Source organism: Delphinapterus leucas, chromosome X (assembly GCF_059928025.1).
Source record: "Delphinapterus leucas isolate spDelLeu-1000000601 "Yukka" chromosome X, BTC_Dleu_Yukka2, whole genome shotgun sequence".
In the NCBI taxonomy this organism is placed as follows: Eukaryota; Metazoa; Chordata; class Mammalia; order Artiodactyla; family Monodontidae; genus Delphinapterus; species Delphinapterus leucas.
The window spans coordinates 28992002-29052949 of record NC_143150.1 but is presented as its reverse complement, the minus strand read 5'-3'; the positions used below and the strand labels follow the sequence as shown (position 1 = coordinate 29052949).

The following is a 60948-nucleotide window of genomic DNA, read 5'->3' as shown; positions in this document are numbered from 1 at the left end:
TGAGGTATAGTTATCCTAAAAAAAGTATTCATTGCTTTTCTGAAATCCAAATGTCCTGTACAGGGCGTCCTATATTTTTATTTGCTAAATTTGGCAAGCCCACGAGTACATAAACATGATGTCAAGAGGCTTGCTTGGCTTCAAGCTGGTCGGTAAGCACCAATCCATTCGGTTGTCTCAGGGAACAAAAACCATTCCCACTAAAAAATAACTGTAGGCAGCAATGAAACACGGAAGAATTTTGACCCTTTGAGGAACCCGTAGTGACGCAACGGCCTTATATGCTGCCTTGATTGATTGCCCCGCCCCCTCCATCTTCTCTTCCTGCTCTTACAATGATTGCTCTAGCTCTTCTTCCTTCACAAGTCCCACCTTTTCAGCTCTGGAGAGGGATCGGTAAACCAAAAAGGGCCGGCAAAAGAGCCGACGATTTTAAGGAGCGGAAGTAGTCAAATTTCTCTGAGAACCGTAAAGTGCGGCTGGCTGTCTCCCTTTCCGGATAACGACAACAGCTCCGACTGTCAGTTCCGGCCTTCCTCGTGTAAGGGGATCTGCCGGACCCTTGCTAATTCAATTTTTTCCCCATTCCGGGCCCTTCCCTATCGTCGCCCCCTTCACCTTGGATCATGTTCAAGAAGTAAGGACATGCTGTGGCCTCCGTTGGCTGCTCACAAAGGGGGTGGGGGTGGGGGTGGGGAAGAGGGCGAGAGCAAAGATTCTCTTTCTCTCTCCCCCGCCTCTGCCATCCTTACTCCCTAAGGTTTTCTATAGTACTATTCTCTCAACTGGCAACTAGCAACACTTCTTTAAGCTTTTCGTCCCTAATCCTCAGTTGGGTTTGGGTCCTCCCACTCTCATTTTCTTTCTCCTTACCTCTCTTTCTCTTTTGCCCCCTTTCCTAGTCCTATCTCCGTTCCTAGGGTTCTACCAATCACATCCTTGCACTGTGATTTGGGGACATATCCTCTTTAGCAGAGAGGAGAGCCCTGCACTCACTGCCTTGTGGTTACTAGTTATGAACTGAATAAGGGAAGGCTTGACTTCCTGGGTCATGGGAGTGAAGGAGTCTGGGTGACAGGAAGCTAGCGGACGGTGATACCTATTGCCTAGCTGCCAGATGAACCTTGTCTTGAAAATAGCGTGACTGCCCCATAGGCTATTCAGTGTGAGGAAGACAAAAATTCTTTGGAACCTACCTAGTGGGTTTGCCTTCCAGATTTGGTAGACGCAAAAAGCAAAGGGGGATCATGGGCAAAGGGAGGTGGGTTTTGTGCATGACATTTTGAGCAAAAATAAATAGGGCTGTTAAATACCGTCGTCATCATCACTTAAAAAAGAATCTCAGCAGATTACATAGCCTAGGAGGGGCCGATTTTCACGGTTATATTTGGGTTGGTCTTTTGTATATCAACGCTTGAGGGTATTTTCATTTTGTTTTGTTTTGCTTTTGTTTTTTTACACAGGTTCTGTTATAGGTGGGAATCTGTTTCTTCCTGGGTAGAGTTGAGTAAGATTTTCCAGGAGAGGCATTTGTGTAGCTAATTACAGATTATAATGTGAAATATGCCTCATATCCTTCTCCCCTCGCCCCCCCCAGCTAATTGTGACTTTATGACAGTTTATTTTAATATTGTATTAAGACTTTGGTTTTGTGCTGGACACAATAAAAGGGAAATGGTATTTAAAAAAACTATTTCATAATTATTTTAGACGTCTAAATATTTGCTTGGAAATAGATGACTAATTAAAACAATACCTTTAGCTATTCTGATATGTCTTCTTGGAAATGCCTTTTTTTTTCCTTGCAAAAATCATTTGGCAGATTTGATGAAAAAGAAAATGTGTCCAACTGCATCCAGTTGAAAACCTCAGTTATAAAGGGTATTAAGAACCAATTGTTAGAACAATTTCCAGGTATTGAACCATGGCTTAATCAAATCATGCCTAAGAAAGATCCTGTCAAAATAGTGCGATGGTAAGTCTTTATTTTTTTCTATGTAAAGTTCAGAGAAGCTGAATATTGAATGATTAGATTGCACTCATAATAAATGTAATTATCTTCACATTAACTATTTATCTACTCTAAATGAGTAACTCTAAAACTTATCAATATTTGTATTTTCAAGTGTTTTTCTATGTTTGTGAAAATGTGGCTTTGTGTACTGATTGTTTTATTAAAGAGTTAATTAAATGTTTTTATTCAGAGTTGGATTTATTTCAGTTTGTGCTTTAGAGATTTGTTTTATTAATTATCTGAAAAGGAAATTAAAATAATAAAATGTGAAATAAAATTGTAGCAGGTCATATTTTTCCTTTTTCTCTACTGGACTGGTATGAGTTAAAAAAAATGATTTTTTTGCCCTGGATCTTTATTGAAATTTTTTTTTAAAAGCTTACTGTATCTCTGTATATGCATGCTTCATATTATACATTATTTAAAGGATGTTTGGCATATTCATTTTTGAAAGAAAATATCTAACTTGGTACTTTGTGACATTTGTCTTACAGCCATGAACATATAGAGATCCTTACAGTAAATGGAGAGTTACTATTTTTTAGACAAAGAGAAGGGCCTTTTTATCCAACCCTAAGATTACTTCACAAATGTAAGTCTTGTTAGAAAATATGTATTTGGGCATATGGAAAGACACAAAAGGAGTTGAAAGTGACTTCTGGTAGTTAACTTATTAGTACTAGGCTATATGGAATATAAAACTAAAAAGATTTCCCCCCTCCCCATCTTGTGGTAAATCTGAAAAATGCAAATTCTCTCATTATGCATTCCAGAAAGCCCAAGAAAGAGCATTCATTCATTCATTACTTAATTCAAAAACTATTTTTTAAACTTACTCTGTGCCAGACACTGAGCTAGGTACTGAGAATGTGATAGGAAGCAAAGATAGATATGGTCCCTGTCCCTAGGAAGCTAACAGTCTAGTTGGGAGAATAGACAACAATTAGATAATTACACAAATATATGTTCACAAACTGTAATAAGTGCTGTGAGCATTTTCTTTTACATTTGTATCCAGATTTGCCTCATAGAGGTAAGTCTGTATAAGGGAAAGCATGGAGTCCCAGTTATTGTTAGTTGAGTGCCAAGGTCAGGTGTTAAGAAACAAAATAGTGTTTATTATGTACCCACATTTGCATGTTGTTAGATTGATTACATTACAAAAGAAAACCCAAAGGAAGATGCTATCCCAGTGTACAAGAGTTTTTCAACTGCAAAGTAAAATTTCTGCTTTTCAAGCCAGTATGTGTCTGGCATGTGTGCTTATTTATGGTGAAGTATTGTGTCTGAAGTGTCAAATGGTAGAGGAAAAAAATATGTGTGTATAAATAGAAAGAGATAAAGCAAATATAGCAAAGTGCTAATGAACGATTGTTGAAACTAAGTGGATGGTATCCAGGTGCTCATTGAACTATTCTTCCAGTTTTTCTATATGTTAAGCATTTTCACAATAAGTTGGAAGAAAAAGATGTTCCTGTTTAATAATATTTTGCTGGGAACCAACCTTTTAGAACATCTTAAAGTTATTCTTGTGCAAGAAGCAGGATGATATGGTGGTTAAAAGTGTGAACTTGGAGTTAGGCAGGTCTGGGCTCAATTCCCAGTGCATGTCACTTTTGTCAAGTCACTTAAGCTTTGTTTCCTTATCTTTAAAAGTGGAAGCAATTTTATGTTACATCTCCCAGGGTTGTGAGGATTAAATAAGATAGTAACACATGTGTAATGCACCTAACACAATGCCTGGAACATAGTAAGTGCTCAATATATAATAGCCATTATTATGATATAGTAATTGTTCAGTAAATATCCATCCACTACTACTACTTGTCATCATCCCCATGATCAGGATCATCATTATCATTATTATTAAAGGACAGATATTAATGAGGATGGAGATCTAGAAAACAAATTATGGCTTCTGAGTAGTAAACACATTCATTCATTCAGCTTCCTTTTTTTCAGTAAGATGTTTAATTTGGAGCTGTGTTTAAATTAATTTCTAGTCTTGGTAGGAAAAAGACTTATTTGTTCTCTGACTAGTGGGAGAGCTAGTGGTAAGACATTAAAATGAATACATTTTACCAATTATTGTTATTATTCCTAGAGAGCCCTGAGAGGCCTAAAAAGTTTTTCCCATAGATATTGTTTTAAATCCTTCGGGGATCCTTTAGTTTTTAGGTTATGAATTATTAATAGACACACATACACACACACAAATTTTTTAAGATTACAGAAGGAGTATGTGTTCATTCTAGAGATTTGTAAAATACGGAAGTAAAATCACTTGTATTCCCATGACCTAGAGGTAACCATGGTTAGTATATCAGTGTACTTCCATCCCATTATTTCCTGTATTGTGTGTGTGTCTGTGTGTTATGTGTAAATGCATATTTTTTTCCTTTTTAAATTGGGCTCTCTGTTATATAGTTTTTGTTTTTTAATTAATAGACTTTCTTTTTTAGAGCAGTTTTAGATTTACAGAAAAAATGAACAAAGTACAGAGAGTTCCCATATACTTCCTTCCCATCCTTCTTTTCTTATTAATATCCTGCATTGCCGTGCTTCAATCGATGAACCAATATTGATACATTATTATAATTAACGAAAGTCCATAGTTTACATTAGGGTTCATTCTTTGTGTTGTACGTTCTGTGGTTTTTGTCGATTGAATATGTCATGTATGCACTGTTACAGTACCTTACAGAATAGTTTCACTGCCCTAAAAATTCCCTGTGCTCTACCTATTCATCCTTCCCACCTCCCCGTCTCTTCCAACCCCTAGCAACCACTGGTCTTTCTGGCAGTTTTTTTTTTTTTTGCGGTAAGCGGGCCTCTCACTGTTGGGGCCTCTCCGGTTGCGGAGCAACAGGCTCCGGACGCGCAGGCTCAGCGGCCATGGCTCACGGGCCCAGCGGCTCCGCGGCGCGTGGGATCCTCCCGGACTGGGGCACGAACCTGTGTCCCCTGCATCGGCAGGTGGACTCTTCAACCACTGCGCCACCAGGGAAGCCCCATTTCTGGCAGTTTTTATTCTGCTTTTTTCACTTATCATATATTTTGAATATTTCCCAGGGTATTCTCCAAAAACATCGTCCTATTATATAGGTATTATAGACATACTTTAAGTCATTTATCTCTTACTTTATTGCTGGACATTTAGGTTGATTCCAGTTTATTTCTAATATAAATATTAGTGCTATAATGAATATCTTTCTATCTAAATATATTGTACATCTCTCATTTTTTTCTTAGGATAAAGTCCTAGAAGTAGAATTACTGAGTCAGAGTTTGAACCTTTTCGAGGCTGTTGATACATGTTGCCAAGTAGTCCTAAAGAAAGCTTGTACCCATTTATAAGTCTTCTAGCAGTATATGGGAATGTCAGTTTTCCTACACTCTTGCTAGCACTGGGAAATACTTTTCTTAAAAATATATACCAATTTGATAAGTGAAGGAGGGTGTTTCAGTTTTATTTTCCATGTGTCACAGAATACTGTAATTTGGGGAAATATTTGTTCATGTCCTTTGTCTTTTTCTGTTGAGTCATTAGTCTTACTAATTTATGTAATGCATTTCTTTTCTTCTAGATCCTTTTATCCTGCCACACCAGCAGGTTGATAAAGGAGCCATCAAATTTGTACTCAGTGGAGCAAATATCATGTGTCCAGGCTTAACTTCTCCTGGAGCTAAACTTTACCCTGCTGCAGTAGATACGATTGTTGTATCCTTCCCAGGCTGTAACTGTTGAAAAATGTGTTCATTGTATTCTTGTTATTGCTGAAAGATCTGTCATCCCGGAGAACATTAGATGTACTTTTTTGGAGGTTACTCTTACTGTTATCTCATGCCTTTCTGGCTACATTTGAAGATGTGGGAAGCAACATTATTTCTTGAGACTAAATTCTGTCCTATCTTAGAGATTAAATGAGAACAAGTAACAAAAGAGTCCCAGCTGCATTTCAGCTCAGTTAGAGACCAGTGTTATCAGACTCAGGACACAGTATAAAACTCTTAATTATTAATAGAGAGGTTGTATATGATATGATTGGATCACTTATTTGGACATCATCTTGCTACTTTTATGTTTGAATTACCCCAGATACCCTGGAGTAAAAGCACTCAAAAGGGAAAAGAACTTAAGCACCAGGTGGAATGTTAGAAGTGAGTAGTGGGAACCATTGGCAATCCCAGTGGTTTTATTTTAAAGTTCCAATGAACTTTTATTCTAAAGCTCATCTTTTTTCTTTTTTTTTTTGCGGTACGCGGGCCTCTCACTGTTGTGGCCTCTCCTGTTGAGGAGCACAGGCTCTGGATGCACAGGCTCAGCGGCCATGGCTCACGGGCCCAGCCGCTCCGCGGCCTCGGACCGGGGCACGAACCCGTGTCCCCTGCATCGGCAGGCGGACTCTCAACCACTGCGCCACCAGGGAAGCCCCCTAAAGTTCATTTTTAAGTTGGTTGTTTGGGCCTCAGAACATGTTTTCTCAAAGAGAAACGATAAAGTCCCAGATAGTCCTTAAGAATCTATTCAACACATGATGGAGCTGAATAATTCTGCATTATTTCCATTTCTACAGTGCTGTTTCAGCTATATTCCAGATTAGTTTTTTATCACCTAGTCTGGACAGGAGGACATCTTCTCCTTTGTCATAGATAAAGTGGTCATTTGCCTCAGGTTGAGAAAAGGAACCATACTTGGTGGGAATGGGGAAATCACTGGAGCGGAAAGGCCATTACAGTGGGTTTAAGAGTGTGTCCTGTGCTCAAAAGGAGGGTGTTCTCTCTTGTGGCAGTTATATCTAAGGGGTAGTATAAGTTGTATCAATATATTTATATCTTAGGAACAGCTTGTGTTGATATAGATACTGGTCACATAATAGGTGATCAAATATTTGTGGAACATTGAATGAATGAATGACTTGAAAACCAAGGGAGAAAAGTATTCTGTGAGGACAGGTTACCCTTTTATGTTTATGATTTTTCTGTTTTTAAAGTTTATAGTTCTGGGGTTTCCCCTAAATGGAAAATTTTCCTAGTACTTAGCCTTTACTTTTAAAATAATTTTTATTTTGAAATAATTATAGACTTTGGGAAAGTTGCAAAACTAGTACAGAGAGGGGCTGTGTACCCTTGCACCTTTACTTTTGAAAATATGTACTGCAGTGTTTAACATTTTAGACACTTGAAATGATAACCAAGAACATTCTGGTTGTTCTGGATAGATTGCAACTTACATTGGACTCTTAAAGATTGATTGGGGATATAATTATTGTTTTAATGTGTCCTTTATATAAAACCACCATTTAGTGATCAAAGCACTAGAACAATTGATATTTATTTCCATTTTTAATATTTATATGCAAGAAATTTTGTCTCCTTTTTTGCATGACTTCTTTTTCTTCTTCTTTTGTTGGCATTGGGTTATGGTATTATTAACATTTGACTTAAAAACAGAGAATGATTATTAGATTCATTCATTTAGCATGTATTGAGTATTTGCAATCTGCCCATAAATTTTGCTAGGTCCCTGCCCTCAAGGAGTTAATGGACTAGGCGAAGGTGCAAGTTGAGTTCACAGTGGCTTAAGTAGTAATGTGACACCCCCTCTCCAAGGCATTTTGATAGATAAATAGTTTTCTTAGCTGTGTGTTTTCAGGCAATCATGGCAGAAGGAAAACAGCATGCTCTGTGTGTTGGAGTCATGAAGATGTCTGCAGAAGATATGTAAGTCTCCTGTTAGGCCTCCTTAGCTTTTAAGATATAGGTAACCTATGCAGGAAGAATCAGAATTACAGGTGAATTTGCTCTCATTCATACCACATCTTATAAATATTTAAGCACAGAAGCCTCATTTCTGATTTTTCCTAACACTTAGGAAGCCATTGAAACCTATTTTGTCTCTGGGATTGCATTCTTCCTTTAGCATTCTGAAAAGAACCTGTGTGCCAACACAGCTGTATTATATGTATGTGTGTGGTATTTTAGGAATTTTTTTTATTTAGTATGATTTAGATTAGGTGTGGGGAAAGATATTTTACTGCTAGTTTTTAAAAACAGTGACATAATTTAGTACCACACAGTATTTATCTTATATTTTAACATGGTGGTATAAAATATTAAGGAAACATTAAAGATATATTACCAAAATATAGTCAATATACTTAAAAACGTTGGAACTCATGACCAAAATGTTCCTATTAATTTTGTTTCAGGGTTAATTATAACACTTTGATGTTCTCCTGGTTTGGTGACATCATTACTGTTTCTGTGGACCCACTAGTTAGATCACTAGAATCGCTTTAAGACATGAACTGCAGCAGAGTAATGTAGTTTAATGTAGATGATAATGTTAGTGTAATATAAATAAATTCCCTACATGTGGCTCAATAATTTCAAGATAGCAATGCACCCTGAATTATATTTACCATGAGTAAGCCTATAAAAATACTTAACAATATGTTTATGTGCTTTATTCCTTCTGCAGTGAGAAAGTCAACAAAGGAATTGGCATTGAAAATATCCATTATTTAAATGATGGGCTGTGGCATATGAAGACATATAAATGAGCCTCAGAAGGAATGCACTTGGGCTAAAAATGGATATTGTGTTGTATCTGTGTTTGTGTCTATGTGTGACAACATGAAGACAATACCTCTGTGGTTATGCTGAATAAATTCAACAGATGCTAAAATTCTGTTAGCTTCAAAAATTATTTTAATTTTTCTTAAACTCAAGTTAAATTGGGGTTACAAACTTGGACATTAAAAGGTGTCTGGTAAGTAACCAAACTCAGACAACTTAATGTCCTTTCTCAGGCTAATGATGTAAGATGAAGGGCAAGATTTGGTAAATGAACTTGCTAGTATATGGCTGACCCCCCCAGAGAATCTGACTACTTAATGGGGCTGGAAGCTAGACTGGGATTTTTATTCCATTACCCCAGGGCACCTAGAAGTTCCCCTTCTCTTTTGTATGTGTTTTTTGTTTGTTTGCTGTTGCTGTTTTTAAACTTTTCATTATGGAAAATTTTGAGCGTATAGAAAAGTATGGGTAGAATAGTATAATGGACCTTTTCTGTATCCATCACCCAGCTTCAATTCGTGGCCAATATTATTTCATCTCTCTCTCACTCCTTCCCACCCCACTCTCTGATTATTTTGAAGCAAATCTCAGATATATCATTTCATCCAGTTTCTTTAATATGTCTTTGAAATATGTATTTTTTAAAAAAACCCATAATATCATTATCACACCTAAAAATTTTAGCTATTTCTTTTTAAAAAAATATATATTCATTTTTTATTTTTGGCTGCATTGGGTCTTAGTTGTGGCACACGGGATCTTCGTTGTGGCACGTGGGCTTCTCTCTAGTTGTGGCTTGCGTGCTCAGTAGTTGCGGCATGCAGGCTTAGTTGCTCCGTGGCATGTGGTATCTTAGTTCCCGACCAGGGATTGAACCCATGTTCTGCATTGGAAGGCAGATTCTTAACCACTGGACCACCAGGGAAGTCTCAGCTATTTCTTAATAAGGTCAAATATCTGAACTGTGTTCAATTATGTGACAGGTGGACCCTATTGTTTCTTTTTATTTTTTTAACCATTGGTTTGCTTGAAATTGGTATCCGACAAGGTCCATATATTGCATTTGGTTGTTATTTGTCTGTTTTAATCTCTAAGTTCCCCCCTCCGTTTTCCCTTTAAATTAATTATGTAAGAAATCTAGTTGTTTTGTCATATAGCGTTTCTTCCCACATTCTGGATTTTGTTGATTGTATCACTGTAAAGTAATTTAACTTGTTTTTGTACTCCCTGTATAGCCTGTAAACAGATCGGCTTGATCAGATTCCAGTTCAATTTTTTTAATGCCCTCTCTTGAATCATACTACACAGATGCCCAGAACTTCCAGATTTGAGTCCCCACTGTATTCCCCAAAGAATGCGTATCTCCTATCATAAGTGGCATATGAAGACCATGGACCTACTTCAGTGAGAACAATAAGCTGTTTTGAGAATTAAACAGCAGTTATGAATTTATACAGTGATAACAGGTCTTTCTTCCTAATAACATTGCTGTTATATTGGGTTGGCCAAAAAGTTTGTTTGGAAAAAAGTTTGTTGTTCAGAAAAACCCGAACGAACTTTTTGGCCAACCCAATACTGTGTTTCAGCCACCTTCATTTGGTTGTTTACAAATATATGACATGTGATTTTATTTTTCAGATAGATACAGACATTTACAAGATTGTGGTGACCTGTGTTACGGTTAGAAGTTGGTGAGAAAGGTGAGGGTGGATAGTAAAAAGAGAGACACCATTTGGCTGGCTGTTGCAGCTGGGCCTCCCAAGATATAACATGGGTGAAGGGTATAGATCCAGGGTCTGACTCAGATTGAGAAACTATTTTCCAGTAATAAAACCTATAAGACTTGGAGAGTCCCACGTTAGAATGTAAATGTATTAATTTATAGTGGTAAGTCTGCTTAGGGTAAACAATTAGTAAACAGGAAGTTTCTTGGTGAAGATGGATAAGAGTAAAGGAAGGTTGATAATTTGGGGAAGTATTTCATCTGGGCCAGGGTAAGGCTTGGAGAATTTTTCCTGCTTCATCATTAATTAGAATGCTTATGTCTGCCAAAATCTTTCTTTCCTAGCCTGTAGAGGTGCCCTGATACTTTTCTTCCTATATCCTTTTTTAGCTCTATGTAGAATATTTTTCTTTGTTATGACAGTTATATTCTACAGCTTACTATATTTTTATATTTTATTATTTATTCCTGGTGGGTAAAAGTGTAAATAATCTCATCCATAGCACAATTATAAATGATCTTTCAGGGTAGGTTTCTTCAACAGATAGTCTCATTTTATGCTGATTTACTAGTTTCAAATTCAGATGTTTCCCCATTTGGGGGAGAGGCAGCCTATTCGAGGTCTATAGCTCCTTATATGCTTAAAAAGAAAATAAGTCATTTATGTCAAAACCAAACTTTGAACCTTATTTTTGGTACTAAGATAATGTTAATTGACCAAGATTGCCTATGGAGTGTTAGCAATGAAAAACAAAGCACACACATATATTAGAGAAGTTTCAATTGTGTGGTTTCAGAAATAATTTATCCGTGTTTCTAACCACTGTTATGGTGGGTGTGGGGAACACTTTTAAAATATTCAACATCATCTGTGCTTGTTTTCGTACTATGTTCAGGTACATTGACTTTGTTGCCTTGGTAATGTGGACTAAATATGTATATTTCCTGCTCCCCCTGGGTCTGAAGCCTCAGGTTATAGAGTTAATCCGGGGTGTCACTCCATAGGTTGGAGCCCAGTCTGTTTCTAAACATTAGGTCATATGCAAGGAAGCCAATTCAAAGAGGTTTAACTATCAGCCTCTTTATGCATTATGCTTAAAGGCAACTTACTTTTCCCATATTCCTGAGAGTAGGAATACAGGGAGAGCCTGTTTTTCTCACAGGCAATGTGTCTTCAGTTCATTTTTAGTTAGGGTGTCAAGCTTGACACATTTTGTGTCAAGCCAACCTACAACCTAGTCATTTTTGTGCATCTGACACACTTTTCCTCAGCCGAGGTCAGTTCAACTCAATGGACATTTATTGAATATCCACTAGGTTCTAGGCATGTGGCACAAAGATGAATAATAGACAAGTGGCCCTTGCCCTTAAGGAGCTTCCAGTCTAGTGAGTAAATTTACGTTTAAAAAAATCTGGGTAATGGTGACAGCCCAATAGCAACTTATAAAGCCAGTAGGAAGTTACTAATATATTTCCAATTTCAGTCATCAAAATTTGCAAATTATACATGAACCAGATATAAAAATATTCCTAGATTATATCCAATGTGAGGTTAAAAAAAATCCAGATGTCTTGGAGTTGCAACAATTCAGCATTCCAACTCAGATTGTTGTCCCATTGTGTGGTAATATAAAGGCCTGATAAACCCTCTTCTAGCAGACTATTATAGCGGTTTGGTGGTGTTCTGTTGGCAGCTGCATTTTTCCTTTTTTTAATGTTCTGGACCCAAAACAAGCAGCTGGATTTATCCAAAGGACAGCTATGAACATTTCTAATTTGAGGGATTTGATAGTCCCCAAACATAAAGTCATATGGCATTTGTCAAATAATGATTATATCCAGCCAAGTTCCCCCTGCACGTACAAATCCACTACCAAGGATACAATATTTCTAAGCATAGTACTTCAGAAGATACAAGAATGGCAAATGACTAAATTTATAGACGTATTTCATTATAGTAAATATTTCACTCTTCTGTTCATGAGAATATTAATAATGTAGCAATTATATATTAATGGGAATATGAAATGAATGTATGCCCAAACAAAATGTGGTAAATATTTAACTTTGTTTATCTAGGTTCCCTAATTTATTTTTAAATTTATTTATTTATTTTGGCTGCATTGGGTCTTCGTTGCTGTGCGCAGGCTTTCTCTAGTTGCGGCGAGCAGGGGCTACTCTTCATTGCAGTGCGTGGGCTTCTCATTGCGGTGGCTTCTCTTGTTGCGGAGCACGGGCTCTAGAGCGCAGGCTCAGTAGTTGTGGTGCACGGGCTTAGCTGCTCCGTGGCATGTGAGGTCTTCCCGGACAAGGAATTGAACCTGTGTCCCCAGCATTGGCAGGCGGATTCTTAACCACTGCGCCACCAGGGAAGTCCCTTCATACCAATGTTTTAACAAATTTTTAGTTTTTCATGATCTGAAAGATTTGGTTTGTACTTGTTAGTCTGGACACTGTTCTCATCAGTTCTAATGCTGCCCCATTCAGAATTCATTTTTTAAAGCCAAAATTCACTGTTCACTTAAACATCTGGATTAAATTGGGCAGGGTGAGGAGGATGGGAGGAAAGTCCTTTTTGCCCTGTAGGCTCTGGACAGCTTTCTTAGAGAGCTAACTTATCCAGGATTAGGAAAAAGAATGCTTTTGTGAGACTGAGATCTTTCTAAAGTTTGCTTGCGTAAGCATTTTGCATTTAAGAAAGTTCAACCTGGGAATTCCCTGGTAGTCCAGTGGTTAGGACTCCGTGCTTCCATTGCAGGGGGCACGGGTTCGATCCCTGGTCGGAGAACTAAGATCCCGCAAAAAGTTCGACCTGAACTATATCTGAATATAGAGTAGAAACAGCTTCATTTGGTGGGATAACAGCAGTCTCTAACCCATCAAATTAATCTCTATCTCCTAAATCGCTTTCAAAAATGCACATGACTGGAAGATATTTTTCACTGGCAATGCTTTATTGTTTTTAAAAAAGTAGGGGTTAAAATATAGTAAAAACTTGGAAACTTACACTGCACTTATTTTGTGCTTTACAAGATAAAAATTTTATATTTTGTAAAATGTTTTGAAAGGAGTCCACAAAGTAATTCTGCTTTCTTGCTCTCAAATGCAGAGGTCTGAGAGAAGGCACATGGCCTCGTGAGCTTCTGGGTGCTGTCAAATCCAATTCTCTCTCAAGTACAGAATGCCCAGATGCATTTACTGGGGATGCAAGAGTGTCACTTAAGCAGTAGTTTTTGTCAATATAAATAGAAGCATCTTGATTAAAGTGTGAGGAGATAGAAACCATACTGATTTGCGCAATTTCGGCTCCAATAATGTCTAATTTACTGTGAAGGGGGAATATGTTCTAAGTTAATGTTCTTAAAAGCAACTTCCAAATTTCTCCTTAAAAAATATTTACTTTATTAGAAAGCTGCTTGAGGAAGAGCTGTTTTATTGCATGGCACAGATTCAATGTACAGATGTTATCTTAGAACTATTAATTAAGGAGTTCCCTTGTGACTTTGAATATTCAATACCAGCTGTTATTCACATCAATATTTTAATATTTTACCAGAAAGATACTTAATAAAAGGATTGATACATATTTAACTGTGTAAAGTGCTAGTTAAACTTGTTCAAATGGGTCAGAGGGAAAGGGAAATAAATAACATTCCTATACGCACAAGCTCTACTTATATATCTTGCTTAATCTTTATGACTATTCCATGAGGTAGATTTTAATTCTCATTTGATAAGTGAGGAAGCTAAGGCTCCAGAAGGGTTATATAACTTTCCTGAAGATACACTGCTAATAAATGGCAGAGTTGGGATTTGAACCTAAGTGTCCCTGATTGCAAAGCCTGTTCTTTTTTAATTTTTACATTATCATATATTTTTTATTTTAAAAAATCTAATATTTTAATATTAAAATAAAATTTAAACACAGCATCCTTTTCTCACCATTAAAAGTAGGATAATTCTAGACAATTTTTCTGAAATCTATAAATGTGCTTATACAAATGCATTAAAAGCTAAGTATCTCAACATCTGTAGGGCCTTTAGCAAATAAGTATCAACCTTCAGGAAGATGAGAGGCCACCTGAAAATGCACCAAAATTTCAAAATTAAGCTTTTAACTTATTGATAATAAAGCTAAGTGTCACTGATATGCAAGTAAACAGTTTTTAGAACAAGCTGGAATTTTTCTAAAATTTAACCATGGTTGAATAAAATAACAAGAACTAAAAAAAAAAATGTCATGAAGAACCTAGGGGTAAGACACGAATAAAGACACAGACCTACTAGAGCATGGACTTGAGGATATGGGGAGGGGGAAAGGTAAGCTGTGACAAAGTGAGAGAGTGGCATGGACATATATACACTACCAAACGTAAAATAGCTAGTGGGAAGCAGCCTCGTAGCACAGGGAGATCAGCTTGGTGCTTTGTGACCACCTAGAGGGGTGGGATAGGGAGGGTGGGAGGGAGGGAGACGCAAGATGGAAGAGATGTGGGAACATATGTATGTATAACTGATTCACTTTGTTATAAAGCAGAAACTAACACACCATTGTAAAGCAATTATACTCCAATAAAGATGTAAAAAAAAATAGCAAGAACTTCAGGCAAGATGGTATGTAAATATGAAAAAATACATAAAACACTTGGAATTAATTCAGAACTTGTAAAAATACTTGAGTGGTAAAGTGTTAAAACAGTCAAGAGAAATATTCTTTGACAAAGAGATTACATGCTAGAAGAGACTTTTTCTACCTTCCATTCATACTTCACGTATAAAGAATTTACACTCAGAATTTGCTTAAACCTCCCTACCTCCCTCCCGCAACGCCTATTTTGCAGAAAATCTCCCCTCACGTTTCATAAAATGTTAATCTTGGCCCACAGTTGCATCACCATCTTTGTTTATGGGCTATTGGAGAGAAGTGTAAGTTAGCCAAGCCTCTATTCCACAGTGGGAAAATATGGGTAGGATTAGAATGCAGTAAGACTGGGTTGCTTGCAGTGTGCTTCTGAGGAATGTTCTGTTTCCCTCTTCATTAGCAGGGTATTCTGGGAGAATCTTTTGAAATTGAACTTAGTCCTGAGGTCGGAACTTTTTCTGTCACCTTCAGGCTAGGTGATTTGTGACCATTTAAAGGTTATACCATTTAGAAGCCTTTCCTGGATTTTTAAAGAAAAGGATACAAGGGGGAGGGTTGGTTAAGTGGGGGAGATGAGGGTAGAGTGTAAGTGCAAAGGCAGAACTAGCAGCTGCTTTGTGACTATCAATACATCCAAAAGATAGGTTGGGAAAAGGATTAGTGAATATTAAAATTGACAGGAGCAATTTGGTTCAATTATAATCTAAGGAAAAAGGCTGAGGGGCCTAATCAATATTTTACTCCAGATCTAATGAGTTAATTTTGAGAAGGAGGATCCAATGACTTAATTTTGAGAAGGAAGATCCAGTGATGGAACTCATGAAAAGAGATGGCCTGGGGCCTGCTAAAAGTCAGGTTGCAATTTCCGTAGCCTTCAAGACAACCAGAAAAATAAACAGGCCTTTTAGAAGAAACTTCAAGTTTTCTCCCATTCACATGATAGCCCCGGGGTGGGGTGTTGTCTCACACTTCTGGAATTGGTTAGATCTGTGCTGTTACTGTAAAATACACACTGGATTTTGAAGACTTAATTAAAAAAAGAATGTAAACTATCTCATTTTTTCTGTTGATTACATGTTGAAATGACAATATTTTGGATATATTGGGTTAAGTAAAATATAATACTAAAAGTAATTTCACCTCTGTCTTTTTTAATGTGGCTACTAGAAAATTTTAAACTACACATGCAGCTCCCATTATATTTCTGTTGGATGGCATTGGGATGGAGAACAGGCAGTATTCCCTGAAGCTTCCTTCTGGAGGTGAATACCTTAGAGTGGCAAATATGGAAAAGAAGATTCTCAGTGCCAGTATTTAAAGTCTTCCATTGGGGGGAGGGATAAGTTGGGAGATTGGGATGGACATATACACACTACTATATATAAAATAGATAACTAATAAAGATTTACTGTATAGCACAGGAAACTCTACTCAATACTCTGTAATGGCCTATATGGGAAAAGAATCTAAAAAAGAGTGGATATATGTATATGTATAAGTGATTCGCTTTGCTGTACACCTGAAACACAACATTGTAATCAACTATACTCCAGTAAAAATTAATTAAAAAATAAAGTCTTCATCAAGTTAGGACCACTTTTCCCCTTTTCCCCTCAGATGGTATGGGGTTGGTGTTTTGACTGTTAGAACATCCCCATTTATTCAGCACTTTGAGTACCTTTGTGGATGTCTCTTATCAGTCACTCATTAGAAGCATTTCTTACTTTTTTCCAAACACAAGCCTGTCCCATAATTCATGGCATCCGTCCTCACTCCCATCCATCCATCCATTCATAGAACATCTGAGTCTTATTTTTAGGCCCTGCTCTTCCTGCCAGGGCTTTCACTAAATTGCCAAAGCAATGGCAAAACCAATGTGGCCATTCTTGCATGGAATCAGTGAAAACTATCAAAGAAATGGGAATTATGTGGGTTAAGAGAAATAGCACTTATCAAATTGAGGACTTTTAAGGCAAAGAGGACCACCATATTCTAATAGTAAACAATGGCTTGTTTTATTGCTCGTGCAAAGCTTACATGAAATGATTATTTGACTCCCTGTATGAATCATGTGTTTGGGCTCTTTTTGCTTTCCACAAAATACCAGGTCTAGTGTTAAGCTCATAGATACTCAATATATACAAGGAGTAGTATAGTATATAGATTCCACACTAATAAAAGTGGACTTTTCTTTCTATTATGCTAGAGACCCCAGACATACACCATCATTTCATACTTTCTAAATAAGTCATTTCCCCCATTAACCTTTGAATACTTTATAGTATTTTATCTTTGATGATACTGGAATTGAGTGATTATTTTTTCATTAGACTTTGGGGGACTCCTTGGTGGGAAGGTTGGCAAAACCTTCCCTGAATTTCTTTGAATGCCAAAAGAAAGTTAAACTTTTACAAACAGGCTCTTCACATAAACACTCAGACATGCATTGAATGCATCAATCCAAGTCAGCTAGCACTAAAAGGAACACAATACTTAAACTGAGTGGAAAATTAGTGGTACACCATTACTAAACTCTGTGCTTTCAGTAACTTTTCTAATACAGGTGTTCCCTGAATCTGGGCATTATAAATCAGATTTGATACACAAGCAGTATTTTAGCTACATTAAAAAAAAAGCCAAGGGGTCTAATCTATATTTTGCTCCAAATCCAATGTTTTGAGAAAGAAGGTCTAGCGATTGAACTTGTGCAAGGAGATGGCCTGGGGCCTGCTGAAAGTCAGGCTGCAGTTTCCACTGCATTCAAGAAAACCAGAAAGATAAATATAACTTTTAGAAGAAACTTGAAGTTTTCTCTCATTCACATCTCAGCCAGTGGGCCTCACACTTCCAGAACTGGTTAGACCTGTGTTGTCCAATATAGTAGGAATTACCCAGCCATATGTAAAATATATTCACAATCATGATCAATTCCCATTAGACCTCCACTCTTCCCGACTCTCTTCCCAATAACAGAGTGGAGTTAGGGTTATAGTTTTTGGCTGTTGAATGCATGATGATCAAATCTGTAACCATGACTTCTGTAGCACAATTTTCTGTGTTACTGATTCCAAATTTATCTACAAGACTAGGTACAAATAAGTTCAAGGAGACAGCATATTATTTAAGACAACTAACATTTTATAAAGGAATACTCATGTATAAAAATACAATCAAGGGCTTCCCTGGTGGCGCAGTGGTTGAGAGTCCGCCTGCCGATGCAGGGGACACGGGTTTGTGCCCCGGTCCGGGAAGATCCCACATGCCGCGGAACGGCTGGGCCCATGAGCCATGGCCGCTGAGCCTGCGTGTCCAGAGCCTGTGCTCCGCAGCAGGAGAGGCCACAACAGTGAGAGGCCCGTGTACCGCAAAAAAAAAAAAGAAAAAAAAATACAATCAAGAGCATCAATTTGGTTTAAAAAGCAATTGTTACTTTAGTACCCACTAGGAAATCAAACAATGGAATGCATTTTCTGATATATTTATTACAACTATACCTTGATACACTAATGTAATTGAAGGCGATAAATATAGTAGAAAAAGTTTTAAGATACTGGTGTTGGGGGCAATGTGACACTTGTAAACTGGGTGTCACACTCAGTGAGATACTGTTTATCATTGCACTCACACTGAATATGATTTGGTTTGTAGTAATTACATCTGAGACCACATGTTTGGGTGCTTGATAAAAGGGTTTTATTATTTTTCAAAATTAATAACCTTTCATTTTAATCAAGAGCCCCAGTGAGGAAAATCTATAAATTAAAACAAAGGGTTTTACACACTACTCTGATGATCAATAATTTGAAGCCCGAAGCCCTCTTGAGGAAATTCTTTCTGGCTTGCAAAAGCTGTAGGAGACCATTAACATCATGAAGCCAGTTACAAGAAAAATTAACCTCTAAAATGTCATGGTTTCACACCCTATGGGGGCTTATGGATCTGACTTAATATGGCATGTGCAGGCCCGATTTTAGGACAAGTCAGCTCCAAGTGTTTCACACATTTATAAACACAGAAGCTGTTGTATCCACCATCCATAAAGCTTTTGGGTAGCCACCGAAATCAGGCAAATGGCAGAGTAATCCAAGGTGAATGGTGAGGTTAAGGCCTCCACACCAAAAACTGTTGGATATGGTGCAATCATGGACATGGGAAAAATCTAAAAATTTGAACAGGTAAACAAAAGCCAGGACAGACTCAATTCAAGTAAGTGAAACTGCCAGACTTCCGAAAGGAGTTCTTCAAAGAAGACTTCCACAGAACTCGTTTGCTCTGCAGGAGTAAATAAATCTCAACTGATATATTTTTATCCAAGCCACAGCTGAGAGCTTGATTAACTGGGAAACAATACAGTTAAATGACATTACATTCTTTACAGTCACCACTCCAACTTCAATATCTGCATAGAGAAGTACAGAGGGTTACACTGAAACTGTGTATGCTGAGGAGGCCACTAAATTAGCTCCCAGGAAGATTATTAACCTTTATAATTAATTTTCACTTTTTCTCTCAGGGATAGATTTCAACTTTCACTTTAACAGTGGTTGGGAACATTCCCTTTATTGCTTGGTTGTGTATTTTGAGAAAGCAAATCCACTGGCACTTGCGAAGGCTTAGAACATAAACCAACGTTAGAAGTAACAGAAACACATAGCTAAAAGTTTTACTTTAATCACAAATTCACAACTAGAGATTTCATTTGCATATCTTAGAAAGCTAAAAAGACATGTTAAATTTTTTAACCAATCAGCAAAAACATGTGCCACACAGATTTTTAATGTTCATAATTTAGAATTTATCACATAAATATATTATTTATAAATATATTCTTTATTTGTAAAATTATTATTATTAAAACATTTCTTTCCAACACAGTTGAAATTCTCATGTGTGTTTTAAGGAAAAAAACCCCACCCTATTTTAAAATGTATTACTAAACTTCAATGTGTGAATAAACCAGTGCCACCAAACTGAAAACGAAAAAAAAAAGAAACATACTGCTGTGTTGGATATGCAGTTGTTACTACAAATAACACCACATGTCCTACACGGTGATCATATACATGCTCTTGTTTCTTCTCAGTCATTATCAGAACCATTTGGAGGTAGGAAAACCAATGCATCATTGAAAACATGCCCAAATGCCCTAAGACGGTATACCCCGTACATCATTACATGCATCTGATTAGGCGTCAGTCCATTAAAAGTAACAGCCATATCTGAACAACATCCTTCTACTACCTGGTTGGGGTGATTAGTCATTGCCTCTTTAATAAAAAGCCCAACAGACTTGGTGTTAAATACATCTTTTCCTTCAGCATCTTCTGCATTTTCTGCAAATACTCCAGCGTATTTCAGGCAGACTGCTAGCTGCTTATCTTCAGATATCTTCCAAATCATCCCTCCCTGTTCAGGACACTTTTCAGGAATACTGAGAAGGCTGTTAAGTCTTTTCATTGATTCTACACTTAAGACAATTCCTCCTTCCATACTCACATACTCGAGGTCTCCAGATTTTATAGTGTGGCCTAGATAGAAAGGTTGTGATGGATCCTTTTTTAACAAAAAGTACTTTAAGTTTTCAATAATAGCAAACGTAGTGGGGCGTGCAAGGAAGAACCAGTTGTATTGGTCTCTATAATTATCAAAGGCGTATTTGTAAGCTTTTCTCATCATTAACCACATGTCATTTGTTTCCATGTTAATTGACTCAAACACTTTAACATTTTCAGAACTGAAGAACTCTGCTTTGTCACAGTGTTTGGTCCAAGTCTCCTTCACTGCAGCCCAGAGACTCACGTCTTTGGGTTTGACAAGGATGATACAGTATACTCGAAAGCTCTTACTGAGCTCCATGCGTTCATCCTCTGAAATTTTCAAGATATCTTCTTTATTAGGAGCTTGTAGGTGATGATGCTCATGGTGGTGCATTCTATTTCCATGACCAATCCTAATGTGTCCTAGCATAGTGATCAAGGCACAGAAAATGCTTCCAAGCATTACACCCTTCAAAAATGAACTGCTTTCAGAAAGCATTTTTCCTATAAAGAAGAAAAAGATCCTTAGGATACTTAATAGAAAAGGAGTCTAGTGATTTGATTTGATATTCCCCCTATACTTACATTTTGCTCTTAATGTTAAAAAAAAAAAGGCTCCCAAGCTTGAAATCGAGTCAGTGCAAGTAGCACAAGAGAGTCTTAAGAATTTTTTGCTTCCAATGATACCTGATTACTGTTCAGTACAAAGTGGAACTTTGCAGCAACACCTTGCTGCCATAGAATTTTCTGGGAGGCTATTTTTGCACTTCATCTATAGGGATTTAATTAACCAAGTACTAAACCAAAGCACTAACCCCAGAAACTGATATTACAGAGGTTGTCTGTCCATCATTCTCTTTAAAGGAATTTCATTTCACAAGTTTGCATTATATTATTTAAATACCTCTGCGGATATAAACGGACTTTTACAACAAAACCTTAAATTGAAGAGATAAAACCACCTACAACTGGTAAATCACCAATGGTATCTGTGCTGGCCTCTGTTCTCAACCTAGTGCTTTATTTAACTGATGGCTGCTGTCCTTAGGTGTTTTGAGTACATCTTGGAATTGATACCATGTATGTTAATATTTACCCTTTTGTTCCTAAGACTAAATGGTTTCCAATACAGTATCTCAACTAACTGATGTATAATAATAAAAGCCCATAATGAAAATAGCTAAATTATTTGGATGAGAACTGAGTCAATATAGGCATATCTGGGGACTATTAATGAACATTTTTATTTCCTCCAAAGGCATTTCCTTATTCTTTGGGGAAGTAAAAAGGGAAAAGTCTACACTTTTATTTCAATTAGAAATTAAAAGAAAACCCAACATTAAATACAACTGTTGAGATTTTCCCAATCTCCCTTCTATCTCCACAAGGAATGTTCTACTGAGCTACTTAGATTTTCCCTTTGTTTCTTAAAGTTGAAAGTGGCCTTAGAAGCTATCTAATGTCACTTTTCTCATTTTACAGATAGGGAAACAGAGGGTCCACAGAGGTTAGGTAACTGACCCAAAGTCACAGTCAGCAATAGAACTGAACTAGAAATCAGATATCCTGGCATCAGTTTAATGGTTTTTCTATTACAGAATAAAGATCTCAACAGTGCTTCCACCCATATTATTGAGAATTTAATAAAAAGTTACTGAATAACCTTGTTTTCCTACAAATGGAAAAACATGTAGGATCTGTTAACCATAATTGATATTTTGCATCCAGCATCACCGTACTGCTACAAGGAAACCATCCCTTGGTTTTCTTCTAGAGGAAATGGACTTTGACCTCCATTACCTTAGAAGGACAACGTGTGGAACAACTTGACAGATGTAATTCCTAAGGAGGGGTGGGAAGTCGGGTGGGAAAGAGGCAGGACAGCTTTCCTGTGTCACTCACAGAGCTTGGTCAACAAACACAGCTCTAATAAGGAAAAGAAAATTCACAGGAAACAAGCTCTGCTTGTTTTAGAATTGTCAGATGCACTCCAAAATGAATTATTTTATATAGGATTTTGGCATTTCATATTACACAATTTTCAATATGTCTGGCCATTGTATAATAATTCACTAGTGTCTCTTAGATTGATAATGGTATATGTATGTCAGAATTCTTCCTGATGGGGATACTACTTATGAATCATTTGCACAAATTTTTCTAAGGAGTAGCATCTAGAGATGCACATGATAGGATATTTGGTGCAGAGGCAAGGGAAACTTAAAACCGCACACGAGCACAAGCGAGGCAGAAACGACCGGAGTGGTTTTTGAGATGAATTCTTTTAGATGAAGGCGGTTGGGGTGGAGTATGGAAAAGGGAGGAGGATGAAATGGAGAACAACAGTGAGGGAGAGAACATGGTCATCTCAGCACCCCAAGGAGGGGCCGAGGGAGCGCCTCTAGGAAGCCGGCGCTCTAACTAGCCCCCTCACTGTTCCTCACACTGCACCTGCCCGGACACACCGCGTGGAGTACGCTGGGAGTGGGCCAGGGCCCAAGCCTTCCCCGGAGAGGGGCGGGGTCAGGCCGCTCCGGGGGCTGCTCCGCGGGCAGCTCCAGGTGCGGGCCGATGCCCCAGCACTCACCCGCGTCTAGAGCGGCTCAGGGGCGGTAAAGCGCAGCCGCGCACGGCTTTCCTCTCACGTTCGCGCGCCACTCGGTTACGTTCCTGGTCGGGCTGCTCTACATGCAGGCGGTTTCTTCTCGTTGGTTTCGCTGAAGGTGGTGAGGGCCCGGAAGTAGACGCCACAACGGCGCGGGCAGCGGGGCGGGGCACAGGAGCCCTAGGCCAGGCGGAGCCGCCCGCCCGCGCCGACGTCGGAAGGGCCCGCGCGCACGCAGCGCGCCCTTTCTCCCCGCCCCGTGCCGAGTTCAGAGAAGCGCGTCCTGCTGGCGTGACCCGCACGCTCACCCGTACCCAATGGGACGCCCAGAGAGGCGTGCGTGCGTACGACCCGCTGACACGTCCCACCGCTTCATTTTCCGGTTGTGGAAACTGCGAGAGCGAGGTAGAGTGTTTCACCTGACTGAGATCGTGTCAGGTCTCTCAGTGGTTTCTCTGACAAGCACCTGAGGCACTGCAACCTCCCATTGATAAGAGGGCGCTCCCCCCGGTACTGTGCTGGGATTAAATGCAGGCCAATAGTCGTTGAATTATGAGGGCAAGGATCACTAAGGTTATTGGAACGGCATCTGAAGCCCCACTGTCCGGCTTCTAATCCTGTCTTCACCGCGTCCTTCGGTATGCTGGGAAAGTTACTTTACCTCGCTATGCCTCAGTTTCCTCCATTGTAAAGTACAGAAAGTATCACGGTAGTGCTATCATGGAAGATTAAATGAGATAGTGCCTTTGACTCCATTAGCAAAAGACCAAGCATGCAGTAAGCATTCGTTAACTGTTAGCTGTTATATCACTCACCCCTGTATCACTAGCACTTAATCTAGTGCCGCACGCAGGGGACAGTACATAGTTTTGGAATTAATGAATGTTAGAGCAACAGATGAACCAGGACCAGAAAGGATAAGGAACTTTCTAAAGGCCACACAGTAATTAATGGCAGAGGTGGGACTAGAATTAAGCTCTAATTATAAGTGTAGAGCTCTCTTTCTGCTAAACATGTGATCTGCCCTTTAAAATTCATTTTTTTTGTGGCAGAAAGGGTTTTTTGCTAAAAAGCACGAAGTCTTACAAATTTTTTTAATGTACTGTCACCAGTTTCCATCTAAATAACTTTGAGTGGTGATTTACTCAGGCCTGAGTTCCTAAAGACACGTACATTTGAGTATTGGCAATGACCCAGTTTAAGTAGACTGAAGGTTTCAAGAAGCACTGAAACAATGAACAAATAGATTTTATAAAGGCAATTACTGTCCTGGCAGCACTACCCTAAATTCTGGAGATATAGTGGTGAACAAAATTAGCCCCCTGCCTTCAAGGAGCTCTCAGTCTAGCAGGGAAGAAAGACATTAAACAATTCATTACAAATACATGGTTGTATGTTCTCCAAAGGAATACAAAAATGAATTCTAGAACTGGAAAAGAACTTATGACTGCAGAGTATCTCCACTATATTTTCTTAAATAACATATATTGTCTATTGTCACATATATATAAATATATGTGTATATATATATATATATAGTTAAGTGAAACAAGTTGCAGAATAATGTGTATAGTATGATTATACTTTGGTGAAAACACAGAATTTTACATATGTGCACATATGTTTGATCTGTTTGTATGAGCAAGGGGAGTTGTGGAAGGCTGCTCAGCAGGCTATTAATATTGATCACATCAGGAGGTCGACGTGTGATGATTAGCTTTGTGTTTATACATCCTCCTATTGTTTCACTGGTTATAACAAGCATTTGTTATTTTTGAATTTGAAGAACAGCAAATAAAAAGATCTTTAAAATTAGAGGGAAAAAAAGAATAAGAGGAAAAGATACCAATAAAAATACCTTTTAAAGAGTGCGGACAGCCAGTCTCTCCTTGCAAAAAGGGACCAAGGAAAGACAGAAATGGCACTCAGAATTCAGAGACAGTGGCAAGGAGTCAGTTTAAGATGCTGCTTCCTTCTAGTACAGGAAGGAATACCAAACTGGAAGTACTGATACAAGATGCTCTGAAACAGAATAAACCATGGAATTTTCAACACCAAAAGTGCTGTCAATGAGAGATTGTCTAAGAACCCAGTTCTCTACTTAAAGCAGAGCTTAAACATACTTTGCATTTGAAGTGAGGTTAGTGAGATGGTTGATTTGTAGTTAGGTGATTCATTTTTAAAATGCCATTCCACATCGTAGCCCTAATTTTAAAAATACATGCAATTAGTTTCTGCTAAAATTAAAAATATTTATAAATATTCTTTGGCCCAGCTAACCCATTTCTTGTAATCTCTCCCCCAGAAATTAAAGCACCAGAATGTAAGGCTAAATGTATAAGGTCAAATGCACTGTTGTTGATAATAGTGGGAAATATCCGTCAATAAGAGAATGGTTGAATTAATTACGGTGCATCCATATAGTGTAACATTAAGCATAAAATAAACAGCTTATCTCACCTGCACTAAATACTTCAGTAAACACACTAACCTGCTCCTTGTGTGGGGGGGCTGAGGGTTGCTTTTGAATTTGGTTGCCTTCATGTAGCCAGCAGGTAAGGCAAGATTGCATTAAAAACTGACAACACTGCATTTTTGGTAAAGTCCTCCTGCCAAGTGCATGCATTATTCAGCATGAGAAATCATTAATTTTTAGTAATTGGCGATCACTTGCATTTGAACGTTCAAATTTTCGAAATCTGTCCAAAGGCCTTTGGGAAATTAACATGACTTTCTACAACAGTTCAGTGGAATAATAAATATTGAAGAAAATCTAAGGTGGATTGTTTTCTGCATAACATCTTTTTGAAGGGTTTAAAATGTCTTCTGTGTTTACCAAAATTAATAGCTATAATATATGAACCTCTTCTGCCCAGAATTTCACAACTGTTTATCTTTAATAAACAAATTCCCTTGTCTGAGCAAATTCATTATTGTTTCCATTTGAGTATAGTTTGGTCCCTAAATGAATCTCATTTGTGTTTTCAGGCATATTCATGCTTGCAATCTCATTTTAAAATGTTTTCCCATTTGATGACCATCTGGAAGCTTTCCTTTTTTAAAATTAACAAACCCATTTGCCTGCCAACAAATATGTATTAAGTGTTTACAGTAGGTCAGGCTCTGTTTTAGGTATTGTTTTTTTCAAAAGCCTTTTTTTATTATGGGGAACTTCAAACATATACCGAAATAGAAAAGTATAATGAAATCACGTGTACTTTTTAAGGAAGCTTCAACATCCTCAATTCAAAGCCAATCTTATTACATCTATACTCTTTCCACTTCCCTCCTTTCCATATTATTGTGAAGCACTTCTGGGACACGTCATTTCATCCATAAACATTTCAAAATGTATAAGAGATAAGGGCTTCTTAAAAAACCCCACAATACCACTAGAAAACTAAAAAATGAATAATTCCTTAATATACTTATGGAATTACTTGACAGTGTTCAAATTACCAATAATTTCACAAGTGTCGTGGTATTTTAATAATCTGAAGCAGAATCTAAATAGTCTACACATAGTGATCGAGTTTTGTGTCTTTTAAGTCTCTTTAGTCTATAGGTTTCTCTTTTTCTCTTTCTCTCTCGCTCTTGACATTTCTTTGTTAAAGAAGTCTGGTTGTTTGTCTTGTACATTTACCCAGTCTGGTGCAGATAGCCTTATTCTGGTCCCTTTAATGTGTTTCTCTGCCGTTTGTGTTCCTTATAAATGGGTAGTTGGATGTAAAGTAGGGTTGCCAGATTTAGCAAATAGAAATACAGAGTTCCCAGTTAAAATTGAATTTCAGATAAACAATGAATACTTTTTTAGTATAACTGTGTCCCAGATTTAGTGTATGGGACATACTAAATATTGCGTGGGACATGCTTACACTAAAAATATTATTTGTTGTTTATCTGAAATTCAGTTTTAACTGGGCATCCTGAAATTCATCTGGCAACCATAACCCTAATCTAAAAGCTTTGTTTGATTCAGGTTCAATTTTTTGCGGGGGAGGGAGGGGGTGCAAAATTACTTCATAAGTGGTGGCATGTGCTTCCTTCAGGAACATTATGTCTGGTTGTCTTTTTTTTATGTTTTATTTATTTTGTTTTGTTTATTTTTGGCTGCATTGGGTCTTTGTTGCTGTGCACGGGCTTCTAGTTGCGGCGAGTAGGGGCTGCTCTTCGTTTTAGTGCATGGGCTGTAGGTGCGCAGGCTTCAGTAGTTGTGGCACGCAGGCTCAGTAGTTGTGGCTCATGGGCTCTAGAGCACAGGCTCAGTAGTTGTGGCACATGGGCTTAGTTGCTCCGCGGCATGTGGGATCTTCTGGACCAGGGCTCGAACCCGTGTCCCCTGCATTGGCAGGTGGAGTCTTAACCACTGTGCCACCAAGGAAGCCCTGTCTGGTTGTCTTTGTGATGGTAGCTGCCATTGATGCCTAGATCCATAATTCATTAGGGTTGCAATATGGTGGTCTTCTAATTTTCCAAGGCATATTTTTAAGAGGAAGTTTGGTGTAGTGATTAAGAAGTCAGGCTCTGGCATAGGAAAGACTTGGCTTAAGCTCTGGCTCAGCTACTTTCCTAGTTGTGTGACCTAGGGCAAGTTAGGTCACTTCTCTCAGCCTTAGCTTCCTCATCTGTAAAACAAGGTTAATAGTAGTACCTATCTCATAAGATTTTTTTTTGAGGATCAAATGAGTTAAGGTATGTGGAGGATTTAGAACGGTGTCTAGCACACAATAGATGCTCCTAAGAGCCAGCTATTATATCTAATGAGACTCTTGAAGAGTCATGGCCTTTCAAATTCAGGATTTCCTAATATTAAAAACTTTAAATCCTCTACTCAGCAGTTATATTTTCACATAATTAATAAAAATAACAATAAGGATGTATTGAACGAACAGCCTCTCCTATTTGTCCAGTGCTTTGCAGTTAACAAAGGCCTTCTTCACATGATTCCATTCTCATTTGATCCTCATAGCAGCCTGTTAATCAGGACTGGTCTTATCTGTTTTTAAATCTGAAGAATCTTGGACTTAGGGAGGTGACTTGCTCAACTTGTAACACAGCTAGAAAGTCACACAGTAGAGTAGGGACTGAGTCCTAGTACAAGGCTCTTTTGAGGGAAAACATTGAGTGAGGAAAATTTTGTGGTCCTCCCTCTGTGCAACACTTTCATTTCTTGGTTCCAGGGACAACACTATCTTGTTTTCTTTTTCAACTTTTCAGCTTCTTGTTTCTTTCCCAGACTAATCCCTCCTCGTCCCCATCCTCAGTCTCTTTCTTCTCTTCAAAATGTAGTTTTTCCCCAGGGTTCTATCCTTGGGCCATTTTTATTGTTATATTCTTCCCCTTTAATACATACTCAATAGCTTCATCTATTCAAATAGCTTCAACGATTCTCTCTGGGAAGATGATTTCCACATCTATATTTCTGGCCTCTACCTCTTGAATTTTGGACCCAAAATTTCAGTTGCCTGCTTGATATCTCCATATGGCTGTTTCAGACAGAATCTTACATTCAGTGGGACTGCTTATCTGGATCCTGGTTTTAACCAATCAACTATATAAATCAAACAAACAAGGGGCCGATTGAGGAAGTTTGAATAATTACTGATGACATTAAGTATTTGATGACATTAAAGGCTTAATGTTACCTTTTTAGGTGAGATAATTATATGTGGCTATGTTAGGAATATCTTTCAGAAATACATACTGAAGTGTTTATGGATAATATCATATGATGTCCGGGATTTACTTCAAAATAATCCCGTTGGGGAGAGAAGGAATAGGTAAGGGTATTGATTGGCTGTGAGTTGATAATTGTTGAGTTAGGTAGTGGGTATATGGGACTTCAATATCCTATTCTCTCTTTTCGTCTATGTTTTGAAATTTGCATAACAAAAAATTTTAAAAGCTTAAATAGGCCCCAAACTGAATTGATTAACCTTGTCTAAATCCATCTCCTGACAATCATTTCCTCTTATCTTCCCAGTCACTTATTATGAAAACCAAAGCTCTTGGTTTCTTCCTTCTCCTTGACCTCTACACCCAATCAATTGCTAAGTCGGGCCGAGCCTCACTTCACAGTGAATCCTGCTTCTGTCCTCTCTTTCCCATTCAAACTGCCACCACTCTCTTAAGTCCCTAATTACTTCTTGCCTGCACTAGTTTAATAACATTCATAAATTTCTCTCCATTTCCAGTCCCTCCTCACTTGGTATATGTGAAGCCTCTAGCATAATGCTTGGTACTTAGTCCCTTCTCCATTTCTCCTCAATAGTGAATTCCTCTTCCTTCCTGCTGCCTGCTTAACCCTCTGATGACATCTCCCTTCCCTGAGACTGCTCCTCACTCCCTTTCAGAATTGCTTTCTTCCCCATCCCTCCTGGATCCTGCACCCTCACTGCTGCCTCCAATGCACCCAGCTGCTATGCTTTGTGGAGGAAGCACGTGTCTGAATAAAGAATGATTTCTCAGTTCCAAAGTTAGAGCAGGGTTTTTCATAGCTGTAGGTGAGTGGAGTCTTTACGTACAGACGAAACAGGCATACTAAGTGTGAGTAAAAGAGAAGCAAGTTTTAAACCTGCCTCTTGTCCCCTCAACTCATTGGAGAAGAAGAGGCACGATCTTTAGTCCAGAGGGATCAGCTTCTAGATCCAGGCAGGCTAGGGTAAATGCCAGTGGCAAAGAAGGAGCTGGGTGGATATTATTCCAGCAAGCTGGGGACTTCTTGACGAAATACCTCTCGCCTAGTCTGGCTAAGGGAGGAAGAGCAAGAACTGCCTCCGGTGGGTCTCATAGAGGCAGCATCAGCAGTATGGATTGCGCGAAGGTCCTGTTGCTCAGGGCTGTCCCAGAGAAATAGAACCCTTACTTTTGGTGGCCTGCCTAGGTGTAGTTCTGTCTGTTTTGGAGAGCAGCCAGGCATTCAGGAGCTGGGCTGGCCAAGCACAAAAAAACCCCTATCCTTTAAAAAAAATTCTGTAAATCAATCACATTCTTGCATTTTAAGCATAACACTTGCAACTAAAACCAAACTGCTGTATTATAATCAAGATGCATCTGCCTATTTTATATTTAAGGCCCACAGGCTTCAACTAATTTAGGGGACCATCTGGTGAGAAAGAGAGAAAGTCTTATTACAAAGTGGTATTTGTTTGCAGGCTCAGGCCTCAGAAAGGATTGTCCTGGGGATCCCAACCAATTTCCAGTGCTCCTGACTTAGAAAGGCATGGCTCTGGAGTCAAATAGATCAGATTCAGTTCCTCCTGCAACATTAACAAACTGGTGTCTTGAGCCATAGGACTTCTGAGGTTTGAATTTCCTCAGTTTCCTCATATGTAAAATGGGAATTAGATTATACCTGAAGTAGCTGGGAAGATAAAGGAGATAAAGTCTCCCAGAGGGAGGCTAAAAACATTGCTTCCTTTCCCTTGATCCATAACTTAATCTTCCATCTTATTCCCTCTGAGCCTTGCTCTTCTTGCCTACTTTGTGTAATATCCACTTTCACATGGATAGACGTGGGCATGCTTTTACACTGAGCTTTGAACAAAAGTTCTGAAAAATAAGCTTTATTCCAATGCTGTTATTTGTTCACTTCTACAGAAGTTAAAGAATTGAAATGGAATTGCCCTGGGATGCAGTGGTCAGAGGGCAATTTTGCCTCTTCTGCAGTATGCTAAGCAAATCTATTCTCAAAGTCCTCCTGTCCTACATTTAAGTAGTTGAAAGGATTAGACCAGTTAGCTGGGACAAGTGCCAGTTGCAGCTCAGGGGCGGGAGGAGAGGGAGTTAGAAAGCAGGTTGGTTAGAGATGGAAAATCTGGAAATGGGGATGCTCTTTGATTTTAACTAGATAACTGCTACTTAGGTGACAGCTTTATTTCAAGTGAGAATATGAATTTGGCTGTATTCCTAGTTAGAATCTAATGCTCAAAATTTCCTTTAAATCGAGAAACAAGATTAAAAAGTGATGATTGAGATAGGCAAATGTAATTGCTGAAGCTGAGTAGTAGCTACCTGGAACTTCATTGCACTATTTTCTATACTTTTGTGTGTGTTTGAAAATATCCATAATTAAAAGTTTTTTGTTTATGTGACAGTTATGGAACAATGGAGGTCACTCAAAAACTGGGGAGTTTGATGTCATGTCAGTAAAGCTAGTAGAGGATATTTGAACCAAAAGAACTCCTTAGAGGAAATGTGGTGATTTCTATAATTCTTATCTAGCTAAGTGGGTTTATTTGAAGGATTAAACAACATGCAGATAAGACATTTGATGGATATAATATAAATTGACCTCCAAAAGTTTTTGACAAGATCTTACGACCACTGTTTTGGGTTTGTTTGTTTTTTAGGTTTTTGTTTGTTTGTTTTGGGGCCATGCCACACTTGCAGGATCTTAGTTCCCCAACCAGGGATTGAACCCGGGTCCACAGTAGTGAAAGCGCAGAGTCCTAACCACTGGACCACCAGGGAATTCCCATGACCACTGTTTTTAAGGGAATTGAGTCACTATAGGACCTTGACCCTCTTTCCTCTCAGTAGATATCACCTTAGAAATAAGAAACAGACGTAGAGTTAAAGGAGGTTAAGGACATTATTTTGACATTTTGAAAATATGATTTCTTAGGGATTGGTGGGGAGGCTAGTTTAAAAAAAATCTTTATAAAAGGTCCAAAGGAAGGAATGCACAGTGAAATCTCCAGGTGGAGAATTACATGAAACTTCCTGACAATAAAAAGCCTAGTTGATGGGAATAAACTATAAGGAAATCTCATGAATATGGGCGTGGGTATATTCACTGATAGCTATGAAGATTGGCTTTAGTTGTTGCTCTGAGTTGTTGCTAAACTACTTAGGGATATTATGAAAACCTTGCTTGGCAAGGCTCTAGGCACGAAGGCTCATTATAGAATGACTTAACACTAATTCACATATGTAAATGTACACATATGCATTTGATGCTAGAGTAGTGGCTGGGATCGATTGTGGATCACAGGAGAACAGATTTTTCTCCTCCTAGAATTGGCATGTTGGAACGTAGGTACTCTATTATGGACACCTGCAATCCACCCTGTCAGGGGCTGGGAGAGAGTGTAAAACTAAAATCTAGTAGGGAAGAAAAAATAATCTGCCCTCAGAGGCTTTCCCTTCCCTTCAGGGAGAGGATTGATAGTCTTGCTGACAGTGGAAAAAATAGGTCAAAAGCCTCCTTGTTGAGAGGTATTACCCTTCTACTTGAAGGAACAAAAATGAGAGTAGCAAGTTCTCACGTGGTGGTTGTAGAACAACACATTTCCGGATGAGAGTTGAAGAGGCAAGCTATACTCCTGACAGGACCAGCAATGTAATTTGTAGGGCTCAGTGCAAAATGAAAATGTGGGGCCCCTTGTTCATGAATTACTCAGAATTTCAAAATAGTGACAGCAGAATATTAAACCAAACATGGGCTCTTCTAAGCATGGGACCCTGTGTGATAGCACAGGTTGTATGCTCATCAAGCTGACCTTACTCCTGGGCAGCAGGAATAGTGATAACAAAAATTCAGAAGACATAATAGAAAGGTATGAAGCAGAAAATCAAGATCATCTAAAACTCCCACCACGTAGAAACAACCCTTGTTATTTTGGTGTACATATCCAAGAGATGTTTCTGTATACATATACATATATAGACACATATTCATACAGTTTTTTATACTATGGAAATTGTATGTTAAAAAGGAGATAAGGGGGCTTCCCTGGTGGCACAGTGGTTAAGAATCCGCCTGCCAATGCAGGAGACATGGGTTTGAGCCCCGGTCCAGGAAGATCCCATATGCCGCGGAGCAACTAAGCCCGTGCGCCACAACTACTGAGCCTGTGCTCTAGAGCCCGTGAACCACAACTACTGAGCCCACGTGCCACAACTACTGAAGCCCACGCTCCTAGAGCCTGTGCTCCGTAACAAGAGAAGCCACCGGAATGAGAAACCCACGCACCTCAACGAAGAGTAGCCCCCACTTGCTGCAACCAGAGAAAGCCCATGTGCAGCAACGAAGGCCCAACACAGCCAAAAATAAACAAATAAATTAATAAATTAATTTTTAAAAAAAGGAGATAAGGCCCAAAATGGAGTCACTTGTGCTAAGCCCATGTCACCAAATGGAGACTTAATACATAGGAAACCGAATTACAGTTTCAGCCTCTCCTAGGAATGTAATCTTAACCAGTCAGTCTGGAATTTCCTGGTTAGCACTAAAAAGGTAATCTCCTTGATGGACCCCTGCTGTCCCCCAGAGGAGGGTAACCTTGCTTGAAACAACCAGCTCTTTGTTAGAATAACTTCCTTGTTCTGCCTCCTTCTACCTGTAAAAGTCTTCCATTTTGTACAGCTCCTCAGAGCTTTTTCCTATTTGGTAGATGGTATGCTGCCCAATTCATGAATTGTTTAATAAAGCCAATAAGATATTTAAAATTTACTCAGTTGAACTTTGTTGTTTAACAGATTCGGTGGCAGCAGTGGGACTGAAGGAGACTTCTGATGGCTTCAGGGACAATGAGAAACACAGGAGTGATACCTTGTGAACCCCTTGAGTTCTCTTTCTCGCCATTTCCGAGGGCCGTGGGTAAGTTCCTCTTGGTTCTGAGCTCCACTCTCTTTGCCTTGAGCTTCCAATCTAATTGGCTTTCTGCAGTTCCACATTGGGACCTTCTGGTAGTTAGACTACAATCCCCTATTTGACTGGAAAACCCCAGCCCTTAGTTTAGTCCCCAGATTCCACGTTGGGAACTGCTGGCGATTCTGTCAATAGTTCCCCATTTGTTTAGAATCCCAGTCTGTAGTCCCCACTTGCTGGGTCTTCTGGTTCAGTCCTTTCCCGAGTCCCAGGTTCCACATTGGGAATTGCTGGTGGTGTGTACAGGGCCTTCTCTTGTCCAGGCCACAGTAACATCTCTTGGTTACTGCTGGTGTGTTAAGGTGCACATGTTTGTTTGTCTTGTTTTGTGTAGATAAGGGCTATTGCTAATGGGATTCTTGGAAGCCAAAAGTCGCAAAATTGGTGGGCATGGGTCAAGTACTTAAAAACTGATGGAGCACTCACCACCTAACTCTAAGATTCCTGTGTTAGGATAAGTTGATCACCAACCTCAAGAAAATTTCCATGCAATGAGGTATGCTGTAAAACACCACACAATCCCCAATGCAGCAGCACAACCCTCTTAGGTATTACAGTAGTCCCGCCATATCTGCAGTTTCACCTTCCATAGTTTCTGTTACCCCTAGTCAACCATGGTCTGAAAGTATTAAATGGAAAATTCTAGAATTAAACAATTCATAAATTTTAAATTGCACACAATTCTGAGTAGCTTGATGAAACCTTGAGCCCTCCAGCTCCATCCTGCCCAGGATCCCCAACCAGTGACATTGTCCGCTCCTGACATCCAGCCATCAACATCATCATGGCTCAATGATCTAGGATCACCCAAAGCAGATGATCCTTCTGACATATCATAAGAAAGTCAATAGTAGCCTAACGCTACATCACAATGCCTAAGTCATTCACCTCACTTCATGTCATCACATAGGCATTTATCATTTCACATCATCACAAGAAGGGTGAGTATAGTACAATAAAATATTTTGTGACAGAGACCACATTCACATAATTTTTATTACAGTATATTGTTATAATTGTTCTATTTTGTTATTAGTTATAATTGTAACTCTCTTACTGTGCCTAATTTATAAATTAAACTTTACAGTATGTATGTATGTTCGTATAGGAAAAAATATATATAGGGTTTGGTACTATCCTTAGTTTCAGGCATCCACTAGGGGTCTTTCTTGGAATGTTTCCCCTGTGATTAAGGACAGACTACTGTAGTTTGGCTCCAAGAGACCAAAAAGGATTAGCTAAAAGAAATGGGATCCTTAAATTCCAAAGAGTTGAATGCACCACCTTTTGGCACACCTGCTTATTTTATGTGTAAGAACTATGGTCCCGGAAGCTATAAATATCTACAAAAATGGCAGAATCTTGCTAAAAAAAATCCTAGAATTACAATGGCCATTATGGGGAATGTTCCAAGTAGACAAGATCATTCAGTTAAGAGGTTCACTAAAAATCAAAGGTTCCCAAATCAAACAAACAGAATGGGATACCTATTTTAATTGATATGTAGAAGCTTCCAAAAGGCTTCTAGATTCCAAAATAGCTTCAGTGAAAATTTTGTTGTAAAAGGCTAATGGAAAATCAAAGACACAAAAGGTATCTAAAACAACACCAAGGCCTCCTGAATTACACCCTCCTAGGGGTCCATCATCAAAATGCTGTCCTAGAGATTGATATCTATTGTAATCAACTGGGATACTGGAAAAGAGATCCTCAAAGGTCCTATGCAAATTCTTCACATCAGCTTGAATGCCCCCATATCTACCTTCTAAGGAGGGGCCAGAGTTGATGAGACTCTGAGGGATTTTTCTAGTAAACTGCTACTTTATTCCCTTAAGCAGCCAAGGGGAAACTAAAGTTAAAATCAATCAAAAACTTTACCAAATTCTGGTAGATACCAGAGCTTACACTCTCTACTTTAAACCCCACTCAGAGCTTGCAGATGGGATCCTGGGAAAACTGGCAGAAGCTGGCTAAGGGTAATAATTCTTGCTACAGTTGGCTCTCCCAGATCTCTGTCTGTTGTATCCTGTAGAGAAAGGAAAATAAAATACCGTTTGCACCCTCTTTGGGGGCGCCTCTTTAGTCCAAGGAATTGTTCAATACTGCCAGAAATATTTACTGTTTTTCCCAGATGAAACCTGACAAGATATTTGAAAGGATTTTTTTTTTTTTAAAGTAGCTCTGCGGTCAGAAGTTGGCCAAATTGAAGCTGATATTCAAAGCCTATTGGGAACTTTTTTTTTTTTTTGTGGTACGCGGGCCTCTCACTGTTGTGGCCTCTCCCGCTGCGGAGCACAGGCTCCGGACGCGCAGGCTCAGCAGCCATGGCTCACGGGCCCAGCCGCTCCACGGCACGTGGGATCTTCCCGGACCGGGGCACGAACACGTGTCCCCTGCATTGGCAGGCAGACTCTCAACCACTGCGCCACCAGGGAAGCCCTGGGAACTTTTTTAAAGGCCTTCTCCCCCAAGCTAAAATGAAAACTATACACCCAGAGGGAAAGAAAAACCTTCTGAAGCCTTTGTGGAAGGATTTACTAAAACATTCCAAAGACAAATATTTCTAAATCCAGAACATAGAAATATTTTGGTTTTCATCTTAGTTGGGAATCTTCTCCCTGATACAGAAAAGCAGACTGAAGATAATGTGGTTGGATGAGTGGAACAACCTATGATGCCATTTAAGTTGCAACCCAATTTCTTGAGAAATTAAAAGCAACTGTCCTTATCTTACAGATCTTTGCAAAACCAGAAATGTGGCTCCAGAAAAAATGCAGTCCACCTATCTTTTTTACCTATCCCAAAACCTCCCCTACTTATCTCAGAAAGCTTGTAAGTATTGTAAAAATTCTGGTCTTTAAAGAACAAAAGTCCTTCTTGGAGGAACTTGCATTCTTTCCCTGAGCCTTTGAGAAGTAAATGTTTTACCTAGTCTTTCTCTGGGAACTCTTATCTAGACCATTGCCAATTCCTGAGAATGAAAGAAAAAAGTGGGGGGAAGGCTTTTAAAAAATACAAACTGCTATAAAAGCTCTCTTGCCCCAAATCTGGTCCACAGCTTCTATAAGGTTACTTGTTAAGGACAAATACAAATCTTCAGTGTCTTCTCCACAAATATTATTAGAAGAAGCTTTAGCCATAGCCATTGGAGCAGGTATACTTATTTCAACTGTTCTTTTATAAGCTAGTGAGTTTTATATTATCATATCTGTCTCATGGTTAAAATTTTAGGACAAGAACTATAAAGTCTCAACTATAAAGTTTGCATCTGTATGTTTATGTGTGTCTCTATATATGTTGTAGATGTGTGGTATTTTTTTTTTTACCTCCAGATGGTATTGCCAAAATTAATTTGTAAAAGAGTTCTGTTTAATTGGCTTAAAGAAAATGAATGCCTATATGAATTAAGTATTTATAAAATTCTCAAAAAATATAATAGAAACTAACCCAAATGCTTTTCAGGTTTGTGTGATCTAGGAAAATATTTGGTATTAAAGCTAATTTAAATCTGTTGGTTTAATTAAAATAGACATGTCTTTAGAGTTATCAACATTGAATATAATGCAGACATACAACTTTTATTCTACCTAGGTTTATTAGTCAAATAAGTTCATGATATCTCTGTTATAAAACTTGTCAGTAAGAAACATAACTTGGTATGATGAAGTAATCTAAGCATAATTGTTGAAAACAAGTGAATTAAATAGATGTAAGTGAGATAAGAGTTTTTAGGTGAACTTTTTAGCAATAATTATATTTTACAGTATATCTGCTTAAGCAGTTTCCCCAAATCTTTTTGGTAACCTGAAACCTTAAAGTTTTGCTAAGTTAAATTAAATGATAGTCATTAAATATCTAGATAATTTCCAAATAAGATGAAATACTGAAACACTAATTACTGAATGTAGGTTTATCCACTTTTGGTTTTGTTTTACAGAGCAGCTAAAGATATTTGGGTTTATTAGTAAACATGTTTTGTGCCACACTGAAAAAAAATCACTATGAAAAAGCATATGTTTCTAGAAAATATAAAATGTTTATAAATTTGCCACAAAATGCTAATGTATAAAATAGTTCACAATTGTTTACTTATTTATTTTCAGTAGAAATTAAAGTTTTTAAGGGTTAAAAGTTATATGTAATTAAAACTACTAGAAATAATAAAGGAAAGTTTCCATATGCAAGGAAAGTAGGATGTATGTTTTCAGTAAAAGAAGGTATGAGGAATGGAAATGGATTTTTGTTGAGGGAAAGGGAAGTAATTTTGTCCTAAGGCTGGTTATTTCAGAATGGAAAAGAAGGAAAACATAGGACAAAATCTAAATGTAAAAAAAGAGTTGTAAAAGGTTTATGGGAAAGGAATCTTGGGAAATAATTTTATGCATGGTTAAGCTGGCTAATATTAAAATGAATTTATTTGAGTGAAAATTGAGTTTTAATATCAAAAGTAGCTGGTGCAATATTAGAATTTGGTTTTCTCTCTGTTAAAAGGACAAAGATTTTGTGCACTATTGATCTGCTCTTGTAAGAGATTGTAAATGGTTTTTCTTTCTTTTAAGTAATTTGCCTAGAAGATAAAGATTTTGTGTCTTATCAAAATAATTTCCTGTTTCGGGCTTCCCTGGTGGCACAGTGGTTGAGGGTCCGCCTGCCGATGCAGGGGACGTGGGTTCGTGCCCCAGTCCGGGAGGATCCCACATGCTGTGGAGCGGCTGGGCGCGTGGGCCATGGCCGCTGAGCCTGCGCATCCAGAGCCTGTGCTCCGCAACTGGAGAGGCCACAACAGTGAGAGGCCCGCGTACCGCAAAAAATAATAATTTCCTGTTTCACATTGTCTTTATCAAGTCTTTGATTACTTAAGAAAATTGAGTCTTCTCTATTAAAAGAGCTAAGGTACTTTGTTTGTTTACAAGTATTTAATTTTCTGTATTTGCCTGTGAAGTCTAATTGTCACTATGGCTAAATAGATAATTAAGTATTGTTTCAGTGACCTATGATCCTATTTGACCAAATGTTTTTAAAGCCTTTTGATATTTTTGAAAACTGCCCCCCCCACCAAAAAAAAAATCAAATTCTAAATGAAGTCTTTTTGACCTGGAAGTAACTTTGAGATTTTTCCAGAAGCCCCTGGAAAATCACAACAGAATTACTCTCCTTAGAAAAAGAGAGATGTTAAACTTATTAGGCATATTTGATATGCTAAATTACATGGGAAGCATTGCCAAATAAGTAGTACTAAGCCTTCTTTATGTTGTATTTGTATAGATATATGTGATCCAGAAATTGTATGAAATTCCTGGGAATTTGAAGTGTCCTGGTATGTTATCAGTAATAATTCCAGTTATTATCTTAAAATGTTGTATGTCACAGAAATAACCAAATTTCTTCATCAATTCCATTGCAATTAATTCTCATCAGATCTTTAACAATGAGCATTTTTTAAGTCTTTTTACAGATAGTTACTCTTCTACTCTGATATTTTTGTAAAAAATGTTCCTGCAAAGTACTTCCATCTTAAAGGAGATTCACGGAATGAACTTTGACAAGTACAGGTTTCTGATAACTTTAATATCATAAAGCTGAACTCAGTGAGAATTTTCAGAGCTAATGGAAAAATTGGATTCAAGCAGAACAAGTATTAATTACATGGGTCTGATGAACTGAGGAGGAGGATTATAATTTTTAATGACTTTTTGGTTGAAACATTGCTGGTTCCTTAATGTTTTGTTTTCCAGATTTAAGGAAACTTTTTCTCTTAAGCTAGCTATGACATGCAGCAATTTGGTAAAGTATACCTTTGTAAGCAAAGATGAAACATGTACTTTTTCTCCTTACCCAATCCCTCCATAATTTAGAAACTCTTGAGTATTCTTTTCATGGCAATATAGTTAGTTTTTTGTTTTGTTTTTTTTTTTTTTGCGGTATGCGGGCCTCCCACTGTTGTGGCCTCTCCCGTTGCGGAGCACAGGCTCCGGACGTGCAGGCTCAGCAGCCACGGCCCACGGGCCCAGCCACTCCGCGGCATGCGGGATCTTCCCGGACCGGGGCACGAACCTGCGCCCCCTGCATCAGCAGGCGAACCCTCAACCACTGCACCACCAGGGAAGCCCTAATTAGTTATTTGAATAAGTTCAATAAGGATTTGTTTGTTCTCCTTGTAACAGAACACAATTAGAAACACTGGCTATATTACAATACCAAGGCTTTGACAGGAAAGTCATATTTGAGAGAGACATGCATAGACTCAGATATGACCAGACAGCTTTAAGGTACTAAGGTTGACTTCATGGAGCCAATAAAGCCTCTCAGAAACATCGACCTGGTACTTTGCTTACTGGATTCCCGGCAGCCTTACCAGGTAAGTAAGGAAGGTCACTTCCTGGCAGGCTTAGAAAGCTCAGGATATTTTGGGGATCTGAAGAAGAGAGGAATTCACACAACTATAGGCAAAATCTTGGCTAGGCTTCCTGTCCTCAGAGGCTTTTAAGAGTTCAAGCTGAGATTTCTTATGAAAAGTTCCAGCAAAGCTGTCTTAAAAAGAACTTATATGGTCAATCACTATTCTTGCTGCACTTATGTAAATAACAAGGCCAGTTTTAATGCAAACAAATTAGTTTTACTGTGATTATCTTGGTAAAAAAATGGAGGTGATTGTAGAGAGAAAAATTATGTTTGCATCTTTGTAGATACTAGATTTTAGTCCTGTTAACTGTCTTTGAAGTTTTGTTATATACCTGTAAACTGGACTGGATCCTCAATTCTTTTAGTTTCCTCAAATATCTGGCTATAACTCTCCAAACTAACGTTTCCAATTTTCTCCCACCCTTCTGATTTGGAATCACTAAGAATAAAGGCTGCTGTTAAATTTTCTTGGAAGGGACTATACCAGGTCTTCCTCATTTATCCAGATGGCAGCCAAACTTCAGGGACTTGAACCTTGGGTACACATCTCACAGCTAAAGAAGGCTGCACCCGACAACTGGTCCTGTGTAGACACTGGAGACTCCAAATCTGAGGAAGAGAAGTAGCTAACATTGATGTAGACTGCCAAGATGCCAAATCAAGACTTCATACTTTAGCTAAACATGAAACTCTCTCTCCTTCTCTTTCTTTCCTTTACTCTTCCAGGCCATTGCTAATAGAGTTAACCTTTCAGACTGCTGGATTTGTCATCAAAAATGCCTGTCTGTGATGCCAGAAGACCCCCTGGTTCTCCCTGTGACCAATTTCTCTTCTATTCCCAATTGACGCCCCCCGCCCCCACCAGGAGTCACTTAGAGTCTGACTTTCATGGCCAGAACATCCTGTGCCTTCTTTGACTTTTCTTCAATTATAACTGTACTTGCCCAGTTAGATACAAATACCTGTATAAATCATAGTACATATGCACCCCCATGCTCTTATGATTATCTAAATCAGATCTTCCCCCAATCATGAAAAGCTCTCACCAGCAGCACTCATCTTTGCAAGGAATTAGAACAACTTTTCATTTCAGGCTTAGAGTTTTACTTTCCAATTGTGCTGAAAACCTAACTGACCCCTGGCTTGAATGGACAAATGCAGCAATCCATTAACAATACCACCTTGGTGGGAATGGTTTGTGCCCTGACAGGATTTATCTTTGTCTGTGGTGTTTGTCATTCTCCTTGAGCCTATGAATGCCTAGATGGCTGGTGCATAACTGAGCAATCAATGCCTCTTAGGTTATCTAACTGTGCCCCTAGCTGTCCACAATCAAACTGAGACACCTCATTGGTCAACTCCCCTGAATTTACATCATCCAGTTAGAAAAGACCTCCCAGGAGGTGTTCATGATTCAGGATTCACTTCCTTTGGCAGGTCCCTACTTCCCTGGTTAGGAGTGAATACAAGTAAGGCTATGATCAGGAACCTCTCCTTAACTCTCGAAAATACTACAGAATCTACTGCAAAAGCCATAGCTGCCCAACAAAAATCCTTACACTCTCTGATCAAGATTGCTCTTGATAAAAAGATAACCCTTGATTATCTTTTAGCTGAGCAACGAGTTGTTTGTGCTGTGGCCAGCACCATTTGCTGCACCTGGATTAGTACTGCTGAAGTTGAAACTCAGCTGTATAAGATCACTGAATAAGCCACTGGCTTAAGAAAGTAACTCCTTCAACGGGTTCTTTCTTTGATGTAGTTGATTGGTTTGGGTCTTGGGGACCATGACTCCAAAGTGCACTCCAGACTTTGGGAATTATCCTGCTTACCACAGTCATAGTAGTCTCCCTGGTGTGCTGTGTTCTCTCAAAAGCTTTAAATGCATGGTTGCAGCTGCTCACCACCAAGCAAATGTAAGACTGGAATGTCAGGAAAGAACGAAGAGAACGACCAGCTAAAAAATTGTGAACCTGGAGTTATGACCCGTGAATGACACAGAGGTTCAGCTAAAAAGTCATGACCTGTGAATACTACACAGAGGATCAGCAAAAACTGTGGGAACTTCAGAGTGGTAGCTGAAAGTGCCACTAATGCCTTAAATTTTGATCACATCTCCCAGTTAAGCTGAGAGTCTGATCAGAAGGGGGAAATTGTTAAAAAAGAGACAATAGGCCCCAAATGGAGTCACTTGTGCTAAGCCCACATCACCAAACTGAGACTTAATACCTAACCTAATTGCAGTTTCAGCCTCTCCCAGGAATGTAATTCCAGTCAGTCTGGAATTGTCTGGTCAGCCGTAGTGAGGTAATCCACCTGATAGACCCCTGCTGTCCCCCAAAGGAAGGTGACCTTGCTTGAAACAATCCACTCGTTGCTAGTAATTTCCTTGTCCCTCCACCTTCTGCTTGTAAAAGTCTTCTATTTTGTACTGCTCTTCAGAGTTCCTTTCTATTTGCTAGATGGGATGCTGCCCAATTCATGAATTGTTGAATAAAGCCAATAAAATCTTTAAAGCTTACTCAGTTGAGGGACTTCCCTGGTGGTCCAGTGGTAAAGAATCCACCTTGCAATGTAGAGGACGTGGGTTTGATCCCTGGTCAGGGAACTAAGATCCCACGTGCCGAGGAGCAACTAAGCCCGCATGTCACAACTACTGAGCTTGCGTGCCTCAACTAGAGCCCATGTGCTGCAAACTACAGAGCCCACATGCCCTGGAGCCTGTGCACCACAACTAGAGAAGAGAAAACCCGCATGCCACAACTAGAGAGAAGCCCACGCACCACAACGAAGAGCCTGCACACTGCAAGGAAGGATCCTGCATGCCTCAGCAAAGATCCTGCGTGCCACAACTAAGACCTGACACAGCCAAAAATAAATAAATAATAAATAAATCTTTAAAAAACAACTTAGTTGAATGTTGTTACTTAACAGGTATATTGTACATTCTCTTTTGTCGCCTTTTTAAAAACTTACTACATTTTACAGGGTTTTCCATGTTGGTAAATATAAATCATTTCAATCCTATTGTATAGAGATTCCATGTTCTATTTAACCAAACCCTATTGTTCAGTGTCTGAGGAATCTCGAGTTTTTTGTTATTACACATGATGCACATTGAATGTCCATACAAGTTGAGTGGGGATTGAATAGCTCAATCAGTATAAAGCACTTCACAGAGTACTTGGTAAATAGTAAGCTCTTTATAAATGTTAGTGTTATTTTTATATTGTCAAATTGCCCCATATAAAGGTGAACTAATTTACATTCCTGATAGCAGGGTGAGAGGGCTTAGTTTCCTTAAATCTTGGCCAGTTCTTTCAACTTTTGCCTTTTGTATTTCTTCCTCTGTAAATGGCCTGTTCATGTTCTTTGATGGTTCTCCTGTTAGATTCCTCATGCTTCAAAATTTTTAATGGGTTTCTGTACTGGGGCTATTAAGCCTTTGTAATATGAATGACAGGTACTTTTTCTTCTAGTTTTTTTGTTTGATGTTCGATTTTGTTTACTTTAACCACACAGATGTTTTAAAGTTTAATACAGTTAAATCTGTCCATTTTTTCCTTTAGGATTTTGGTCTTTGCTGTCTTCTTCTTCTGTTTTTTTTGGGGGGGGCCACGCTGTGAAGCTTGTGGGATCTTAGTTCCCTGCCCAGGGATTGAACCTGCGCCCCCTGCAGTGGAAGCACAGAGTCCAAACCACTGGACCTCCAGGGAATTCCCTTGCTGCCTTCCTTTAGAAAATCTTTTGCCACAGCCTAGGTTTGAAGTTCAATGGGGGTGAAACCTCTCCTACCTTAAGTTAGGTCCACCAGCTTTCCTCTGAGGCTTCATTCTTCTGGGGTGTGTTGTTCCAAATTCTACAGCGGAATTCACAACACTAGAATACTTTCAAACGTACATGGGAAGGGAATACTTCTATTAACTTTGAATGATACAAGGTATATTAAGAATGAGTGTCTTCTACCTTCTTCCTACCCAGAAAACACTTGTGCCTTTTCATATTTTCTGCCTTGCTTTGCTTCTCTTTTTTTTTGGCTGCACTGAGTGGCTTGTGGGATCTTAGTTCCCTGACCAGGGATTGAACCTGGGGCCTCGGCAGTGAAAGCATGGAGTCCTAACCACTGGACCACCAGGGAATTCCCTACCTTGCTTTGTTTTCTAGGGAGAGTTCTGTCTTCATCAGAGCTATTCTTTTGGGGATCAAACCAAAGAGAAATTGAATTGCATATACATTTATTTGGAGTTAGTGGGATATACTTATGTGGTTTGCTATCACTTCTGCATATAGTTAAGTTATTGCTGGCTGTACGAGTGTAGGAATGACTTGTGGAAACATTTCTGAAGTGGTAAATCTAAAGCTTATTTAAGATTAGTTATTACTTAAAAAACGTGACACATCGTAAAATCTTCCAGCTTACGTATAAAAGAAATGACCGAGGATTTCCCAAATTTTATAACAATCCAAAAAATTTACATGACATTGACCAGTGGTGGTGAGTTGTGAAGCTGCAAAATACTTTTCAAACTCTCAGAAAAAAACCGAGTTGTTTTTCTGTTCTCTCTATAGAAATTGTACTACAAAAGGTGTATTGGATGAAGAGGTGATCAAAAGACATGCAACCAAAAAATATAGGAAAAAGGTATATATTTAAAGTGATGAAAGGGAAGAACCTACAACCAAGATTACACTACCTGGCAAGGATCTCATTCAGATTTGATGGAGAAATCAAAAGCTTTACAGACAAGCAAAAGATAAGAGAACTCAGCACCACCAAACCAGTTCTACAACAAATGCTAAAGGAACTTCTCTAAGTGGGAAACACAAGAGAAGAAAAGGACCTACAAAAACAAACCCAAAACAATTAAGAAAATGGTCATAGGAACATACCTATCAATAATTACCTTAAACGTGAATGGATTAAATGCCCCAACCGAAAGACACAGGCTTGCTGAATGGATACGAAAACAAGACCTATATATATGCTGTCTACAAGAGACCCACTTCAGACCTAGGGACACATACAGAATGAAAGTGAGGGGATGGAAAAAGATATTCGATGCAAATGGAAATCAAAGCTGGAGTAGCAATACTCATATCAGATAAAATAGACTTTAAAGTAAAGAATGTTACAAGAAGCAAGGAAGGACATTACATAATGTTCAAGGGATCAATCCAAGAGGAAGGTATAACAATTATAAATATATATGCACCCAACATAGGAGCACCTCAATACATAAGGCAACTGCTAACAGCTCTAAAAGAGGAAATCGACAGCAACACAAAAATAGTGGGGGACTTTAATACCTCACTTACACCAATGGACAGATCATCCAAACAGAAAATTAATATGGAAACACAAGCTTTAAATGACACAATAGACCAGATAGATTTAATTGATATTTGTAGGACATTGCATCCAAAAACAGCAGATTACACTTTCTTCTCAAGTGCGCATGGAACGTTCTCCAGGACAGATCACATCTATGGCCACAAATCAAGCCTCAGTAAATTTAAGAAAATTGAAATGATATCAAGCATCTTTTCTGCCCACAACGCTATGAGATTAGAAATCAATTACAGGGAAAAAAACGTAAAAAACACGAACACACGCAGGCTAAACAATACGTTACTAAATAACCAAGAGATCACTGAAGAAATCAAAGAGGAAATCAAAAATACCTAGAGACAAATGACAATGAAAACACGACAATCCAAAACCTATGGGATGCAGCAAAAGTAGTTCTAAGAGGGAAGTTTATAGCTATACAAGCCTACCTCAAGAAACAAGAAAAATCTCAAATAAACAATCTAACCTTACAGCTAAAGGAACTAGAGAAAGAAGAACAAAACCCAAAGTTAGCAGAAGGAAAGAAATCATAAAGATCAGAGCAGAAATAAATGAAATAGAAACAAAGAAGACAATAGCAAAGATCAATAAAACTAAAAGCTGGTTCTTTGAGAAGATAAACAAAATTGATAAACCATTAGCCAGACTCATCAAGAAAAAGAGGGAGAGGACTTAAATCGATAAAATTAGAGACGAAAAAGGAGAAGTTACAAAAGACACTGCAGAAATACAAAGCATCCTAAGAGACTACTACAAGCAACTCTATGCCAATAAAATGGACAACCTGGAAGAAATGGACAAATTCTTAGAAAGGTATAACCTTCCAATACTGAACCAGGAAGAAATAGAAAATATGAACAGACCAATCACAAGTAATGAAATTGAAACTGTGATTAAAAATCTTTCAACAAACAAAAGTCCAGGACCAGATGGCTTCACAGGTGAATTCTATCAAAATTTAGAGAGGAGCTAACACCCATCCTTCTCAAACTCTTCCAAAAAATTGCAGAGGAAAGAACACTCCCAAACTCATTCTATGAGGCCACCATCACCCTGATACCAAAACCAGACAAAGCTACTACAAAAAAAGAAAATTACAGACCAATATCACTGATGAATACAGATGCAAAAATCCTCAACAAAATACTAGCAAACAGAATCCAACAACACATTAAAAGGATCAGACACCATGATCAAGTGGGATTTATCCCAGGGATGCAAGGATTCTTCAATATATGCAAATCAATCAATGTGATACACCATATTACCAAACTGAAGAAGAAAAACCATATGATCATCTCAATAGATGCAGAAAAAGCCTTTGACAAAATTCAACACCCGTTTATGATAAAAACTCTCTAGAAAGTGGGCATTGAGGGAACTTACCTCAACATAATAAAGGCCATATACAACAAACCCACAGCAAACATCATTCTCAACAGTGAAAAACTGAAAGCATTTCCTCTAAGATCAGGAAGGAGACAAGGATGTCCACTCTCACCACTATTATTCAACATAGTTTTGGAAGTCCTAGCCACGGCAATCAGAGAAGAAAAAGAAAAGGAATACAAATTGGAAAAGAAGAAGTGAAACTGTTACTGTTTGCAGATGACATGATACTATACATAGAGAATCCTAAAGATGCCACCAGAAAACTACTAGAACAAATAAATGAATTTGGTAAAGTTGCAGGATACAAAATTAATGCACAGAAATCTCTTGCATTCCTATACAATAATGATGAAACATCTGAAAGAGAAATTAAGGAAACACTCCCATTTACCACTGCAACAAAAAGAATAAAATACCTAGGTATAAACCTACCTAGGGAGACAAAAGACCTGTATGCAGAAAACTGTAAGACACTGATGAAAGAAATTAAAGATGATACCAACAGATGGAGAGATATACCATGTTATTGGATTGGAAGAATCAATATTGTGAAAATGACTGTACTACCCAAAGCAATCTACAGATTCAATGCAATCCCTATCAAATTACCAATGGCACTTTTTACAGAGCTAGAACAAAAACTCTTAAAATTTGTATGGAGACACAAAAGACCCCGAATAGCCAAAGCAGTCTTGAGGGAAAAAAACAGCTGGAGGAAGCAGACTGCCTGACTTCAGACTATACTACAAAGCTACAGTAATCAAGACAATATGGTACTGGCACAAAAACAGAAATATAGATCAATGGAACAGGATAGAAAGCCCAGAGATAAACCCACGCACCTATGGCCGACTAATGTATGACAAAAGAGGCAAGGGTATACCATGGAGAAAAGACAGTCTCTTCAATAAGTGGTGCTGGGAAAACTGGACAGCTACATGTAAAAGAATGAAATCAGAACACTCCCTAACACCATACACAAAAATAAACTCAAAATGGATTAGAGACCTAAATGTAAGGCCAGACACTATAAAACTCTTAGAAGAAAAACATAGGAAGAACACTCTTTGACATAAATCACAGCAAGATCTTTTTTGATCCACCTCCTAGAGTAATGGAAATAAAAACAAAAGTAAACAAATGGGACCCAATGAAGCTTAAAAGCTTTTGCAAAGCAAAGGAAACTACAAACAAGAAGAAAAGACAACCCTCAGAATGGGAGAAAATATTTGCAAATTTATCAACAAACAAAGGATCAATCTCCAAAATATATAAACAGCTCATGCAGCTCAATATTAAAAAAACAAACAACCCAATCCAAAAATGGGCAGAAGACCTAAATAGACATTTCTCCAGAGAAGACATACAGATGGCCAAGAAGCACATGAAAAGCTGCTCAATATCACTAATTATTAGAGAAATGCAAATCAAAACTACAATGAGGTATCACCTCACACCGGTTAGAATGGGCATCATCAGAACATCTACAAACAACAAATGCTGGAGAGGGTGTGGAGAAAAGGGACCCCTCTTGCACTGTTGGTGGGAATGTAAATTGATACAGCTGGTATGGAGAACAGTATGGAGGTTCCTTACAAAACTAGAAATAGAATTACCATGTGACCCAGCAATCCCACTACTGGGCATATACCCAGAGAAAGCCAGACACATGCACCCCAATGTTTGTTGCAGCACTATTTACAATAGCCAGGTCATGGAAGCAACCTAAATGCCATTGACAGAGGAATGGATAAAGAAGATGTGGTGTATATACACAATGGAATATTACTCAACCATAAAAAGGAACGAAATTGGGTCATTTATAGAGACGTGGATGGATCTAGAGACTGTCATATAGAGTGAAGTAAGTCAGAAAAAGAAAAACAAATATTGTGTATTAATGCATTTATGGGAACCTAGAAAAATGGTACAGTGCAGTGGCAGGCTGCACAGGCTCCCGGGAGGGGAGGTGTGGATAGTGACCTGTGCTTGCACACAGGATTCTTGGTGGCTGCAGCAGGAGAGTTAGCCTTTCATGCCTGTCTCTGGGTTCCAAGCTGATAGCCACGGCTTGCGCCCATCTCTGTAGCTCTGTTAGGTGGTGCTCTGCCTTCTTTGGGCAGACAGGGAAGGAACCCCCTCTCCTCGCACACCCTGAAACAATGGTCTCTTGCTTCTTAGACAGGTCCAGGCTTTTTCCCGGACTCCCTCCCGGCTAGCTGTGGCGCACTAGCCCCCTTCAGGCTGTGTTCACGCAGGCAACCCCAGTCCTCTCCCTGGGATCTGACCTCCGATGTCCGAGCCTCAGCTCCCACCCCGACCCGCCCCCGGAGGTGAGCAGACAAGCCTCTCGGACTGGTAAGTGGTGGTCGCCCTGATCCTCTGTGCGGGAATCTCTCTGCTTTGCCCTCTGCAACCCTGTTGCTGCGCTCTCCTCCATGACTCTGAAGCTTCCCCCATGCCCACCCCCTGCCTCTGCCAGGGAAGGGGCTTCCTAGTGTGTGGAAACGTTTCCTCCTTCACAGCTCCCTCCCAGAGGTGCAGGACCCGTCCTTATTCCTCTGTCTGTTTTTTCTTTTGCCCTACCCAGGTACGTGTAGATTTATTTGCCTTTTGGGAAGTCTGAGGTCTTCTGCCAGCGTTCAGTAGGTGTTCTGTAGGAGTTGTTCCACATGAAGATGTATTTTTCATGTATTTGTGGGGAGGAAGGTGATCTCCACGTCTTACTCCTCCGCCATCTTGAAGGCCTCCCCTAGCAGCTTTACTCTGATATGCAACACAGTTGAGCCCCAAGAACAAGTCTTCCTGACCGACAGGCCCTGGTATTTTTACAAGCCTTCCCCTCCTTCTTCAGCTCTGTCTTCTGTTTCTGATCTCAGGAGCTAACTCACTGAGGTGTTTTGCAATCTTTGAACAGTCCTTCAATCAGGTCCTGTAGTGTCTACAGAATCCCCCCAGTGTTTTTAAATGTTGGGCCCTGGACATTCAGTCATCTTTCCCCAGTCTGTGCCCAGCCCCTGTTGTGTTTTTATATGTCCAATGTATTTTATTGAGGTCTGGCAGGACTGGCATTTGTCAAGGGACAATTTTAGGCTGTGTTTTCCAGGCGATCCAGTAATATAAGGAGCCATTGTTCCTCTCCTCCAAAGCTCTGCCAAATGTAATTATGCCATCTAAACAAATAAGCGCCTCCAGGTAATTCATATCACCAGTTGCTTTTTCTATCAAACTCCTCAAGGTGTCTGGGCCTTCAGAGATGTGTGGGGCAGCCTTTCAAATAGGGAAAACACCACAGGGAAGACAAAAGCTGGCTTTTCTTTGCCCTAGTCAGAGGTAGGAATTCAACAATAGCACTTCTCAAACACAGCACTGGAAATTACTGATCTCTACCATGCAGTCTAGAGGTTAATCTGGACACAGAACTCTCTCTTTAAGGTGGAGAAGGATAATAGAACATCATTATCCACACCTCTGTCCTGAGTCTGCCCTCTCCTATCATGAGCTTTCCTTCTTCTCCTTTACATATTAATTTATTCAGCTGAATAGTAGTTCTCAACCTTGACTGCCTATTATAATCCGTGGAGTTTCTCATAGAACATCTATCCCTGGGCCCCACCCACACTAGAGATCCTAACATTTTCTAAACACCTACTCTATGCTAGGTCCTGTGCCCTGCCTTAGGAGTAGAAGCAATTCAGTCATGATCCCTGCCTCCATATAGTTCATAGTCGAGGGACAGAGACAGATAAATTAAAAAATTCAGTGAGAAAATACAGTGTAACTCCATGTTCTTTTCTTAGTCTAACTTGTTTCTCATAAAATTGTGCCAGTATGGGTAAGGTAAACATGGATTTTTTCAACAAGTCCTAGTATACAGGAGAAGGAGGCTTTCTTGGGTTCTTGGGTGACATAAATTGAGAATTAAAAAAATACTAAAATGTACACGAATGCCCATAGAAATTTTATTTGTAATAGCCAAAAACTGGAAACAGCCCACTGTCGTTCATTGGATGAATGGTTGCACAAACTGGCACATCCATACCTTGGAATACTACTTAGCAAGAAAAAGTAACAAACTATGAATACATACAACAACCTGGATGAATCACCAAATTATGCTTAGTGAGAAAGGCTACTCCCAAAAGGTTGCATCTTGTGTGATTCCATTTATACAACATTTCTGAAGCAACAAAATTATAGAGATGGAAGAATGTTTAGTGGTTCCTAGGGGTTAGGGAATTGGAGAGGGAGGTGGGTAAGTGTGGCAACATGAAAGATCCTTGTGGTAATGAAAATATTCTATATCTTCATTGTTGTGGTGGTTACACAAGGCTATACATGTGATAAAATTATATAGAGCTAAACACCCACCCATACACATACTCAGACACAAATGAATACATGTATAACTAGTGAAATCTGAATAAGCACTGTGAATTGTACCAATGTCAATTTTTGGTTTTGATGTTGCATTATAGTTGTATAAGATGCTAATATTGGGGATACCAAGGAAACATTGCATGGGACTTCCCTATACATTTCTTGCAACTTTCTTTGAATGTATAGTGATTAAAAAAATAATAATATAAGAAGTTACTAACCAGAAATCAAAAGGATTAAAAGTGTTAGACACACTTATAAATGCAAAACCATAAATGGCTACATTAGGAGAAGCTGGGATTTTAGCTACTCTTTGATGTTATAAGGAAGACAGTCCTCAGGGAACATTAAATTTAAAAAATAGATAAGTTTTATTGTTTTTTCCAATTAAAAAAGAATGTTTCTTCAGGAAAATTTAAAACATGTAGTTGAAAAAAAGGTCTTTAGTAATCCTATCATTTTGAGATAATCATTTTTTTCAACATTTAGGGTATATATCTTTTCAATCTTTTTTCTATGCATAAAATTAAAAGAAAAAATTTCACACTCAGCAATAAATTTTTTTCTCTCTTTAAAGAATTTTGTATTAATATGACCTTAATGTATATACAGTATTCTATCGTGTGGATGCAGAATGAATTTACCCAGTCCTCTATTCTGGATAGATTGTTTTCAAGTTTTTGGTATTATAAATAATAATCCTGCAATACACATCATTGTGCTTGCATCTTTGTATATATCTCTGGTTACTTCCTTAGTAAAAATTCTTAGGAGCAAAATTACTGGGTCAAGGATTATATAAAAATTTAAAGCTTTTGCTTTGTTTGGCTAAATTGCCAGCCAGAAAGGTTTTATGAACGTTCCATCTCTGTTTTTTCCTGAGCATATTCTTTGTTGCTAATGTTAGCAGCTGGGTAGTAGCCTGGGTAGACCCACTGTGGCAAATCTTCTGTTCCTTGGTACAGTGTTAAAGGATCTAGCACAATGCTGGGTGCACACTAAGCCCTCAAAAATATTTGTTGATTTAATATCCTTCATAATGCATTCTTTGAAACTCTTATCTGCAGTTAGTGGAAACAAAATCATCAAAATATTAGTGTGCTTTAACCCCGAATTATATCACTGACATCTGGTAAAGAGTAAGGACTTGAGGGAACAAATAGGTACATTTTGATAGAGGGGAACGACTTGGGAAAAGCCTGGAGGCTCTAAAGTGGGAAGCAGAAACCATTTGAGGTTTCTGGGAGCAGACTGAAGGGGTCTGAAAAACTGAGGTTTGAGGTTTGCTGAGAAGGGTAGTTGTTGGGAGGGTAGAAGAGAGGAAAGCTCTTGCCTGTTACCTGCTTCCCCCAACTCCACTCCTTTAAGCACTCAGGGTGTTAATAGACCTGGTGGCCTTTATGTAAAACAGTGGGCAAACTTCTCCCAGCAGAAGTCTGGGCATAATTTATTCTGAATTGTGCTTTTATTTTTCACTTGTAGTGAGGAAGGTATGGGTTTCATCTGTCTTTCTAAGTTTCCCTCTTTGTGTCTTGCATGTGGCTATTACCCATGAAGTGGGACCGGTGGCCAGAGAGAGGTCTGGGCTTCCCATCATTGCAGCTCCTTCCACCCTCTGCCTGAAATACAAAGAGGGTGGACCACCTCACAGGCCCCAGGGCTCTCTGGGAGGAGCCCACCATGGTTTCAGAAAAGACTAGGACACAGTCAGTTCTATTTAATCACCAGATGTGATTAAATAATAACAATATGTAAGCATTCAAAAAATTATACCTGGGACTTCCCTGGTGGCGCAGTGGTTGAGAGTCCGCCTGCCGATGCAGGGGACACGGGTTCGTGCCCCGGTTCGGGAAGATCCCACATGCCGCGGAGCGGCTGGGCCTGTTGGCCATGGCCGCTGAGCCTGTGCGTCCGGAGCCTGTGCTCCGCAACAGTGAGAGGCCCGCGTACCGCAAAAAAAACAAAAGAAAAAACAAAAAAAACCCCAGATTCTTCTTGGATAACTTTATGTCATCTTATTTAATCTTTCTAACCTGGTAAGATAGATCCTTATTATCCTCATTTTACAGTTCCGGAAATGGACTTAATTTATTTACCTGGATCACCCAGCTAGTATGTTGTAGATCTAGGACTTGAAATTGGATTTGAAATCCCATCTGTCTGATTCTAAACACCTGCTCCTGGCCACTGCCTGATTTGAAGCACACAGAGTGATGTGCTCTTCCTGAATCTATTTCCTCCATTGCATGTCTTATTTTCTTAGATTCCACCTTTGGAGATTCAATCCCTTGCCTCATGAAGGCTTTTCCTACCCAAAGATCCCTTTTAGAATGATATCTATTCAAAGGAGCAGCAGTGGCTTAAGCACATCAGATAACACTGGAGTGGAGGAAAATGGGCTGTTAGCTAATTCCCCCAAACAAAGGACATGGGAAATTAATTCAGTTTTCTCAAGGTAATCAGGGAGTTTTGGAGAATCAGGGACACAAAGATCCAAAGCAGGATAGATTAGAACAAGTATAAATTTTATATTGGTACCCTCAGAGGTTTGCTACCATTTCGAAAGCCAATCCTTTGGGGCCTACTCCATTGTTTCTGCATTCCAGATAATGTTATTAGCATATAAAGTAAACAATACATTTTAAATCTCGGAGGCCCCAATTCAACCTTCTGTAGCTTTTCTTGCCTCCTTCAAAGTTCCCTTTATTTCTCAAGGTTACAGGAAGATTCAATCATGTTTGTATATCATGAGGGAGTTTTTTCCCCAGCAGGCTGAGACAGCATACTGTCACAGGCCCTTTGATATTCTGGTTTTGCTGTACATTTTAATAGGCACTTGCTCAGACTAATCAATCATCTGTAAGATGTAACAGTAATATTGTTGAGTGCATGTTATATTCCAGACACTGTACTAAGCACTTTGCATGTGTGATCTCATTAAAGTCTCATGAGTCTGAGAACAAACACTGTCCCAGAAAAGGCCAACTTGTTCCAAGTCACAAAGATAGTAGCAGAATGAGGACTTAGTTCTAGTCTGACTTCAGAGTCTCATAACTCTGCCTGTGGTAACTATAGTTACATAATAATAATAGATCTAAATACACAGGGGCTCTGAAAAAAGGTGGTAGGATATTTGGAAGGGCTGTTAGAGGTCATCTTGTCCAACCTGCACATTTCACAAACGACAGAACTGAAGCTAGACCAAGTTGCCTGCCCAAAGGCTACAGTTATTGGCAGACTTAAAAGACAATTTTAGCTTTTATGGTGAGCATCATTCTAGCAAAATCAATGGAGATCTAATTTATTTCAATCTTGTTTACCCAATATCCATTTGTTATAACCAGGTTAGTCTCATCACTGACCTGGGCACATGTTTTGCTCATTTCTACCTCAGTAGCATGACCCACACTGGTCCCTTTGCCTAGGATTTATTCTTTCTTTCCAACCTATCTATTTTATTAATCCTTCAAGCCCCAGCTCATTTTTCACCCCCTCCATGCAGACTTCCTGCCCATTCTGGCTCATTGTAAAGTCATACAGCAGCCTGTATCATTCATTTGGCCTGTAATCACACATTAATGTGTATTTTCATTTAAATGTTCTCAGGTGTGTTTTTTCTTCCCCACAGACTGCCCTCCCCCAAGCTCATCAAGGACAGGAACCATATCACATAGTGTGCCTCTTTTGTAATCCTTTTGATTCCTAGAAAAGCACTAGACACATAGTGGACATTCGAAGAATAATTCTTGAATGAATGAATGAATGAATGATGTAAGCAAGAAAAAAATGAAATGGTAAACTCTGCCATCTTGTGGCTATTGGTCTTTAGTGTTGCCATTGTCACAGTGTTTTTCAGTGTTGAAATTAGAAAAGTGGCACATAGCAAGAAACTAAGGTGATGGTGGCGAAGTGGGGAAGGTGTCTTTTTTTTTTTTCTCAATGTATCAGCAGCATGGTCACTGAAATGTTTTATATGAGAAAACAGAGATGGAGGGAAACCAAAAACTAAATAAACTGTGTACCTAAGGACTGAACATAGACCCAGGGAATAGTGATTGGATTTCCTCCCTGCTTTGAAAGGGACAAGTAATAGAAACTGTCCCAACATGTTCAACAGTCCAGAGCACTGATCAGATGACCATCCTACTTATTTAGGGGATCTATGAATAGACCTTTCATAACAGTCATCTGGTGAAGAGAGTCTCTGCCTTGGAGTTAACCGTTCTAGGATCCAGTTCTTAGTTCTGCTGAGCAACAACTTCTCTTGTCTCAGTTTTCTTATTAGTTAATTTACTGCCCAGTTTAATCCTAGGGCTGTTGTGAGGCTCTGTGAGACTACAGGCAGAAAAATTCTTAGAAAAGTTTCAAAAAAGTGATATATATGTTTAACATTTCCATAAAAGAAAAATAATGTTTATACTTTACATTTGTATAACACCTAAACATCTGTAAAGTGCCTTTACAGCCATTATTTATTTTCAGTCTAGGAGGTAGGCAAGCAGGTGGGCATTATTGCCCTCAATTTAAGATGAGGTTCAGAGATTCATGTTCAGAGTAAATAAACACATATTGAGGACCTGTTACATGCTAGGCATGGTGATCGGTGCTTTCCAACTTCGGTTAGAGAAGTTAAGTGAATTGCCCAAGATCACCTGGCTGGTTAGTGGCTGAGTCTGTGCTCCAACCCAGGTCATCTGACTTCAGAACCCAGCGCTCAAGCACTACTGTCTTTCAGTCCAGTCTAATTCATCTCTGGTGCCATTTGCATTTCATTGTTCTCTCTCTTTTGTGGAATGAAACATTTTGTTTCCTGTTAAAAATATTTAAGGTCTCAAAAGCAGGTGCACCCAAAAGCACTTGGTGTGGGTTACTGTCCTCTACTTCAGGCAGTGGTGCTCCACCCTGGTTGTACATTAACACTACCTGGAGAGTTAAAGCAATTACCCATGTCCTGGCCCCACAGCAGAGTAATTATTATACATCAGAGTCTAAGGGTGAAACCTGGGGAAAAGTTTCCTTTTTCTTCTCTTTTAAAGCTAATTCTAAGGTGCAGCCTGGGTTGAGAACCACACTGCTCTAACAGAAAGTCAGTGACTCAACATTCTAAGAGTCAGTCCAACTTTCTCAGAGACTGGTCTCAGAGCATTCAATGGGGAAGAGGGAAGGGGAGTAAAAAAACATCTTAGAAGTGTCATTTGTTGAGTCTGATTTTAGTAGTGCAAGCAAACTGAATAGCAGTGACAGAGGTAAATCATTAGAGCTAAAGAAGAACCAGGAAAGAGAAGGACATGGATCCCACTTTGAGGTAGAGAGAGGGATGGCAGACATCTCCTCACTTCAGAAGAGCAGACATTATGTCCCTATTAATTAATTAATTCATAAATCAAGTGTTTACTGAGCACCTCCTATATGTCAGGCACTATTCTGGGTAGTGGGGGTATAGCAGTGAACAAGGCAGATATAGAATTTAGAATCATGGAACTTTCACCCTAGTTGTTGGTGCAGGGGAATAGTTCCTCCACGGTGCCTTGGTGACCATGAATGTCTCCACACAGGCCACGTAGCCAAGGCTCAACAATGGTCTGACTCAAGTCTTAGAGGAATGCCCTGTAATCCTCTCTGGAACATGGCAAGATAAGCAACGTTGTGAGGAACTGTTACAAGACCATTTCTTATCTACCTCCCTATCCTGTGGGAGGCTACCATGAAACAGTTTCTCATCTGTCTCTCTGGTTCTGGTAAGGCATAGAGCTTTCCACCATCACGGACACAATCCCTTTCAGTATAGCTGCAGTATAAGCTGCTTGGCTGTAGTTTAGATTTGGCTCCTCTGCAACAGTGACTCACTGCTCATGTCATCTGTCATGTGGCCCCTCCAATTCAATGTCATCCTGTGGGACTAGGGACATGGGGTGCCGACACCATGATGATCTTGTTTTTGCTGCCTGTGTAAGTAATAAACTGTCTGTATCCATTTAGGCTCGTTGTCTTCCAATTGGCTGAATCCATGAAAGTGTAGTAAGTCAACCTAGCAGCTGCCAATGCATTGCTGCTTAGGGACTGCTTGACTACTTGATAGTAGGGACAGACCCATACCAATTACACAGAAAAACAAAATTACAAATTGTGATGAATACAATGACCCCTAAGTGAGCTTAGAAGTCACCTAAATATTGGGGAGAAGGGACAAACCTTACAGATGAATTCCAAGTAAAAAATGTAGAAAAAATGAGAAAAATACAAAATCACCATTAGACAAATATCATAATAATAATTGTTGTGGATAAGATAGATGCTAACATCAGTGGGCAAAAGTTTGAGAAGAAATAGGATATTTGTGTAGTCTCAAAGTACCTCCCCCAAGATACTTACTGATTGCAAGGGGAAAAATAGTAACTTTACAGTGGAGAAACCCAGTGCCCTTAGTTCGTTCGAGAGGGAACATTTGGGGGTCAGATAACTAATGGAGTCCTGGCCCAGGAATGGTTCATCATGGGTCTGCTGGGTGTATGGACCTACCCGATGGTCATTTCCCTAGTTCCAGACTGTATAACTAGACTGGAGAAATTCAGCAGTTGGCAGAACTCTCACATTGGTTCCCTGACCAGTAGAGTAAGAACTATTGTGGTAGGAAAGGCCAAATAGAAGCCTCAGAAATTCCTCACTCCCGCATATCAAGATAGTAAGTTAAGTAAGTAAATAAAATTTAAAAACCATACTGCATCCCAGGGAGAATTGCAGAATTTAGTGCTCTCAACAACTTATACAATGCAGTCCCCATCAGGTTCCTATTTAACTCACTGTGTGGCCCCTGAAAAAAAACCAGATGAATCACGGCAGGTGACAAAATGAAGTACCAGAAATTTTACTAAGTAGTAGTACCAACTGCTGTGTCAAATGTGGTATCATCACTAGAGCAGATTAACATATGTGGCTACTGATCTAGTGAATGTGTTATTTTCTATACCCATTAGAAAGCAGATCAGAAAGTTTGCATTCACACGGCATGGCTATCAGCACATGTGCTGAATGCTCTAATGTGCTGCCTAGATCTCCTTTCAGCAATGAAGATGTTATTCCCTCAGCTGCTGGGAGCGCATCTAGAAGATGGCCCTCAGGTGTCAGCTTTCCTTAGGGATCACCTCAGCTAAAGAAAAGTGCCTCACCCAAGGGAAGCCTACATCCGATGACTAATCAATGCAAGGGTATAGAGGCCCAGGCCTCTTAACCCAGTTTGGGACAACCAGATATTCTATTTCCAGAGCTTACCATGGGGTTGGCTGAGGCCTTTGTTAGGACTGCATTATAGCTTCACTGACCAATGCTGTTTCCTCCACTGCCTTTCCACAGGTGTTGATCCGAAGGGCACTCCCAAATTAACATCTCACGCACTAGCCCCTATCTCAGAGTCTGTTGCCTGGGGAACCCAGACTCTGTGATAGTTGGTGCCCAGAGTGGTCTGTGGAAGCACGTGTTACAGGATTTTGGACCTAGATTACCCACTGCCTGGCGGGCACTGAAGACGCCATACTGGTGAGAGATGGAGCATGGATATTCCCTGACACAAGGTCACAGTGCAGTTAAAACTTTCGTTGGTGCAAGGGAATATATTAGCTATTGGCTTATATATATTTTAGAAATATGGGGAGACTAGTAATCTGTAAAATAATAGAATTTGGTGGTTATTCTAAGTTTGATTGACACTCTGGAAAAAGATTACAAAAAGCTGAAAGCGATTAGTTGGCAATTTAAAGTTAAGTGTGAAAGCCGTAGAACCTCTTTGGTAGCATATAAAGAGGCTGTCACTCCTGCAGCAGGATGAGAGAGAAAGGGAAGGATCAGGCCCAAGACTTTGTCATAAGGGTAGTCAATCTCCAAAGGTAGTTAAAATCCCAACTAAGGCAGGTCTGCAATGCCAAGGTCAGGGCTCTGGTGGGGAAAAGAATGAGACTGACATATGAGAAAGGGACTTCTGGGCCTTGAAAACCTTGAATTTCCAGATTGCCTTGACCCTCTGAGCCTGTAGAAGTGGCCCATTCCTCCTTATTAAGAGCTAGCATTCCTCATTTGCTTGAACACAGTACAGAGGCCTCTCCATTACAAGACAATATGTGCCTTCCCCCCGCAGGGTTTGCCTCTCCACCTCCCCACCTTGCTCCTCCAATAACAAGGGTTAAATCACCATGTAATCCAACTGGGGATGTGCTATGCTGCTAAGATAGGAAAGGGACAATACCCTGATAAAACTGCAGCATCTGTCAAAATGTATCAGTGGGAGCTGGGACAGTAGGTATGTGCAAAGATTTTGCTAAACCATGGAGGGGTAGAACACAAGTTTGGATAAAAGATAGTTTGTAAATATAGGAATATTCTCCTGTGATACAGGATTTAACACCCTGGCAAGGACCCTGTATAATGATACGAACACACTTAGAAGGTTGGATCCTAGAAGCATGGAAAACATGTTGGTTGATATTAACTTTGGGTAGAAATGCCTGAACTGCCATGACAGACAGTGGCTTAGAAGGCTCAGAGTGGACCCTGGGAGTGGATATGTTATGTGAGGCCAGAAGATCCACTGGAGGATTATGTTGCACATGAGGGCTCAGGGAACACACCGTTCACCAAGGCCATGAGGAATGTGCTGGTGAGAGGGCACCAACATCGCTAAGAAGTTCATGTGCAGGCCACATGCAGGCCAGGGTGGATAGCAGGAGAGGCAATCACAGAGTTAGGCTCATAACTAGCAAAGCGGGTGGTGGGGAAACTGAAGTAATAGAGGCCAGGTGGTTATGCTCAACTGCCAGAAGCTAGGTGGATGCAACAATCATAATAAGGAACTAGGTCAGAGTGGCAGCCAAGGGGGCCTGACCCAGTGGGAGTTGAGGAGGTGGTGCATATCATATGATATCCCTAGGGGCAAAATAGATGGGCAGGCAACAAGGACACTGCTCAATCTGCAAAATCAAAAGCAATCAAGCTTGAATAATCAGGATGCTGAGAGCAGTTGCTCCAATACAAAGTCATGCCCTCTTGCTGAGTTTCTGGATATGAGGGTTTTCAGACATGGAACCCATGGACTAAATGGGGGTCCAAGTCTCCAAGTAGAAAGGACCCTGCAATACCAGTGCAAGGTATACATAAACTGCAAGTGTATGTAGTAATGATTCCTTCCATCCTTTCCCAAAGGGACCCATGGCCGTTTATTTGGTACACTGGAGAAAGGGAACTCAAACATTTTGAGAACTGTTGGATTGATGGGCATGGGGATACAAAAGGCCCTTTCCTCGAGTTAGGGGAGGGGTACTCTGTAGTGCAATGTATACTCCAGAGGATCTCTGTGGGGTCAGGTTGAAGCTACTCTCCAGCTAAGACTGGAGACCAAATTCTTGCCTAGCTTTCCCCCCTGGTTCTCTCTTGACTGCCTTACTCCCTTCTCCTGAGAGCACCTCTCCAATGAATCACGTGCACAAGAATCCTTGTCTCAGGCCCTGCTTCTAGCAAACCCAACTTAAGACAAACTGTGTACATTCGTACAGGAAAGATTCATAGTAATCCACAGGATGGTTGTGCCCTGATACATTTAACCATTTTCCAAGTGATGGATTTATCTAGTCTTTTTCTATTACAAACAATTCTTCACTGAACATTCTTGCGTTTGACTCTA

General features: G+C 39.3%; 2 protein-coding genes and 1 long non-coding RNA gene across 3 annotated transcripts; 2 read left to right on the top strand and 1 right to left on the bottom strand.

Moving 5' to 3' along the window:
* Nucleotides 1–519: 519 nt before the first annotated feature.
* Nucleotides 520–16855, top strand: MCTS1 (MCTS1 re-initiation and release factor). The gene is made up of 6 exons (XM_022561857.3): nucleotides 520–637; nucleotides 1823–1975; nucleotides 2509–2606; nucleotides 5602–5735; nucleotides 7671–7738; nucleotides 8499–16855. Exons 1-6 carry the CDS (start codon nucleotides 627–629, stop codon nucleotides 8578–8580), a joined length of 546 nt encoding a protein of 181 aa, XP_022417565.1. The 5' UTR covers nucleotides 520–626; the 3' UTR covers nucleotides 8581–16855.
* Nucleotides 16856–19770: 2915 nt separating this feature from the next.
* C1GALT1C1 (C1GALT1 specific chaperone 1) lies at nucleotides 19771–23324 on the bottom strand. Its single transcript, XM_022561858.2, has 2 exons — nucleotides 23086–23324; nucleotides 19771–21002 (listed from the first exon to the last, which is right to left on the bottom strand). The coding sequence occupies exon 2, from the start codon at nucleotides 20995–20997 to the stop codon at nucleotides 20041–20043; it is 957 nt and encodes a 318-aa protein (XP_022417566.1). The 5' UTR covers nucleotides 20998–21002; nucleotides 23086–23324; the 3' UTR covers nucleotides 19771–20040.
* On the top strand, nucleotides 22746–49223 carry LOC111168239 (uncharacterized). Its single transcript, XR_002642978.3, has 3 exons — nucleotides 22746–23508; nucleotides 33586–33706; nucleotides 44729–49223. It is a non-coding gene; the product is annotated as an uncharacterized LOC111168239 (long non-coding RNA).
* Nucleotides 49224–60948: the final 11725 nt, after the last annotated feature.

Bases quoted from the DNA above. Each gene is read 5' to 3' on its own strand.
- MCTS1 (XM_022561857.3), top strand. The intron at 5,736-7,670 runs GTATCCTTCCCA...GTGTGTTTTCAG, and splicing joins CTGCAGTAGATACGATTGTT to GCAATCATGGCAGAAGGAAA. The intron at 7,739-8,498 runs GTAAGTCTCCTG...TTCCTTCTGCAG, and splicing joins AAGATGTCTGCAGAAGATAT to TGAGAAAGTCAACAAAGGAA.
- C1GALT1C1 (XM_022561858.2), bottom strand. From the start codon at position 20,997: ATGCTTTCTGAAAGCAGTTCATTTTTGAAGGGTGTAATGCTTGGAAGC.